The 57,585-nt window shown below is 39.0% G+C and overlaps 1 protein-coding gene and 1 long non-coding RNA gene across 10 annotated transcripts in view; one reads left to right on the top strand and one right to left on the bottom strand.

The window, feature by feature from the left end:
* Window positions 1–1,796, bottom strand: part of LOC112572963 — a 4,010-nt gene extending 2,214 nt beyond the window's left edge. The window contains exons 1-2 of the long non-coding RNA XR_003101116.1: window positions 287–1,796; window positions 1–116 (exon numbers count right to left, since the gene is read on the bottom strand). The exon at window positions 1–116 is cut by the window's left edge and continues 196 nt beyond it. This is a non-coding gene — a long non-coding RNA (uncharacterized LOC112572963). The remainder of the gene's footprint in view (window positions 117–286) is intronic.
* Window positions 1,797–23,110: 21,314 nt separating this feature from the next.
* Window positions 23,111–57,194, top strand: LOC112572862 (serine/threonine-protein kinase WNK1-like). Of its 9 annotated transcripts, XM_025252791.1 has the most exons (18): window positions 23,111–24,674; window positions 28,901–29,076; window positions 29,687–29,907; window positions 30,452–30,609; window positions 31,065–31,153; window positions 31,503–31,728; window positions 32,383–32,559; window positions 33,129–33,327; window positions 33,612–33,673; window positions 35,479–35,526; window positions 38,905–39,027; window positions 41,859–42,085; window positions 42,600–42,810; window positions 43,524–43,712; window positions 44,699–47,170; window positions 47,358–47,437; window positions 48,315–49,453; window positions 49,921–57,194. In XM_025252791.1, the coding sequence occupies exons 1-18, from the start codon at window positions 23,832–23,834 to the stop codon at window positions 49,929–49,931; spliced, it is 6,651 nt and encodes a 2,216-aa protein (XP_025108576.1). In that variant the 5' UTR covers window positions 23,111–23,831; the 3' UTR covers window positions 49,932–57,194. The 9 variants fall into 9 exon arrangements, with proteins under 9 accessions (XP_025108576.1, XP_025108578.1, XP_025108577.1 ...); XM_025252793.1 differs by having other exon boundaries at window positions 33,615–33,673; window positions 38,908–39,027; window positions 48,315–57,194; XM_025252792.1 differs by having other exon boundaries at window positions 33,615–33,673; window positions 48,315–57,194.
* Window positions 57,195–57,585: the final 391 nt, after the last annotated feature.

Raw genomic sequence — 57,585 nt, 5'->3', positions numbered from 1 at the left:
GACGATGCGAGCTCTCGCGTTGACGGAGGTGAACATTTTCAAGCTTTTTATGATATGTTGTGTCTGTTGGTTAACTGACTCAAAGCTGCAGGGAACGAGGTAGTGGAGATGACGACCTTTGATGAAAAGAAAAGAGTATAAGCAAAAAAAAACCACACACACACACACTCACGAAAATCTACTGTAGACAAAAAAAAAAAAAAAAAAAAAATAAATAAATAAAAAGTAAACTCCGTATGGCCCTTGACTTGCTGTAGTTTCAGAAGTCGGCTTTCAAAATACTCACCGAGACCTGACAGTTAACCACTCGGAGAGAGGCTAAGCATGGGTCTCAGCAGACTGCCAGCAGTCCAACCGATGTACGTCCGTGGTGCAGCGCTCCGCTCAGGAGGGCGATAGAGCGAGAGGGCAAAGCCCACAGACGGGCTTCCTCGCTCTGTCAGGGACTTGACCTCCGGCATGGTAGGCCAGGCCCTTGGCCGACCTGTTGGCTCGAGACCGAGTCAAGAGCACGTCGACCGCGCATGTGCGCATGCTGAGGCAGGCCATCCTCCGCAGGGATGAGCGTGTCTGCATGGTTGCAGAGTGGTGGGCTTGCTGTTTCCCCATGTTCCCTCGGTTGTTTTAATGCTGGCAACAGCTTCTCCTAAAAGAACGCGTGGTGCGTAGGAGAACGTGGCGTTTAGTGTATGTGCGCGTGGGTTGTACAGACTTTGTGCGTGCATGCGTGTTGGCGATATTTTTCTTCGTGGTGTGGTGAGTGTGTCTGAGCGTTTCTAGACGCGTGTATGTGTGGCGTGTGTGGGTGTGTGGAAGGGGGAGGACTCGTTTGCCACCAGCAGATACTGCGGGACATCTTGTTCCTCTTCTTATTATGGTTCTTCTTGTATTTCCCGAACGCAAAGATGCCAGCGTGTGTCCATTAATAGCTGAGCAGGAACAGTTATTATCGGTGAGAATTTATCCTCCTCCTGCACGTCATGTTAATCGTGTTTCTAGTGGATGGCGCGATGGAGGGAATGACTGACAAAGTTTGCTTCTCCGAATACACGGTTCAAACCCGACCATCCCGTCGAGACTGGCTTCTGAGTGACTGCAATCTGTGCCAGAGGTTTACGCCAGAAGCACGATGATCGAGTCAAATCACGGAGGCGAGACTTGCTGATTTATTTTATTTTATTTTTGCTACAATCTCTACTTTACAAGTGTATCAGCAGGTACCACTCTAACGTCACAAGCGGACGGAGTATGAGCCTGTAGATAAGTGATGTTTACGACAGTTTCACTGATGTGTGACCAATACCTTCATGCACTTTCTTTGATCTTTCCTCAAAAAAAAAAAAAAAAAAAAAAAAAAAAATCTGTAAAACAAACAATAAAACAAAGTTAGTTATCAATAAATCATTATTACCACCACTAGCGGAAGTAGCAGCACCAACGTCAAGAGCAACAACACCATCTGGCTAAGTGTCGGATGTGATTTTTAGTTGTCTCGTTACATTTGTTTGTTGACATGCTATGTCCCATTTTGAGTTCATGTTTGGATAGTTACATTGCATTGCACCTACTGAAAAGTTGGGAAATGTGCTATAAACATCTACTGTAGTAGTATTATTCGGCTTATATTAGCCCTAGGACAGATAATAAAAATGGAACAGCCTGCCTCTTTCCCTCCCTCCCAATGAGCTTTCTTTTCGTTTTCTTATGCTTTTTCCTCTTTCTGAAGCTATTAGCGATTGACACAAAATGGTAAAGCAACTGGACCTGGTGAAGTTTAGCAAAAATTCACCAACCTTATCTCTATCTCTTTCCACACACTAAAAATTGTGTACATTATTTTAGCACAGGCATTTACCCTGACATTTAGCTGTGCAGTTATTTTCCGTCCTCTGCTGCTATTCGTCTTCGCAGTCCAGTCATCTGCCAGGGTTATCCAAGGTCTACACCTTCCCTCCCTGCCTTACCTGCTGGAGGGTCACCGCCAGGGCAATGTATTATCCCCTAAATCTACGCAATTTCAGAGCACGTTCTTCGGTGGGAGTTTCCTTCATTATTTCAACCAGGGGAGGAAGTGTATTCCCGCCCTGTATAGGAGTTATTTTTTTATTACACCAGTAAATATACTTTGCTTGCCATCCTTTATTTCATAGTTTATTTTAAACGTCTCAGGGGATAACACGGGTTGCTAAGTCAGTTTTATGTAAAAGCAGTTTTATAAACTGTAACCCTGACATCTTTTGGGTTTTAGAATAAAGGTTGTATCTTTGTGACTTAGAATACATCATTATTGTACTTGGATCTTTTCGTTCACATTTTTTTTTTTTGGTATTTAAATGTCGTTTCTTTGCATACAGTCGGTATTACACGTTTTAAAAATTCTGCTCTTGCTTCAGTCGATCTATCTGTTGAAGTCAACCACTCGAAAATAATCGTACACATCCACAAAGATTCAGAGATCAGACCTCTAATATTTGTGTGTATGAGGAACATTTTCTGTTTGATATATAAATATAAGTGTTGGTTAATTCCCTGCATCTGCTAATTCTCTTCCGCGATGACTGACTTCCGTGTATATTTGTGTATCTGGTCACCACGACAGTGAGACTGCCACTTCCACTCACAGGGCATTTTCAGTCTTCAAAAGATGTGTGACATTTCCACTGCATTTTCAGTCGTCAAAACGAGTCTGACCTTTCCAGCTGCATTCGAGAGCGAGGCTGACATTTTCGGTAACCGGGTAAAATTTCGTCCGTTAACGCACGGGAATGTTTTCAGTCGTCGGTACAGTAGAACAATCATTTCGCGAGGTTTTCCCCTCACTTACTCAAATTTAGCGTTATTTCTCACTTCCTGTCTGAGTAGTTTTACCGGAAAAATTTCCGATACTAAATTCCAATTCCCACCTACCACCAAACAAAATGGCTCCCTTTCATTGGGGGAAAAAAAAAAAAAAGCTTGGAAATTCCTGATTCCTTATCTTGGACTTCGTGTCTTCTCGCCAACCAGCAGGACAGGGGCTCGATTTGGTAGCAATGGGTCTTACCTATGTGGAAATGCATGGCAGCAGGTCTTAGTTAGTAAATATTTCCCATCACAGACATCGAGAACTGGAACTAGTGTCACGCATTCGTGCATTTCATGGCTGGTCGTCCCAAACGACCGACAAACAGACCAGTGAAGTATGACATTCAGACATCCCCGACGACAGGGAGCGGCGAACAGTCGAGAATCGTGTAAACGAGCAGACGACAGGACAGGCACCTCTGTGGAGAAGTGTGTCACAAGGAGCGCCGACCAGGGAAGTATGAGGTTAAAATACTGTAGATGTAGAGTTAAAATTCAGCCCAGATTCCTGTTGTCGTTTGTTTTTTTTTGTTTTTGTTTTTTTAAAATAAAGCGGTTACTTACTGTCAGAATATATAATGGTATCCAACTGTCAGATCGTATTATCATGTTGTCACAGTGTGCGTCGAGCAGAGAAAGAAGACATTAAATACGGAAGTCGTAGTCTTAATTCTTTTACATGTGCGCCGGCTTGTACAATCTAATTTATTCTAATACAAAGTAAAGAAGGGTGGATATACTTATTAAACATAGTAAATGCCAGCGGAGACAAGATCTCTTAAAAAAAAAGACACAGATGGTATGTGTAGGCATCCTGCTGTGAGAGAATGTTCGACTTTGTAGGTTTGTCATGTATTGGTTTGCGGAAATAAATCTGACAGGCCATACCTGTGTACACAGCTGAAAGAGGCAGACAGCCATAATGAGACAGAGTGGTTCGGGAACTGTCCTTTCACTCTCTGAAAAATAATGGGGGGGGGGGGGTGAGGGGTGATTTAAAAAAAAAAAGAAGGAAAAAAATGGAAAGTCGTCCTTCATATTTATTTGAAAAAGGAGCTACATTTTCATGGCGCCAAGTTGCTTTACGAGGATTTAACATTTTTTAAAATCCAGTAGTAACCTGGTCACCTAGAAAAATCATGGGCAGTTTTATGTACGTAAAGTACATGCAAAAAAACTCACGCCAGCCTAGACATGTAAAATGTTCGCAAAGCAGTTAACTCAGCCACAAAATGCACAAAACTAGCTTTAAAAACCGAACTTTCTCTCTTTCACAGGTCAGGACACGCTCGGCGAGATACAGTCACAGTTGCTGACTCCAGCCTACATTCAAACATACTTCCCCAACAGCCATCCGGCACCCTCCCGCCACCCCTTTCCCTTCATTCTCATTTCAACCATCGTGAGCAGCTCACCTCATTCACTCCCGTTATCTTGTCAACAGAAGGCCTTTGATGTTCTCAGTTTTTAGCAGTGCGGGTCCACTCTTGCTTTAATCATCAGCACTGACCGACTTTTGGTCTTGCATTCACGTTATCTTGTCAACTGTTTTCAAACAGTTTTTCAGCAGTACAAGTCCACTATTATTTTAATCATTAACCTAGACCTTGGATAAATATAGAACTTTTTTTTTTTAGGCTGGCCACAAAATACGCTTTGATACTGATACTGATAATGATAATGATCAAGCTGGCAATAGCAACAGAGGCAGCAGTTAGCAACAAAGTAACAGAATGAGCAAGTGGCAGAGCTTAATAATTGTCATTATATATTGTTATAATTGTTAGTGACAATGGTTGAAATTGGACCCGTAAAATAAAATGAACATGCACCAAACACCACTTGACTAGAGTTGACAATAGTTATCGCAGTAAAACTTGTTTGTCTGTGCCTCACAATACTGGAGGGGAAAAAAAAAAACAACACCGAACAGAGCTATTCATCTATTGTGAATGAGTTTTTCGGTTGTTGTCGTTTGCTCGGTGCTGTGTTCTCACCTTGATGGCCCGCAAGTCCTGTTCTTTGTGTGCCCTTGTTCGCAGTGTTTGTATTACTGCTCTGGCCGACTGGCTGTCAGGTTTCGACTTGGCTGTTTACCAAACTTTTTACCTACTTCAATGGTAGGAAAGGATTGTTGGAGAAACAGGCAGTGCCAGACTGCTAACTTTTGTCCGAAATGTGTTCTTCATTGGTGCCATACATACTGTCTAGCTAATCTTGCTTTTACCCTCGACTAGACGTAGTAAGGGGTGGAGGGTAGCAGAAAGATGAACATTGAGATTCATTTATGAGTAAATGATGAATGAAGTAAAAGATGAAAAACAGTATTTTGTTTCCTAATGGAAATAATTCTATCTGAGAAAAGAGCGTTAAGAACATCCCCAAACACACCTTTGTTGATAACTCGTGGAACCACTAGTTCTCTCTTTCTGGATGACTAAAGATGGATGGATAGACTAATGAATGACAGGCCGACGAACTTGCAGACTAAATGATGGACCAGCCGATGAACAAGTGGACTAAATGACAAACCTGTTAGCCGCTGGTTTGAATGACTGGCTGACTGACGGACCTGACTGTCGAACTAGCTGAATGAGCGACTGAATGAACTTCGACGCATTGATGAACAGACAGATTTTTGCATGAAAGGTATATAAATTGCCGATCACCTCCAGAAAGAGAGATGGAAGTCAAGAAAGAAGAATGGAAAGAGAAGATGTAAACACTTTCCTTACGGTCGCCAAGCCTTTCGGAAACTTAGAGTTGAAAAACACACACCCAACACCCAGAGTTGTTTACGAACCACAAGTCATTTGATCGGAGTCATCCCCCTCCCACTTCACACAGACACTCAGCCCGGACACAAACTACCTGAGTGCACCCAGAGGACTCAAGTGCGATTCCGACAAGGAAATCGGTACTCAAACTTTAAAGGCGTGACTCCAGACATCTTCAGGAACGATCCACATTATCCCAGTTTGTGGTTTAGAAACATTTGTCCGTGCTTTATCGGTACCCAATCTCTCTCTCTCCCTTCCGCCTTCTAGCTTTTGCTGGAGTGCACCTCCTCAGTTTGTATTCGCATTATATCTTTGTTTATCTGTTTGCTCCGCACGCCTCTTTGTAATCTCATGATCACTGTGTGTGAGAGAGAGAAAGAGTATGAGAGTGCACGCGCGTGTGTGTCGGTGTGTGTGCAAGTGTGCGTTTGTAAGTGTTCGTGTGTGGCCCTCTCTTTCTCTCGTTTTCCCAACCTGCACGCACGCACGCCCCATGCACTCTCGTCACTGCCATCTTGTTGACCCGTGCACGGGGCGGCCAGCCTCGATGTCGGTAGCGGCTCGGATAACGACGGTTTAGTGGCGGTGGTGACAAACGAGTGCCAGCTCACCGGCCCAGTCACGACTACAGCCACACTCCCCTGCACAGCGGCATACTGACACATAACCTTCACCACCTGGGCCCAGCCGGCACCTTCTTGGCACTCCTCCAGACTCTCCTCCAAAGTCTCACTCAGGCCCCTCCAAAGTGTCTCAGCAAACCCTCTCTGTGCTCTTGTGTTCTGGCTAGAGCCGCCAGCCTGTGGGATTTCCTCCCGCAGATAGTGCCACGAGGTTCTTCGGTGTGCCCTCATGTCCACTGTGCCCTGGTTCAACCCGACTAGGCGATAAACCTCGCAGAAGCCAGTCACAGCTCCAGCTAGAACAATAACACAATCCCAGCAAGAACAATAACAATGACAACGCCCAGAAATAGCAGTTGTCGTTCTTGTCGTCGGCTTTAGCAGAAAATGTAAATATTATTGTATGCTGTGTGCCCCGAGAGAGCATTGAAGAAGTGTACATGCTTTCAAGTTTTGCAGCCAACGAAAACAAAGAGTGCAGACATCCCGTGCACTGGCTAGAGAAACCATTGTACACTACAAGTGTGCAGATTGCCTCAGTCTGTTCTTCCTCGTTATAAATATTTTATTTTCTTAACACTGATTTTTTTTGTTTTTGTTTGCTTTGGTTTTTTTTTTAATTGTTCCTCTGTGCATCGACCCTCTAATAACCCTTTTCTATGAAGAATAAAAACTAACAACAAGAATGTGAGTGAACTCAGGGCGGCAGCAGGACATAATATGTAACACCGTTCGGCTTACAACAGCTTATGTTTCCTCCTCCAGTTCAAATATCAGCCCGGGTATGTGGAGCAGTCTGTCACTCTTACATGTCATTTATGCAGCTCGGTATTATGTCGTGTCCCAGCGGTGAATACATAATTCAAGTGTACATCAATATGTAGCAGCACACATCCACTAATGGGATTAATCCACGCAGTCTAAGCGGGTAGACAAAGCGGGTAGACAAAGAAAAAAGAACGAGTAGAAAGAAAAAGAAAAGAAGAAGGAAGAAGACAACTAGAAAAATTAGAACTGGAAGGAGAGGAGAAGAAGAGGAAAAGGAATAGAAGGAAGGGGGGGTGGGTTGGTGTTTTACGCCGTGCCAGCAACTGAGGCTATATTACGGCAAGCAGCCAGCCCTGTAAACAGATGCCACGTGCAGAGAAAGAACAGCGTGCCCGAGACGAGAAATGAACTCTGGGCAGCCAACTTTCACTGTATTGGTGACAGACGCTAACCGTTGCGCCACCGGACCGCTATAATAGAAGGAAGAGGAGACATAGAGGGAAAACGTAGTAAGAAAGAGAAAGAAAATGAATAGAAAAGGAACAGAAAGAGAAGGAAGAATAGAAAGAGAAGAAGAAGACAGGGAAAAAATGCTTAGAATGAAGATGGCAGGAAGGAAAACAGATCCAGAAAAAAAATAGAAAGAAGTGGAAGAGGAAATAAGTAAAAGAGAAGAAATAGCAGGAGGAAAAAGAGAAAAAAAAAAGCAAAAGACGAGAATGATGCGGTAGATATAATGCAGGAGAAGAAGAAGAAGCAACATCTTCTACTCAGCCGATCCCAATTCATGCGTTGTGCGATGACATCATCGTTTCCGCTCGCTCAGCACCGCCAGTCTAGAGAATACCTGAGCCTTTCCGCGTCAGTGAACACGTCTAACCGCCCTCCTAGACAGTTGGGGAGAATACAAAAGTCCACGAAATAAAAGGAATGGAAGAGCTATGCGGGTGTGTGGGTGTTAAACGTAGGTGAATGGGCGTGGAGCTGGGTGCAGATGGCTAACCGACAAAACAAAATACAAAAGCATATATATATATGTATGTCAGCATTCCTTCTGCTCACTTGGCCTTGTCGCCAGGTTTCATTGTTGGATAAAGCGATATAATGATCTCTCTCTCTCTTTCTGTCTCTTTCCTTACATATAAACATAAAAATAAACATACAGACACCTCATAGAGAAAGGTGAGAGAGACACACATGCGCGAACATAAAGATATTACATATTAAATAGATATGCATGCCCTGAATGATAAAAAAGACTTTATTTCACACAGCCACACACCCACACACAGCCGTGTTTAAATGTTAACGAGACATGGATATGGGTATACATATTATGGTGTATATATATATATACACACAATTGTAAAAAAAAAAAAAGTCAATCCCCCCCCCCCCAAAAAAAAAAACCCGCGATCATGCGTAGACAATCTTTGACACTCGTTTAGGCAGACGACCTACAAATACATTTTGACATGAACATTTCTCTATGTTCACTCTATGTTCAGTTGTCTGTTCTAGCCGGTACTGACTTTTTCTTTGGACTCTTCACATTAGCCTCACCTTTCTTCCAATCCATCTGTCTGTAAGATTGCTGTCTGCCTGTCTGTCCGCATAACCTCTTGCGGTCTCGCTACCCCCAACCCGCTTATGTTTACATATTTTGTGTTACAATATCATTCCTTCAATCACACTAAACTGAAATCGAGAAAACAGACTGAATAAATATTGAATTCCCAAAGCCTCTTCGTCACATACAACTCTTTGTTTTCTGCATCTGTCTTTTCTTCTTTACTTTCTTTCGTTTTCCTTTCTTTATTTTTTTCTTTTTTTTCCCAGGGTAGTAACTACTAAATGTTCGCGATTCTGCAATATTCTGGAGTCGTGGAAGACTGAATGTAAGGGAGGTTGAACCATATGCTTCGTGGAGCTCTTATCTCAGAAAGTCAAAAAGACGGAAAACGTTAAATGTTTATTCAATCCCCAGCGATAAACAGAAATCGAATAAGGAAACGACCATGGCCTGGCTTGGGAGCTGTAAAGCTCGTCGTTGATAGACCAAGTCGGCACTGAAAGTAAACCTGCCTCTTATCTTGCTACAGACCATCTCCCCCGCCCCCTTTCAAAAAAAAAAAAAAAAAATCGCCATTTTTTCTTCATCCCTTTCTCCTCACTGTCCTCCCGCTCATATCAGTACTAACAATCAAACAGACTTAGCACTTACAAGCTTCCGCATCCGTTCTGCAAACTTGATTAGCAGAAATCGAATTTCTTTTATTGCTAGTGTTGAATTGAGATATGGACCGCAATTCAGCTCACGGAGCAAGCTACGTGTATTTTTTTTTTTGGACTATATCCTTTGGTTGGCTAAGGTGGCTGCAATGTCTCTTCGACACGTTTATCGTATTTTGGAACTAAATGCCAGCCCTTTCTGTTGCGGACCTCTGTATTCTTTCTTTGTCGTTCATTTTTAGTCTCTGGATGCATGCCATGTCCTCTAGTCACCTTTCTCCCTTGTAGACAGAGATTGTATAGTTCTTAGTGTAAGCTATTGTCTGTCCATGGTCTGGGTGCAGGCAAGATTACAACCTCCTTCCGAACTCCTGTTCTCCTTCTCTCCACCCACCTACCCAGCCCCCACTTTGACCGACCCTCGGAGAGCGTATACGTCAGCATGTCTGTTTTTAGAAGACTCTGGAGTTCATGAATACTTTTGTCGCAGTCTCTCGTAAAAAGAGAATTGCTTTTCGATGGGAAGCAGCAGTCAGCACCGGCAGAACCGAACGCTCTCGTGAAGAACGTCTCTAGACACGCGCTGTCTGCTAACGCGCATGCAGACGAGCGTTTGCGAGTGCGTGCATATGCTTGCGTGCGCGTGTGAAAAGAAGTGCCCCGGCGTGCCATCCTGACTCATTGACGCCAAGCGGCTTGCAGCTTTCGCATCCATGGATTTTTTTTTTTTTTCAGTATAATGATCCGCGGACGCTCGTGCTGCTACCCTTTGCCATCGGGACTCTCGGTGCAACGCCCGAGCGATGGCGAGACAGATGTGCAACGATCGAAGTGAAGCAGCCAGAGACAGTACAGTCATCTCAATACTATGCACAAGGTGTTGCAGCGTCAGCTGCGTGTTGGCGCCTGTCACTTTATATACAGACAGGGTCACATGCCTCGAGGTCTAGAAATTAAAAAATAATTACTTGTAGTTTTGGGGAGGGAGCGGTTGGAAAGTGGGTACAGCCATTCACTCTTTTACAATTATTACTTTAATTACTTGTGATTATAAGACGGTTTAGACTGTTCGTGTACCCACCCAGCTTGAAAGGAGCGGATATGTGGGTCCCTAGCGAAATCTCTTTCAACGACGACTTTGTAAATTGTAGCCCAGATAATTAGTTTGGACATGAACACTTTGACGATTAAACATGCGGCCTCTTTTTTTCTCTTTTTTTTTTTTTTTTGGTCGATTATGGGCCGGCGGCCCCTTGCAAGCAATTAGGTTTAAATTACAGTTTGCAATGTCATGATCGATTTACAGTAGTAAACAGAGACACAAATAGAAAGTTTGGGGAACAATTTCTCTGTACTTCAGTCTTGTTATGAAGTGTAGATTGAACATATCAAACTAGAGGATTGTGAACACGCATCAGCAATAATTAAAAATTTTCAAAATAAATGGATTTGCTAACAATATCTAGTTAGCTGCAGTTCTGGGATGAAACAGATTTTTAATCTGTTGTTACTTCCATTTTATCGGCTAAGAATAGTCATTAGCATTTTCGAATAGTTCATTAGTATGTAGAACGATTACATATCGTCCCAGTCGTTAGTATATAGAACCATCAGAGTGATCACGTCACAATGTTTCTTTGTCAGCGATAACAAAGAGATGAATGATAATTGTAACATCGCTGATATTTTCTCTGTCGTTAAATTGTGAAATATTTGCTCAGCTTGGCTTTGTGCCAGCTTTGTATTAGCAAGAGCTATTAGTGGAAGATTTATGCGCAGCTCGCAGATAACGGGACCTATATGCGGAAACAAGTCCGGCGTGAAACGAGAAGCCGTGATTTGTGTGAGACGAGGGCGAGCCGATACCTGAGACTTCAGGAGGAGAAGGATGTCTGTGTCTGATAAGTGAGACTCCAAGAGGAACACTCGGTGACCAGCGGTGCTGCTAGCAAACCTTGGGTTGTCGTAGATGTTAACTTTGTCAGTAGACGACACTATGCGAACACACAGACTAACGGCTTCAATCATGAACGTCTCTCACTCTTTCTCAGAGAAGAAAAAGAGGGACCAACAGCTTCCTGCTGTACATTTCATTTATATTCCTTCAAAACTTTCCAGCCTCTCCATAAAAATTTCTTACCTCCATAGTTAGTACACCCCATCCTAACCCCTAGTATTATCCTTCTCCCAACCCAGCAAACCTATCCCATGTTCAAACCACAATCAAAACATTCAAACTGAAGTCGGTCGAGTGTGTCTCCGTTTCACACACACACCTACCAGCAGCTGCATCACGAACCTAGCTGTCTTTGCAGTCAGAGTGCATTTCTGTGCACGACAGACTTACCAAGGAACAAAGTCACTACAGTGCCACGCGCTGCCTGGAACATGGTGACCGCATGGAGAGACGGAGCAAGCAAAGCGGAAGGAGAGGTGGTGGTGGGAGTGGGTGGGGAGGAGAAACGAACCACGACCTCAGACTGTGCGTATCAAGTTCATGGCCACCAACCGACGTGACAACATCGATCAGGCACATCAGGCGCTTTTGTGCAGGCCGCCCGACTACCTCACCCTCTTCCCCCCTCCACCGCCATTCATGTTGCCGCCAGGTCTGTTCCTCGACGCGCGTGTCGCCCTGGACGCGCGCGGATATCTCGCACCTTTACCTACGATAAGATGGACTGGCTGTATACGTCCCATGGGCTCATTGATAAGCCGAGCTTGTGGGAAGGGAGCGAAATTATGGGGTGGTGGGCTTGTCAGCAAGGTGTGACATCCTTGTGACTTACTGGGGTGCTGAGTCAGCTTCATTCATCGATAGGCGAGTGCGTCGGTGTGAGCGTGAGATAGCGAGAGGGTGAGAACGGAAATGCTCTACACTTTATTGTTGATGCCACAGGCTCGTCACAAGGGATGTAAAGAAGAAGGGGTGAAAAAAAGAAGAGTATACGGGCAGCAAGGTCAAATCTGCATAAAGAACAGCAAATTTTAAATTTAAACAAAAGAATATGTTGTCATTAAACTACTAATGCCTTTGAAATAAACAGAACTAAAATTCTTATAATTGTCAATTTAAATTCAAGTTTAAACAGTTCCCTTCACACTCCTTCTTTTCTTGAATTTATTTTTTCTCACTCTCTTTCACACTCATGCGCGATTACTCATACTTCAAGAGCATATATCTTCTAATGATTCTCTTTGGCAAGTTTCCTCACGACTATGTACTGCGCAAATAATCTTTTTTGAACTATTCAGTGAGTGCAGCTCGCAGACATTTCGACGGTAATGTGTAATTTTCTTGCAATAATCGTTTCACCAATTTCTCTTGCTCTTCAACCCCCAGCTTTTCCGTTTTGAAATGAGTATAGCAAAAGAAATGTAGCTGGGGCTAGGGGCTCCGCTCACTCACCACTAAAGCAAGTCATGCCAATCTCACCTCGCATCATTAACAACACAGAGCGGTGACAAAGCGCCTGCCAGGAGGTGACCTGCAAGCGGCATGTGGCATCAAGTCCCAAAGGTCATAAGCTGTGTTATAGTCCTTGTCGCAGGCGAGGCGATCACGTGACTCGACGATGACATCATTGGTCCTGACGACTGGAAAGGGCCGTTGACCCATTTGAGGTAGACAAGATGACGAATTTTAGAAAAATCTCGTTCTCGTACAGTTTCGTTTTCGTTTGGCTTCATGCATATTGTTATTGTATTATTTTGTTTTATAACAATTTATTTACGAGGATACTATGTCCCTGTCCCAAAAGAAAGAGAAAAACAAATTGGAGCGATAAAGGGACTGTGAGGCAGAGCGGAGACAGGGAATCGACTCACACACATTCACCGATTAATTACGCTCGTGACAGGAGCGTACAGACAATGCAAACTGGCACCAGAGAGGTGAACACGTGAACAGGTGTGCTCAGAGGTTTTGTTCGAGAAATCATCCTGGATGGTGTATTTTAATTCTTCTGACATCTGCAAATAGTCTACTCTGGGCCTGACTGAACTCAGACCATAAGAGTTTCCCAAAAATCTTACTGTACAGACATGATGATGTAAGGATTTATACAGTGATCAATTAACAGTCCAAAGGTCATGCACAAAGTTGAACATTCTTCGTTGGTTCAAAGAAAAGGGGATCTATACCAACATCCCCTAGCATATGGTGAGGTTTCTTTAGGTACAGTGTAAGCGCCCAGCCACATCACAGACAGGAAGCGCCAACAACATCAAGTCGACAGTTCAGGCAGCTCAGAAAAATATACGCTGACAGCAGTTCGCGGGGTTCATGTCATGTGAATCATGATGCACGCAGTGGCAAGGGCCTTGGCCCACCTGACCGACCTGTGGGTGTGTACAGTCCATGCACGTGGTGGAAGAATTTGTGATAACGATGGGTTTTGATAAGGTCTGCGAAATTGTGTGTGTGTGGGTGTGGGTGGTGTGGGAGAAAAGGAAGGAGCGCAAAAGATTTTAAGACTCCCACAAATATATTTGTGAAGGCTGAGAAGTACAAGCTTTCCCAAATGACGGGTTAAGTTGTCCAAATACGACGAGACAATTATTACTACACAAGTATATGATTTAACTCCCACAACTCTTCCCACTACTTCTCAGATAAATACAAACTGAGCTATTTCTATCAGTTACGACAGTTTAACAGCTGTGTTAAATACTTGGATAAGAGTTTTTTCCAGTTACGATACGAAACAGGATTTCACATCGCGTAAAAATGTGCGGAAATCAAATAAGAGAGCTCCAAATCGAGTGAAAAAAAAATTTGCAAAGAGAATCTGAAAATATCAACGATTTGGCTTTGGGTGTAGGTAGGAAAGTGGGTGTAGGGGAGGTGTTGCAAAACGATAAAAAGTTTAAATCGGAGATCTCATCGTGAAAGACATTTTGTAATCAAAGCGGACATGAAAGCAGAGGGATTATTACTGGTTATTAAATGCTAGGGGAATAGATTTATACATATAAAACATGCCATTAACAAAGCAGTTTATCAACATTAGAAATCCTGAACACACATATACATTGGTGTGCACCCTTGTTTCTGGAATTGGATGATGCAACTCACAATTAATGTGTTCACAGGAGAAGGGAAGAGGATCTTTAAGAAAAATAAAACTATAACAGTTATAATCGAGGATTTGAATCAACTTACAAAAATATATTATGTCTGAACAACTCTAGAATTTTATAGAAATAAACAATAACAAAACTTTAAAATGCTTTAGAGCTCTTTAACGAAAGAATTCACGGAGATATAAAATAAGATTCTGGAACCTCTGACAGGATACAAGACTAGGCTTCAACTCGTCCCATTGTTTTACTCCTTTACAAAAGGCTGCGGCCTTCTCTAGTGAACCCAGTAAAATAAAGTGGGCTATAACTAATGCCATATCATCAATGATTGCATTAAATAATAGAAAGCACCAGTCACGAATCATGTGTTTATTATTATTATCAGTTAAGTACCCTTTTTTGGGAAGCCATAACATTCTTTGTCGGTGACCAAATCCAACATGATGTAAAGTCAATACTACGGCCAAGCTTCAGCTGAGGAAGGAATGTGGATTTCCACAAAGAAGCAGTAGCCTGTCTCTTGGTTTATTACAGTTCCTTGTGTGTCATCACACGATTTTAAGCAAGATGCCATCTGCCTGTTTGTAGTGTACGATCTGCTTTCTTTTTAGCACTGAGCTCACTGGGCTGGTTTGGGTTTTTCTTTCATGGTGTTCTTTTATTTAGACATGGTTTGAAGCAAAAAGAAAAATTCCCTCACTAAATATCACCGACATTAGCTTTAGCAGCTAGCAGCACATAAAAGTGGCTTCAACGAAATGTCTAGTCTACTAGCATAATAAAATGCTAAAATGTCCCTGGGTGTTGACAGCCGACATATGACGTGTCATTATGCTAAAAATAGGCATGACTTACACAAGGGCTGAAACTTTTAATGGAAAAGCCTAGAGCGGGAGATGAAATCCCTGCACGCGAACATGATGACAAGAAAGTGCCACGTCTGGTGATCGCGGAGACGTGAGATAAATTACGTGACTGACGTGAGAACGGTGTGGCAGTTGAGAGAGAGATATTTAAACGGTGTGGAGAGACTCTGCACACCCTCTCTCAAACACACATGCACGCAAGCACACACACACAATTAAGCTAGCATGAAGACCAATGTTAGAAGTTTCACACCTACTAAGGCTTTAATGCATCAATATTCTAATTACTACCTTGTCCATTTTCATTTTCCTCTTCTTTCATAAAGGCTATTAATGTGGGATTTCGGTGTTTGACATTTTTTTTTCTCTCTTAAGGACGCAGGCAAGAGACAAAAAAAAGTGTTTGCTTACGCTGTGAATTGTCATTGTCATTCTATCACACACACACAAAAGAGCACAAATATTCATCTCATCCTATTGTGTGTATATGTGCTTGTTTGTGTGTGCTCGAGTGCGTTGTTTTTGTAGGTTCTAGAAATTATAAGGCAACTATTGAATTGAAATCCAGTCACTTCCAGCCCACCCCACCCCACCCCCTTTTTTTTTTTTTTTTGCATTGAAGTTTCTATTAACTTTCTCTATAATTCACTGTCGACGTACTAACAACCGCTGACAAAGCTGTCCCCACCTCTTCGCTTTATGGCAGTGTTGGGGGTGGGGGGGTAAAAAAAGGAAGGCGTTGAACTTTGGCTCTTTTCTTTCCACAACGTCCATGTCTCATAAGTTGTGTTATTAAAGGTTCCCAGCCTCGCCTTGCAAAGGCAAGTAACCTATGTAAGGTCTTCAGTAGAGGTCGCACAATGCGTCAACGATGGGGAATGTAACCCATAATGATGATATTGATATTAGTTATAAAATGGCGAGGGTCACGAAGGGTCTGTGAGCTTGTCAGCTCGTATCACATAGCCAGGGATTCATTTGTGACATCCGCACTCAATGACACCCCTGCTCAACTGTTGGAGGGGACTTCTTGGATGTCCAATCACTCATCGTGGGGAAAATGTTCACTACACGCACTAGTTCCACAGATCGTTAAGCGACTGACTACACTTTCCGTGGAGATGACAGAAGTATGACAGGTTCTGAAGCACATTGACTACGTAATTTAAAGGCTGGATGTTCCAAAGTCCGGTAGCTGTAAGAGGTACGAACTGTTACTGGTTCGTTGTTCGTAAGGTGCAGCATTTCGCTCATTTTACCTTTGGCTGATAAACCATATGTACCTGTCCTCAGACTCGGCAAAAGAAATATTGCAGTCACGCGTTTGATCTCGGTAACGCTCTGCTCTACAGTCGCCTCTCCTCGTAGTATAATATAAAAGAAAGCAATACCCCTCTCAAAAAAAACAAACAAACAAAAAAGCAAAAAACCCCAGAAAAACCAAACAACAAAAAAACAAACAAACAAACAAAACAAAACAAAAAAAAAACAAAAAAACAAAACAAAAAACCAACAACAACCAAAAAGCAAAAACAAAACAAAACGGAAAAGCCAACAGGAAATTCGGGGAAATGTCATTCGCCGGCCGCGACAAACAACAATTTGCTGCAAACGTTTGCACGATCAATTAATGTCAACGATCAGAGACCCCAAACACTTTTCCCCCGACAGTCATCTGCGACCGAATGTGACGAAACAAGCCTCCAATCATATGTCAGGATGGAGTACCCTATCTTGGTTCATAAAAAGGATATTTGGCAATTTGGCTCGCTTGCTTGTGAAATGCACTTGTGCGATGGCGTGACTTTGTTGTTCAGATCACACGTTAACTGTATGAGTGTAAAATATGTAAATATATATATATTACTTATTTTGTTTATGTTTGACGTGGTGACGTCCGTTGGCTATGCTTGTGTTTCCAGTGTTGTCCATAGGAATGGGAATCCCATGGGAATCCCATGGGAAACGTCCCATGGGATGGGATGGGATGGGATGGGACAGCACACATTTGTATTTCCCATGGTAGTCGATACTTGATATTGCAAAATAAATTTACTGTTATTTCATTCATCAAGGATTTAAATCTTTCCTCTGAATCATCTATTATATGTGAAGTAGCAGGAATTATAGAACAAAAGCCGAAAAGTGGTTTTCAGTGTTGTCCATAGGATTGTTAATACCATGGGAATCCCATGGGAAACATCCCGTGGGATGGGACGGGATGGGACAGGCATATATTGCCATGGGATGGGATGGGACGGGATAGAAAAATATGTCCCATGGACAACCCTGTGTGTTTCTATACGGGTGACTGTAGTTTGTGTATAGCGTCTAGAGCTGCCCTTCATACAGACAAATGCGCTTTACAAATTAAAATATTACTATTTATTATACTCTGAATGCCAATAGCCAAGCTGTGACTGCTTGGACTGGTGGTCTCATGCGACTCACCAGATAAGACTACAATCGAAAAACTTGTTTTCCTACACGCAAATACGCAGCGGACTTATTTATCAGTCACGTCTGTCTTGTGGTTTTTCTGTGTCACTTTACACTTTAACACTTTAAAGACGAACTTCTTCGGTTTTCTACCTCGCCCATGTTGTCAATCATTTGAGGTATTGTGGCGGGTAAACCGATGTTTGTGAGACATTCAGCTTGCATTCCCTGTCGTGCAGGCATGCAAACATCCGCGCTAGGGCTCGGCTTTCCTGTGGACTCACTCCTTGCTGTGTCCGCGGATGGCAACCCTGCCTAGTCATGGACACCATCTCAGAGCGGCAAGGGTTCGGTAACGAATAATGATAATTAAAAAAATACAGACTTCTTGGGGTGGTAGGACAGCACAGTGAGGCAGTCGCTTCCAGCGTTGCGTGTGCTTGGCCTTGTACGTTCATGCTTAAACGGTTAACAAGAACCAAACGATTTCTAGAACGAAGATCACGAGTCACACTCTGTGTATGACGTTTTATATAAATTACGTCAGAATTTTTTGTTGTGTACGTCATGATTCGTCTCTCGTGTAAAATCACATCCGAAATGACGTACACAGCCCAAGAAACACTGTGAAGACAAGATTAAAAAAAAAAAACAGCCCAGGGTTTTTGAAAAAAACTTTGGAGAAAATATTTTCTTGCCTTTAAATGTATCCACTTGTTGCACTAAATTAATTTTTTTTTAAATTTTCGAGGGTGTGCCTCGATGAAAGAACGGCAGTTAGCAATGAAGCATGAGGGAAATGGAGCATGTCCCCTTGTATATAGATGTAAACACATCTCCGCTAGCCCAACTCTTTCGTTCTTAATGTCTTTTGATATTTCAAGTTGTTGCTCGGTTTGGAACAGCAACTACAGCTAATCTGCAGCCCTTACACGCACAGAGAAATGACTATCGCTGAAACTCTGGAAGGGGGAATCTGGCATGCGTTTGTAGTAGGGCACAAGCTGTTTGATGCCAAAAAGCATCAGCTCAGCAGTCAGCTGCAAACTGAGCCCGGTCTTGCATGTTTGTATCCCATTTTGCAGTATCAGCGCAATTTGCCAGTTACAATAAAGGTTAAGTGGCAATCTTGACCTTCCCCACCCCAACCACAATCCTCCGTCCTCCCACCAGGACACTAAAACTCTGGTCGGTAGCAAACTGATTTTTAAAACGACTTGGCTGAGTGCAAAATAGTATTTACCAAATGAGTACAACACCACCGTTCTCAAGACATATGTCTATACATATCACCAAGCATTGAAAAGGTCTACCCTGTGGCGTCACAATTATCGATGGACAGGTCTAATTACAGCGATAGCCGAGTGGTTAGAGCGCTGGTGTCAGAACTGAGAGGCATCGGTTCGATACCCCTGTAGCGCAGCTAACGTCCCCCAGTCGACCCATCTGACTCCTTAGAGGGTGGGAAAGGTAGGGCAGAGAGGGAGAGGAGATGGACGCCCCCCTCACATAGAGCTGTCAGCGAGAAAAGTAAGATCTCACTCCCCAGACCTGAAAAGGTCAGGGAACGACATTTACTTAATTAACATATTGTCTCAGCTTCCCTATTGGTCAGACCTGGGCAAACGCCGGCCCGCGGGCCGGATCCGGCCCGCCTCCTGTCTCTGACCGGCCCGCCCGCTGGCCGCCCACCAGTAAATATACTATATATACAGTATTGGGTAAAACTGAGTTAACTATATTAGTCCGGCCCTCTAGAACCATCCCAGTTTCTCATCCGGCCCTCTAGAACCATTCCAGTTTCTCATCCGGCCCCTTGGGAAAATTAATTGCCCACCCCTGCTATTGGTTGTAGCTTTGACAAAGTAATAAATGTATTTATGTAAAATCTCTTGTCTGTGGTGTTTGTTTGCTTTTTTTTTTTTACCTCTTTCTGAGCATGATGATTTTGTAAGCGTGCATCTAGAAAGTTGAACTGCCTTATTCTTTAAGATTTGTGGAAATATTTTGAAAAACAAATCGTACCCTACGAGATCATTAACGCTTGATACGCTTGTTGCATGACAAGGGCGACGTTCCTTTCCAAACACTTGTTCAAACTCTACGGGCTCCTTTCCCACCTCTGATGGCAGCCACCGCAGCGCAATGGGACGTTGTGTTCACGTAGTGACAACGTATCATCTTCGATCCGCTGTCGTTAGCGAAGCAGCTAACATGATCTCGGGGGGGGGGAAAGAGGTTAGAGGCGGGGAGAGGGGCTTTGCCATTATTATCTTTAGACAGCTTGACCGATGACACATCTACCTGGGAAGGATCTTATTGGATTTTCACCTCAGCACCTTCTATCATGTGCAGCCTATTTCAACTAAACACGCGGACTTGGTCTGTCAAGTTGTTGTGCTCCATAGCCAGATTGTCATCATTTCCTTATTCGATTGTCTCTCTAGGGATTGAAAAAAATCGAGAAAAGAATACCGCTTACAACTATTGTTTGACTTGAGAAGCTGACTCAAGATGAGTTCGAGATCACAGTTCTACCGTGTTAAAACTTTTCCCTATTCAAAATCAGGCGTCATTGCCGTACTAGAAACTAAGAAATTTCGCAGAGCATAGAACCACATCTCCTTACCCTAAAACTACCGTGACAAATGCTGATATCACAAAACTGATCTTGTAGTTTGCATCCTATTCATCAGTAGAACCACAGGTGTAGTCGCAGTGGCTCTGTAACGGAGCCAGCAATGACTTATCAACACGATTCTTCTGTACACGTCAGATCCTGATACACTGTACCCGATCAGTCATCTGGTCTGAGCACACCAGGTCGGGAATGTTTCTTTGCTTGTGTCTTCAGGAAGAGTTCATGGGTATGAACGCACGTGTGATCTCTCATCTGTCAACAGGACGAAGTCCAGTATCAATCGCCTCTCGGCAACCATACAATTGCTCCGTACAGTAAGATGAATGAATAAGAAACAATTCACCTACCATGCCAGCGTTGTTCTTTGAGCACCACCACAACTGACTCAAACTCAAAACCTATCAAGAAAATCAGGTCTATCGCACGCTGGATCGCTAACATCAGGCAGTTCACTAAAATGTTCGTTAACTATGAGGATATTTTTGACTGCTTGGCGGTAACCTAGTGGCGTGCAAACACCAGGCCCCAGTATCTAACAGAATCAACCCATCTCTCCACTAATATTTCCTACATAAAACTGCCTGTAAATTTCTGAGGATGGACGAGGCTCACTGGCATTTTGATTTTCATTTGCTTTGGTTACACTTGGAAGATAGCTCTCAAGATAAAACTAGCAGTCATTTGGATAGAATTCATAGGTCTGTACAGATTGATGTTGAGGGGCACCCGCAATGGCCAGATCTCTCAGTTACCAGTGAAGCCTACACTTTTATGGAATATGCTCTGCATCACCAATAACAGCACATTAGAGTAACTTCAGGTGAAGATGGTGCTTTGGAGTCTTGTGCCTGTCTTGAGGCAAACCATTATCACCTGGATAATAGGGGAAGATAATGATAATTGTCTGGTGGATGGGGTGGCCTATACAGAGCCTTAATGTCTTCATCTCTGTTCAGCTGACATTGTTTTTATCCTGCCTATCTGCAGCTTAAGTTTTACATCTTTATTGCCTATGTTTGTGCAACAGAGATTGGAATTTTTCTTTCGTTGGAGCTTACGAACAAAACTGAACATGCAGTCACATCCGACACACCCATACAATTACTAAGCTCTTGATACCCCCCTCTTTCTGAGTCATGCATGCGTGCATGCACACACACACCAGGTGCCATTCTGCCTTCATTGCAGTACCTTTTGTACTAACAAATTTTAACCAGTTAATATTTTTCAGGGCTGTTTTCAGCTTAGATGGTTCTTGCTGGCAGCCTTTAGCACAGATTAGCCATCTGTTAGGAAGATAACCTGCACCCCTAAGCTTGCTCTGCTGCTGATACTGTTAAAATAATAATAATAAAGGTCACTTGTATAGTACAATATTTCAGCTAATAGGCAAGCTTGTTGTGCTTTACACATCTCAATAATTCATGACAATCACAGTCAATGATGAAAAATGAAGAATCCAAAAGACTTTAACTGTGAACCATTAGTCAAGGGTAATGATTGAAGATTAAATAACCAAGACACTGAAAATCTGCAGAATTAGTAAGATAAAAATTGCTGTGGTACTAGCAATAAGATGTAATAAATGCAATCAGGCATAATGCAAACTGTCTTCAAAGAAGTCAGAGAAGTAAGATAATATCCATTATTAGAGAAAAGCTGTTATGATAGCAGATTCAATACCTTTTGAATGACAGTTGTGATTTTGAAATATAATTCTTGACAAATGACGAAAAGAGTTTATGTTGTGGAAAAGGGATGTTATGCTCCCTGGTATCACTTAAGACCAAATCAACAAAGAAGACTGAATTCACGCAGTGTAACATACTGTAATCTAATGGCACTAATTTGCAACTGGCCGCTTCTTTAAGATAATTTTGATTAATGTTGCTTTTTTTTTTAATCGCCTCACTGTTACAGCCCAATCCTTGTCCGTGACTTAAATTGAGGTCATAATCTGATACTGAAAACATAGAGGGGAATACTGCTGAGCGGTTGGATGTATTTTGAAGATCTTATCCATTAAAAAAATGTACAGCACCGCCATAACACTGAAAGCATTGTTCTTCAATCCAATCAAATCTGTGTGCATCTATTGTAATAAGCATGTTCACCAAAAGACGGCAAAAACTGTCCCTTTAAAAAGTGCGCTGCCTACAAAAAAAAAAAATAAAAACACCTGTCGCTTGTGCAATCATCAGAATTTGCCAATAGTGATTAAAACTATACGGAATAACTGGAATGCATAAAGATCAACCTATGCTCAAATGTATTCATCACTTATTTATCTTGCTTGGCCCGTGTTGCGTATGTATGTTTAGTTTCTTTGCTACTCCTCGAGGAGAATAGGGCCAAAACAACTTATGTACATGTATATAAGTAAATGACCATGCGTTGAATGTATCATCCGGTGCGAATGTACAACAATAGCTTTATGATTCGAACCTGTATAATGTAACATTAAAGTTTTTTGTTTTTTTTTTGAAAAAAAAACCAACGAAGAGAACGGAAACGACTATAATTACATAAACGGAAGACGTTAAATGTTTGGTTTTGGACAACCCGTTTCCCCTTTGAAACCGAGTCAACGTTCGCCGAACCGGTCACGTTGTCCTAGTAAATGGCGGATATCCGACGAATAACCTGTATGCACATGTGCCGACACAAAAAAATGTTCTTAATGTTAGCACTTATTTTAACGAAATTATAACACCTAAAAATAAACTCATAACTCAACTTTTTGAAAAATAACCTAGTAATTTATTTAGTTGAACTTTTAAAGCACGTTTCTTATTAGAATAAGGATGAGTTGAAATTTTGCATAGCCCTGGAACTATTTTCAAACTGTCCTGTTGGAGAAGACCGCCATACTGTGGTTTGTGTTCAGCAGTCATCATGATTCACGCTGTGTCTTCTTTAGTGCTGACGACTGTGAATGAAATTCCGAAGAAGTTTTGATACATACAGGGAGTATAAGTGTCATATATTTCAGTGAATGGGTCTTTGAATAAAAATATAGTTGCTCATTATTTGAGACCCTTTTTCGCGGTGCCGCTTTTACGTCCATCACCGAACAACAGCTCGAATCATCATCATGTTAATTGAGGCACAACTCTGAATTAAGCCCGGAAATATTGAGTTTGAACATGGATGTACTTCGCATGAACAATCCATCCCTTTTTATTGTGCGTAGTTTGGACTGTTATGTTTCTGAAGGAAGAAATCAGACTTTCTCTCGTGGAGAGTCGTTCAGCATTCAACTTACAAGTTCGCTATTGGTGCAAGACATGTGGCCTTGTTCAAGAGAAGTCGGTCGCAAAGCAAGGCGCAAATTTCGCGAGTGCATAGTTTAGAGAACTGCTTACCGGGAACTGAAGCAGCTCAGAAAATAGATGCTGCTAAATAAATAATTTATTCATAATTGCATATGCTTGTACATAAATGGTGTGCCTGAATATTAGAGGTAGCACGTTTCACTCGGAGTGAACTTCGTATATAGCGTGTTTTAAAGTTTAGTGTTCATTTTCAATCAGATTTGTTCGCATCATTCAAAATGAGCAAAGCTCATGTCGAGAAGGCTTTCAATGGAGAAGTCTCCGATACCATCGGCGAGCCGGCAAAAACGAAAAGAACCAGAATGAGAAGAACGTCTGGAGAAATGGGACAAAGATTTGCAATCAAGAAAATTGAACGTCAGGGGGTTGAGAAAACGAGCGGAGAAACGAAAGAACATGTAAAGGTTGGGCAACTCGGGCCGGCGACTTTACGAAACAAATTATCCGTTGCTCCCAAGGAGAGAAGATGTGTCTCTGACGATGTTACTAATAAAGCAAATACAGATGTTGTGAATGAAGCCTCTGTGAGCACTAAACGGTCAGGATCAAGATTTCACGTAACGAAGTTGCCGTTACCAGTGTCTATATCTGATAAAGAAAGCTCTTCCACAGGTGAAAAGTCGCACTATGTTCAAGAAGATAGTAAAGCAAGGACTAGTAAAATGTCATTGGATGCTAAGCAAAGTGATGCAAGTAGGATAGATTCAGCTAGAGATTTTCACCTGAAAGAATTTGAGCCTGATGATTTTCAGGCTGGGGGATCCAAAAAGAAAGAAACACCATTTCTGATAGGAAGATATTTTGGCAGTGCTGCTGAAGGAAAAAGTGAAACCATTGACAGTGTGCTTTCAGACACAGGAATTAAACTTCAGCTTGAAGGGGAAATTAAAGATATACAACAGGAACAGAAAGTGAATGAGGTAGAAGAAAAGGCTGTAGCAACTTCACCAAACAATCGTTTTCTTAAATTTGATGTTGAGATTGGCCGAGGATCTTTCAAGACCGTATACAAGGGACTTGACACTGAAACTGGTGTTGCAGTGGCCTGGTGTGAATTGCAGGTATGTAATATAAACTTCCGTTTCAGAGGTTTTTGTTTTTTTAGGCAGGGTGGTCATAGATTCTTAAGTACAAAAAAATCTTGGAAAAAATACCCCCAAAAATGAAATATACTATTGTTTGTACAAATCAGATTGAAGACATGTTTGTACCCAAATTCTGTAGAGCAGTCCATCAGAACATTTTAGTCCTTTGGCAACTGTTGACAAAATTAGGCTTAAGAAACAAGATTTAAATAGCAAAGTGCACACATACCATTCAGAGATGATAATCTTTGTCATGAAGATTATTAGAATCATGTCTTTTAAGCATTTATAGGAGTGAATATAATTGATAAAACTTGGTGGGTAGTTTCAAATTTCTATAGTCACATAAATTTGCAATGCATAATATTGACTTATAAGTAAGTTGTAGGCTTTGTTAAAGGGAAGAAAATGCAGTTGTATATAACTGTGCATTATATTTGATTGGACAAACCTTTACAATTTTTAAAGGTTTATATAGAGTGACATCACTTAAATTTACAGCCTTTTATAACTATCACAGTGAGTCATAGAGTGAAACTTGATTTTTAGAAAACATACATTCAGCCTGAGTTGAGAGGTTGTCCCCTCAGGCTGGTGAAAGAAGTTGAAAAAGATAGTAAAGACTGATTTCTAAATGTTAAGCACAGATTACCATGGTGCAAGCTTGCTTATTTCATTTTATATCAATTTGAAAGCTATTTAGACAAAAGATGGCTAATAACGATGCTAGTGAATATATAATTTAGATGTTTTTACTTTATAACTGCACTATTTTTAGTGCATGAATGGATGGATCTTGTGTGATTTGATGTGGGCAGTAGAGTTCAGCAAATTTTCACTAATAGCTTATGTTACAGAATTTCAAAATTAGGAATTAGAAGTCAAATGTAGAAGTATATGCTGAAATCTTGGGATTAATTTTATAGTTAAGTTGAATGGATTTTTGAAATTCAGTGGGTGAATAAAACAAGACTCGGGCAGCTGAATGGCACATAATTCCTAGCAGGATAAGAGTGTTTTCAGCATATTTCACATTTTTGAAACGGCAGTCATATTTAGGTAGCCTGCTGATCATAAGGACCTGCTTCATTCTGGAGGTATATTTTGTATGCTTAGTCCCTTTACATACTTAATTATGCCCATGCAGTTTCTATTCACAGTTGGTAAAAGTGAGTTTTCCTATATCAGTACTGAGGGTAGGATACAAAGTCGTAGGAGCTACAGAGTACAATATCCCTTCATGGCAGTATGTTGAGGGGGGAAAAATTTGTGCTACTTTCTGAGAAAAGTACAAAGATATATTGCAAAAAGGTACCATAGATATTTTACATATGGCTATATCATATTTGGTAGATCATGTCTAAAGGGGGAAATTGCTTTATTTGTTTTGCTTGGGTTTTTTTTTAACCATCCACATATGCATCCTTTTCTGATGAAAGCAGTTTTTATCACTGCAGACAGAGCATTATTTATACACGTACACATAGGCACATAAAAAGCTGGGTAATTATTATACTAATTACAGTATATAGATCAGTCCCCATTAGGACTAAGGGTCTGTGAAATACTAAATTTGTTAATATCTTTGATAGTTTTGCCAGCCTATAAGGTTTCACTGATTTTTGACATCCTTTCCAGTTTTCTGTTATTGTCCCTAGCGCTATCTAAAGATGATCAGCTGTGCCCCTACCTTTGAATATTTGTTATAGTAACTCAGTTTACTACTTAAAATATTGTTCGTCATGGTTCAGAGGCTCTATAAATCATCAAAAACTTTTAGATAAGTCAAAAGTGGTTTACAATTTTAGATTTTTTTACTTGTTAATGTTTAAGATACTTGCAGCTAGCTGACAGATGAGCTGTCATTTAAAGATTAATCAAAATATCCTTTCTCTACACATACTTTTTTAGGTAGTGGAACCTCTCAAATAATAAAAGTTCTTTTTATGTGCAGCTTAAAAATACTAGTTAACAGCAGAGAGAGAATTAGAAGGGGATTCAAACCACTTTGATTGTCCATTTAAAATTCATTAGTTACTTTTTTTGCAATGACAGACTTCTATTACTGTACAGCTAGACTGGTTAGTAAAGTGTCAATGAAGATGGTGATTTCCATCTGTAACAATTACTAGGCAGACATTAAAGAGGGAACTTCTTCTAGCCGAAGGAAGAAAATGGTTTCAACCTTTCCTTTTGCCAATGCAAGGGAAGGTAGAAGTACATGCAGTGCTGACAACTAGTGTCCAGTCATCACCAATTACTACATGAACAATATGCAGGGTATAGGGTATGAGAGGTGAGGAAAACAGTTTCTATCTGAACATACTGTCATTGTTGAGACTGAATGTATTCTTCATAAACAAACCAACAGAAATATAATATAAAGGAGAGAAGGATGAACCCTGGTGAGAGCAAAGCTGGGTGGGGAGAAGGCTATGGAGAAACGGCTGATAGTCTGTGATTACATCTGTGGTCAAAAGGGCTAGGACTTCAGTTTTGTGTAATGTCATATAGTCAGAAACGGCGAGATTTCTGTGCCATGAAGAGTGTGCAAACATCTGTGATGAGCTTATGCTCACTGCACTTGGGGTGTTCACTTTCTTTCCGTCTCTGAGATGATGATTTTAACCACGCTGTCAACCACATCTTGGAAATAGGTTAATGGAACTCTTCCCGGTGATGGGGGAAAAAAACTCATTGCAAGGGAAGTAACTCTCACCTTGTAGCAGACAACAACAATAGATTGGGCTACGATGTCAGACATTACACTTACCCAATTTTGTATCTGTTCTTTGCCCAAATTTGAAGGGTTCCCCTGGGACCCCATTGACGAAAATTGAAGGGGTCCTCCGAACTTTTAATGCGTACCGTTTTTTTGCGTAAGCAGAAGCCCTGCCACTTTATGGTCATGAACATCTCTTGAATGATGGCTTCTGATCCATTCATACTTTTATGCATCCTCTTGCACCCCACTGCCTCGTGCCACTGGGTGCACACTTCATCCTCTTTGGTGATGTAAAAATTTTAGAACCTTGTGGGTGGGTACTCCCAAAGTAACATCATCAAAGCGATCTGGATTTTTTCAACGTGTGCCTTGCATCTGTCATCACAATAATCCCATCGGTCAGAGGAGACTATTCTGCTTAAAGTAAAACTATGACTGACACTTCAAGAAGTCAACAACTGCAGATCGGTGGAAGCCATTTTCTCAGAAATGTATCATTTACATGTCCCAAATCTGTATATTTGGCAAATTTTTAGTGCTGAATGGGGATAATCCCTGATGTAATGTATGCAAGGTACATTCTTTCATTTACAGAATAACTGTCTCCTAGCGGAGACAACTAGTTCAAGACGATATTATGTCCCTGAGGACAGCCAAAGATGATCATCTTTGACATCTTCACTTCAAGCAAAGATGTGCACAAGACTGAATGTGCATGAACGTGATCTACAATCTCCTTCACCTTGTCATACTCGCCAACACACAAACATCTATCGTGGGGCCACTTTTGTAGATGGTGAATGGGCACTGTGTTATCCATTTGTAAAAGTATGAACATAGCACCAAAGCGTTTATGTACTTAATGTCAGCCACCAGGGGAATAGACTGAAAACGTTGAATATTGTTATCCCCGATTATAAGTAAAGAAAGATATAGAGATATAAAGAAAGAAAAAGGAAAGCAATAAAAATAAAAGTTTTAAAATTCAGTTGTTTTTATGTTTGTGTTATTTCTGCTGTTCATACTTTTCTCATTCAATTGTTGGTCCTAACTCTGACAGTATGTTCAGTTGCAAACCGTTCTACCTCATCTTTCTAAAATCCAACAGCAAGTACTTTGCTGAGAAAGATGTTTTATTGCTTGGGTAGTAGGCACTGCCTGTGATCTCCACCCTGCCTCATGGTCGGGGTAGCAGTTAGGGAAAACTGAAAGTCAGCACTGCGTGTACTTTTACCTTCCCTCGCCAAGAGAATTTAAGAAACCGCCCACAAGTTCTGCCTTTAAGCCTCTCTGATGCCTGATTTTCTTTTCCAGTTACAGGCTATTGGGAAACTTGCTGCTGAAAACTGTTCATTATTTGATGAGTGATAAACATTTAATGTTGCATTCCTCATGGCTTTTTGATTTATCGCTGTTGACTCTTGGCAAGATTACCATCAGCATCAACAATTTATTGAAGGCTCATATTGCTTTGCAGGACAAGAAATGGAATAAAAATGAACGACAGAGATTTAAAGAAGAAGCCGAAATGTTGAAGGAATTACAGCATCCCAACATTGTGCGATTTTATGACTACTGGGAAGAACAAAACCATCGCAACAGGAAAGTCATCATCCTAGTAACAGAGTTGATGACATCAGGAACTCTAAAGACGTTTGTATATATTTTTTAAAGTTTAGTTTTCTCACTCAGAAGATTTAGTTTATTTTCTATTTCTTATCCAAAAAAAAAAGTTTCACAATGTTTGACTCAGCCATTATTTAACCATTGAAATGCTACACACTTCTGAAGGATGTATTTTTACTGTTCATCAAATTGTTGATTTCTTTGGGCTCACTTCTGGGAGATATTTTAATACTTTAGTCAGTTATTCACATGCACCTGTCTAGCCCAACATTTGTAAGTAGTGTTCCCTAAGGCATAAGTACTAGAAAAAAGAAAAAAAAATCATGGTGTATGCATTGAGATTCTTTTACTATATAATGCAACTTTATTGATCCCCAGTGGCGATTCAAGATAGTGCTTGTACTAGCAATAATATCTATGATATAAAAGAGATAATATAAATGTACATGTTGAAATAGTTCTCTCTCACATACACATTGCCAACAACAGCAGATACAGATACCAGGCCCCCTCAGGCTAGTACAGGATCTTTTAAGATTATTCATGTACATGCATGATTAGTACTTTTTAAAGTTGTGTAATGTCAACAACTAAAAGATGTGATAAATATTTATTTTTTTATACTGTCTGGTTGCAGATACCTGAAAAGATTCAAGAAGATTAACCTCAAAGTACTCAAAAACTGGTGTCGACAGATATTGAAAGGATTGTATTTCCTGCACACTCGCACACCACCTGTAATTCATAGAGACTTAAAATGTGACAACATCTTCATCACAGGCACTACAGGCTCAGTTAAAATTGGTGACCTGGGCTTGGCCACGCTTAAGAACAAATCTTTTGCCAAGAGTGTTATAGGTATGGGTGCTTTTTGGCTTTTATTTTTACATGTGAAGCTGATTTAAAATTGTTAGCAAACAGCAAGTTCATGAAACTTCAGTCTCTCATGTTTATGATATTTGTGATGAAATATGTGTTCTTGATAAATTTCAGCAACCAGGTAATCTTGGCGAAAGTGAGTATAACAGAGCTCCTGACTAATATCTACCCTGAAAACATGGGATGATTTGACTTTGCAGATCAAAAATGCAGACTTTTTTTTTTTAAAAGCATGCAAACCATGTACTATGCTTTCATATTTGATCATTTATTTCTTTTTCTGTTTCTTCTTTCCCCCCCCTCAAATAACAGAGTCGTGAATTTTGACAATATTGATCATCAACTTGAGGTAAGGTAAAGTAAGGTAAGATGTTTAATAAACTTTAAAAAATGTGATTTGTAATGATTTAGGTCATTGCTGTTGGAGAACACCATATACTAACCCTCCCTACCCCCGACCTTCCTTTCCATTTTAGAACGAAGCGGCGGAGCAGAGCTACAAAGCGTCCTTTGTGTTCTGTAGGTACGCCAGAGTTCATGGCACCAGAGATGTATGAAGAACACTATGATGAAGCTGTAGACGTATACGCATTTGGAATGTGCATGCTTGAGATGGCATCTTCAGAGTACCCATATAAGGAGTGCACCAATGCTGCCCAGATATATAGGAAAGTCACTATGGTAAGATAAAAAGTCTGTTAGGGATTTTTTTTTTTCTAGTCGACATTATAGAGTTCTTTTTGAAATGGGGTTGTGGCTGAATTGGTTGCTTATTACCATACCTATGTTCAGCAGCTTTTATTAATTTCTGATTGTGGTTTTGGTCTAGAATTATAGTTTAGTCATTGTTTGGTTGCATTATTTTAAGATGAAGGGGAAAAAAAGACCAATGAAAAAAGTTGGTTACGAAAACACTTGCTGTATCAGGATATTTCTCTTGGATAATTCTAGAATTTTAAAAAAGTACTTGCTGGTTGTGTTTATGGTATAGTAACCTGAAATGTTTATAGTTTTCACAAGCTACAGGTTATATAGGAATAATCAATGGGCTTTCCATTCTGTATGTTATTTTATGTCATGTTTATAGGCATATTAAGGTTCATAGCCATCTCTTTTTGACTAAATATTTTTCACAGGGGATTCGTCCTGAAGCTTTTGCTAAAGTAGAAGTTCCCGAAATCCGTGATATAATTGAAGGATGCATTCAGACCAAGAAAGAAGACAGGTAGGTTCCGCATACTGAATCTTGATGACAGTTGTAAGATGCTCAGTACAAACTTGTTACATAATTAATAACTGGCTTTTATTTGCATATTCCATTCTTAGTTGTTTACATATTGGAGACTTGCTTCCTTTTAATAGATCAGCTGCATAGCAGTTTGCAATTATTGAGCAGTTCTAAAGGGGAGGAAATATTTGATATGCATAGACCTGTGAAGCAATTTTTTAAGTGGTTTTTTGTGGTGCTTAGCTTGCTATTTTGCCGGTTTTTTTTTTTTTTTTTTCCACATTTTCAACAAATAGTTTGTGGGAATCTAGTTGGTTGAAACCAAGAACTAAAAATTTTCTTTTAGGTACACTGTGAAGGACCTACTCCAGCATGACTTCTTCCTGGAAGATACTGGAGTCAGAGTGGACCTTGTGAGTCGTGAGGAGGATGTTGAGGAGCAGGACACAATTCAGTTAAGGCTAAGAGTGGTGGATGCTAAGAAGCGAAAAGACAGATACAAAGAAAATGAGGCCATTCAGTTTGATTTTGACCTTCAGACAGACCAGCCAGAAGAGATAGTTCAGGAACTGGTAAGCTGATGCCTTATAATCAGGTTTTAAAATGTCTTCAACTAGCTTTCCCTTTGGTGCTCAGAAAAATGATTTTGGTTTTTTTAATATCCATATAAGTATCTTTGAAGTTATAAATTAAAATTCCAACAAACGATACTGGTGAAAAGGACAAGAAAGTATCTAATGCAACAAAAGTGTTGCATTTAATTTGAAAAAGTTTTATTTATGTCTTATGGAACCATCTTATTTCATCAATAGCAAAGAAGTAATAAGGTATAAAGCAGTCATGTTTTGAAAAATATTTGCCATGCCTTCTATGGTAACTTCACATGGATTAAATATGTTAATAGAAAAGTAAGTAAAGTTGTATATCATTAGGCTTCTGTGAAAAAGCCAAGATAAACTTAAGGTTATTAATTTAAAAAAGTAGTTTATTAACTGTTTAGTGTTAAAGGTTATTTAATAGGTAGCCTGTATATATAAAAAATGTACTGGGGGAACAGCTTGATCTCATAAATCGTTTTTTTTTTTTTTCTTTCTTTCTTTGTGTAGGTATAGGTACACTCAACATTTTATAAAGTTTAGCAAATCTATGGGAAAAGAGTTTTAAGCTAGATGTAAATTTCCATGTTACACTCCGCTAAATTCCGCAAATTTATTTGATGTTCTTAGGTTAAGAATGGCTACCTGTTCGAGGATGATGCCCGACTGGCTACCAAGCAGATACGAGACAAGGTGGCTCAAGTGAAAAAAGAGAGGGAGCGGCGGTGGGGAGAGCTTGGCAGCCAGCAGAATCTCTCATCTACAGGACTAGACTCTAGCAGCCAGCAGCAGTTACAACCACAGCAAGTCAGTACTTTGCAGATTATTTGCAGGAATTACGCTGGAGGTTTTTTGTTGTAGGGTAAAAGGTTGAATTGTTGGCTTTCAGGTAAAAAGATAATACAAAAATTTAGGTCCTTGATTATTTAATAAAGTTGACAGCATTGCGTTGATGCATTTTATTCTTCTTTCAAACACTGGAGTGTTATTTGCATTGTTACAGGTTTGTGTTCCCACTATTTTATGCTATTAACTTTACCATAAACACATAATGTTTGAACTTAACTATGGTGTTTAGATCTAGCTGCATTAGTCGACATCCTAGGTGTAAAAATAGGTTGCATAGGTGGCAGTTTCTTCCTTTTAGGATTGGGGGAATTGGAAGGAGGAAGCATCTTGAATACTGTATTGAGAAAGAGAAAATCTAATATAGAACTGATTTTGTTAATGTGTAATTTACTGGTTTGTGATGTTGGTGTTTCATTGCAAGTCTCCTTGTTGGTAACTTTCCTTTGCAGCATATTGATCTCTTTGCAAAAATCATTTGATTATTGTACCTGCTAATTTTAGATGTTTGGTGATTATTCTCATGACAGAGTGATGGACAGACAAGTTTGGAGATTCCAAATACTTGTCCTACCCTTGTTGCACAAGCTCAGCAACCACAGCAGCAGCTTCAGACTAACTCAGTTACTACCACTTCTGTACAAAACACCTTGCCTGCCCAGGCTACTCAGCCATTGTCACAGCAGCCAGCGAGTGTAACTGCAGAGGTCCGACTTACTGATGGAACAAGTATGTCATAATGACCCAATTAATTTTATCAATTTTTTTTTAATTTAACACATTTTTGGTGCTTACAACATATTTATATCCTTCAGCAAGGTTTTAGAATACTAATATTTAACGTAAGCAATGGCTGATATCTTTTAACTAGGAAACAAAATTTTATATATAGTAGAAATGTAACAAAATTTCTCGTATATTTATTATATAGTGAAAAATTATTGAACTTTTTTAAAGAGAGAGATGAAAAGATAATAGCAGTGTGCTTAATGCTGTATGTTGGTTTGTTTCAGTAGCCGGGACAGAATCCACAGATTCACCGCCAGCCACCTTCTATGTTGATTCTCAGCAGCAGGTGAGGATTTGTGAACATTTAATGTGGGTTATGTTTCCATAAATGTCTAAGAGACTTGTGAGAATTTTCAATGGTGCAAAGGTCATTTATTCAAAGGCAAAGAAATGGAAAAGTGGCTTCTAACTACACTACCCACGTGTATTTTTGGCCTGCATTGGCAGAAGTTGGGTATGGCAAAATCAGAAATTACTCCACTTTTGCGGTTAATCCTCATGTGTGAAAGTAAATGTGACCCTTCACAACAAAATGAGTCTTAAGTCGCGCGGAACAGTTTTGTGCTGGAGGCCCCGAAAGGTGATAGGAGTCAATTTTGTGCAGTTTGACTTTTCTTTAAAAATAGATTCCTTGGTTATTAAACTATCAGAAAAATACACTGTTGTGTTAAAATAAAAGTTAGAAATTGACTTAAAAAATGTTTTAATCGAGGTACCCTACTGCGATCTGTACTGATTTCAGACAAAATTCAAACGCTGTTTCGATGCTGTTTCCCTGTCATAACCCATCGTATTATACTTTGCCAGAAAGCCTGGAGTCTATATGTTCAACTTCTTCAAAGAACGATTCAAATATTAACCAATCAAGAGATTTGCAAAAGTTTAGGAGTAAACAAACCTGGTCGGCCATCTTAACGCTAATCTTTGAAGCCACTTTTCTCAAAATGGCCGCCACCGTACTTTCACTTTTCAAACGTTTATAACTCAATTTTAGGACTAGAAGAACAAATTGTGTATGAACAGAAAATTCAGAACCTGTACTTTTTAAAAATTTGCAATTTGGCAAATCTCAAATTTCCAACTTAAGACTCATTTCGCTGTGGAGGGTCACAAATGATCTAAAATTAGACAATTTTGTCAGCTGTGGAATAAGCTTTTATGCCAAAAATGCATTGACATTATAAAAAGTGTACTGAAGTTGAATGTGAAAAGTTGAGATCGCAATTTATGGACACATTAAATCAATATTGGTATCAGAATATGTAGAATTCTTTAAATTAGAAAACTCAGGTTTGTTCAGAAAATAAGTCTTACAGATTGGGACCTGCTGTGACAAAATATTTAAAACAGGATTATCTGCTGCCCTGGCTTACATTGTATGAGTAGGATCAATGTAAAGTTTTGCAGGATCTTTCTTTTTCTATTATTCATAACATTCAGTTTGAAAATAATTGTTTATAAGTTCAAACATCTGCCTTAGATTGTACTGCTGCTGCTGATTAAAATCTGTCCTTTTATAAAAAATATTGACTGAATTGTTGTGGAACAAAATGAGTACTTTTGCTGAAAAGAGCTCAGTATGCTTTTTCCATTGATACCAAAACCATTTTGGTTTTTATTTAAATGGGTTGGTTTTAAAAAGAGCGATGCTGGTAGTGCTTTTAAATATTTCTAAATGTTTAGTACTTAATTTTTAAAATAGAGGGGGTGGGTGGGGGTGGTATTGAAATCAGGATAAAAAAAATCTTATCTACTTATTGCTGATTAAAAAATTAGCTTGGAGTATGTAGTGTAATTGCCTTTTTTAATCAGAAAAATGATGGCTAGTTTTTTTGTGGTACCTAAAAAAAATACTTCTTGGAAATGTCCATCAGTATTCACATTAAAAGATTATCATATCATGGTTGTCCCCTGTTTTACATGCAGAATATGCCAACCGTTTTCAGAGAGAATCATGACAAAATGTGTTTAACAGGCAGCTTTAAATAAGAATTTTTTTTATTTTGTGCTTCTTCAGAAAGAAATGTTTTATTGCAGTATATGAGTATCAAAGTAAGATTTCTATATTTGAGATACCTTTGTTCTTTGTAGGCTGCTTCTGCTGCGGTGGTGTCTCAGTCTGCACAATCAGAAGCAAGTGTGAGTAGATTTGAGTGGCTTTGTATGCTTATTATTTGCTTGTGATTACTTAATTTGTCAAAAGCAGTTTGAATATTTCAACTAAACCATGAAGATTGGAAGTAGTTGTGCTGAAGAAATTTCATCAGATTTGCAGTAGACTATAAAGACACTGAACAGATACACATTCAGATTGTTTTATGGGCTAAAATCAAACTGAATCTATTTGTCTTGTCACGGAGGGGCCACCATACTAAAATGCAAATTGTGTGTGACTTCCTTGCTGAAATCTCAGCATCAGGAGTACATGTGAAAGCCAGCTCATGGATACCAAACTTTTTTTCTTCATACTGAAGCAAGCAACTCACATTGCCACAATCTATTGAAAACATCTCTATTCCATTTTAAAAAGTGTTTGCAGTGAAGCATACAGCAAAGGTATATACTGAAAGATAATCATGAAAGATGGTGCTATTCTAATTACACTGTATTACAAGTCTGTCACACATGCAATTCAAATACAGTAACATTACCTAAGTCTTCCATATTTTATGTCAAAAAATGTTGGGAAAGCATCAAGTTCTGGGTGTGGCAGAAACAGAATGTCATTTCTCTCCAATACAATGCTGTGCGGCAAAACACATTTTTTTGTGAAATATTGTAAATGAATAGCAGTCGTTACGATGCATTAACAGTTTCCCATCTCTGTTGCTTTTATGTTCTCTGCCTATGCATGCAAAGTTGGGTTTTGAGGAACTTGTGAAAGCTATATGAAGAGCCTTTGAATTAAATTTGCAACATTTGCATGATTCACATTTTCATGGCATTTTTTTTGAAGCTGTGCTAGACTTGTATGCAAGATGCAGGCTACTACTAACTTGATCAGTACTTGATGTAAAGGAGACAAAAGTTTTCGTTCAAAATGGTTTGCATTTTACAATTAAGCAAGTATTTTATCTGGAAGTATGACATTTTATTATTACAGATTGTTTTGTATGGCATAACAGCACTGCAGTATTTTAGGTACTTTGTAAATTATGTCCATTGACCTTTTAGTCTTATAATTTCTGGTAATGTCATTTTGAAGGTTGTTTCAGTCCATCAAAGTTATAAAAATACTCAGCTTTTCATGCCTGATATTAGTGGCTTTTTTATTATTATTATTTTTTTTAAACATAGATTTTACCCTGCTGTTAAAGTTATTTAGACTATAATATGTTTAGATATGCCAATACATTATGTGTTAAAGTCTACTTGTGTTAAATCCATTTTTGTTGCTCTATGTAAGAATAAAAACTACATAGAGCTGATAAGTTTTGTGATACAGGTGTGTATACAGGTATTGATACAAGTTGCTAGGTTTTTATTTTTAAACCACTGATTGGTTAAAGTCTGTGAATTACTTGATCAAAACTTTAAAAATGAGAAATCTACAAGCCGTATGAGATGTAGATAGACTCTGACTTTCTAATATTCATTAAATATGGGTGAATATCCTGCCTGTAAGAAATAGGATCACCAAGATCAGGGATGCCCAACCTACGGCCCGCGAAACTTCTGCCCACAGTGCAGGAAATCGGCATGTTAGTAATAAAAAAAGACCTAAAAAAATGAAAAAAGAGGGAAGAAGAAGAAGTATTTATCCCTATGTAGGGGCGTCACTCAATTTTTTTTTCGATGGACAAACAATTCGATTCAGTGCTCCGACTTGGTGTCTCTACAATGACAGAAATGTCAGATTATACTAAATTTTATTTATGATTTTTAACACTGGTGACAGCCTTCTGTAGTAAAATTTGCAGAGTGTAAAAAGTTAATCCTTTGAAGTAGATTTTAGTTCTTTACATTTATTTTGAAGTAGTAGTAGTGGTTTTGCAGGACCTGACCAGGAAAGGGTGTTGTCACAGCATTTAGATATCACTATGTTTTGATTTACCTCTGCTTTATACTATGTGTGTGCACATTTTTCATATTTTCACCTATTATGTTGAGCGAGCCATTTCTTTACATTGACATCCTTTACTGAAAATTAAGGAATGACGCATGTTTCAGCATTTTTCCCAGTCACCTGTATTATCAATGCTCATTCATCAAAGCAATAGCAAGCTGTTCAGAAGGCATTTAAGATAGAAACATTTTGCTTAAGAAACATCAGTATTAACTGCATTCTTTTCAGTTTAAGCATAATGCTTGATTATACACGAAAGAATGATGAGGGAGTCAGTTTGAGTTTTTGTAATACGCAATAGCTGTTTTTTAAATTTTCTTTTATGTATCAATTTTATTACGAACAGTGTAATGGAATTGTTTCTAATACAAATGAAAAACCTGAATTTTTTGTTTTGAAAAATTAAACTCTTAAACTGGACTTTTTTAATATTGATGTTAGTTTTAATGGAAAATAAAAATATTGGTTAATCCGATTCATTCTAGGAATGTCTTTGTTACCTTGAAATGACTAGTCATTACAGATAATCGGTATAAAAAAAAATCTTGTTTTACCTCCCTTTATCCATTTTGCGTTTTTTTTTATAAAAAAAATATGGTCTCTGTTGTTTCTTAATGACACATTTACAATTGAATCTGCTCCACAATCAAAATTGTCTGGTCTGTTCACACACATACATTGATACAAACACAACTACCATTCCTTTGGCAAATTTTGACATGTCCTTACCTATCAATTTGAAGAACCGGACATTTTTAGGATGAAAGAATCCTTCAACGTATTGGTCAGACGTTCTGCAACATTGATTAGTCATTCTGTGCAGCATGTTCATGGCATCTGCTGCCAGTGCTTTCTCATGGCTCCATCCACATGTCAGTCATATTGTTATTTTTGTACTTTGTGTTATAATGTTATGGACTGCCAATTTTTAATGATACATTGTATTTGATAAATTTCAGTCCAATTAACCCAGGGTAAGCGAAAGAAAAAAGAAAAGTACACATTTTAGCAGCCAGCTTTGTCCAATGATGTCCACAGGTGGTACTTTGCCCACTGTTTCTTTTTATAGATTACCAGTTTTGTTGGAATTGGTATTTTATGTCAAGCTGGCAGCTAAGGCTATATCTAGCTAAAGCAGTATGCCCTGTACATGTGCTACGTGCAGAGAAAGAATAGTGTGCCCAAGATGAGATTTGAGCCCAGAACAGCTAGTCCTTACTGTGTCGGTGAAAAGCACTAGCCTGGGTTTGCATAACAATCTGTAGATGGACTAAAATGCAAGAGTTGACTTTTACCTACCTCACATATAGGTGTTACTGGGCATTGTTAAGTGACTTGCATTTAGTTTGACCTAGTTAGGATGCTGATAAAGATTTTTGTTTGTCAGTCTTCTTTTGGGACTTTTCATTAATAGAAATAAGTGATGCAGTGATATGGGTGGATGATTTCAGCAGGTGTTGTATAGCAGTATGAACACACAGGAGACTAAATCACCCCAGAAACCTGCAGCTCAAACACAAGGCCCAGTCCAGATTGTTTCAAACACCCCAGTTAAGAGCAGGTTACTTGCAAAGGTCTGTTAAATTATTGCCCTCCCACTTGACCTGTAGTGCACTTTGTCTTCTTTTATTTCATTTGTAGATCATCTGTTTCTGCTTCACCTAATGTTTCTAGAGAATCGCACCAGCTTGCTATGACTGTGATTGTTGTAGACATTTATTTTTATTTTTTTTTCCTTTTTTTTTTTTTTTGATTTGTTTTGATGCTTTATGTTGCCATTTGACAGGAATGCTTGCAACTAATTTAGTAAAAGATCACATTTAACTGGTTCAATTGCCTCAAAACAGTACACACAGGAAACTGCTGATTTGCAAGACAAAACAATAGTCAGCTTAGAGAGCAAAAAGCAGGTTTTAAGTGAAATTTATTAAAATAACCAGTTTGACATAATGTTGGGGCAAAATGGCTGTTTCAAGTTGGTTATTGCTTCTAGGGAAAGAAATCACTATTCACCTTTCGGAAGACATTACTTTTTTTTAAAAGCAAACTTCAGTCCACAGATACATTCAAGTCTTATTTCAGCTGAGAATTTAGAAATTACAGGTGATCCTGTTATACAGTTTCTCTTCCCCCCACCACCCCATTTCAGCAGGAAATGGATTTTAAACAATGTTGCTTTATTTAAAGGATTTTGCTTTTGAATGCAGCAGCTATTTCCCTTACACAATTGGTCTTTGTGGAATTTAAATAAAAATAAAGGTTTTTCTAAGAACAGCTACAAAACACCAGCAAATACTTTTCATCCTCCTTAAAGTTTGTTTTTAAATGTAATAGTTTTTGAGGTAGTTGTCACCAGAAATGTCTGTCTACTAATCCACATTTATATTTTATTTGTGTTTTTAAATGGCTTTATATGCAAAAATCATTTTGCTTGAAATAATTTGAATCTAACATATCATTTAAATTAAAATGATTGTTAGTTTTATAATTATTCCAGATATATGTAGTGCAAAAGAACTTTGTATTTCATGTTTGAGCCGGGGTTTTTTCCCCACGCTTTGCGTGGTCGTGTTGCTAGAAAGCAGTTGTGCAGTTGTTTGAGATCAGGGAGGAAACCACGGAAACATTTAGAGTTTATTTTGCCATAATTTATTTTTCCCTCTAATAGCATTCGTTAGGATTTTTTTTTTAAAGCAGTACAGTAGCAATCTTTAAAACTTGTAAAAGACAGTAGTCAGTTGCAATTTCAACCTCAGTTTGCACCATGAGAAGCTAAAATTACAATACAAAGGTAAGTGTGTTTCAGTTCTGGGGCTAAAGTATTTGATATATTCCATTTATACTGTGAAGATAATGTTTTTCAAATAAATGCTTTTTGACTTTTTTCCTCAGCTTTGCAACTTCACAAGTGTTTTCAATTTTAATTATCTTATGGAGTCCCATAAACATTTAAAATTATTGCCAAATGCTTTGAAGTGCCTTTGACTTATTTAATCTTAGTGACTGTGAAGTTGGCTTCTGTAAAGTAAGAACTAAAGAAAGCCTATGAGTTCATGACATTTCTTTCCTTGCAGAGATCATATGGACCCTACCCCTCAAAAAAACTTTTTAAAATAAAGCTGTATGTTAATTTATGTAAACATGTTTGCTCATATACATGGTTTATTGCTTTTTCTTGTTACTTTGTTTAGTATACATAGAGTCAAATCCTGCCAGTTTTGCCCTTTTTATAAAAATTTTTTTTTAAAGAAAGGTTATTTCAGTATAGTGTAAACAAAGAATGTTGAAAGCCCTTTGGAAAACCTTTACAAATTCATTAGTTCAAACTTATTTTGGTTTATTGTAAGCAATGGGTGTGCAGGGTATGGAAAATTAGTTTTCTGTGTCAGTTGTTGACACTTGTTGGAATCTCCATTATTGCTTAGTTGAATTTGCATTCTGTGCTTAATTTTGTTACATTTTACTTGACCTGGATGGTGATAGTGTTAAAGTGTAAAAAAATGTTTCATGACCTAAGTTATCGCAAAGGAAGAATATAGTGTTCAAATAATAATAAAAAAAACCAATAAAGACCAACTCAAGTACAAAAGGGTTTTTTGGTTTCAGCTCATTATAAGATACTTTTTAACTAATAATAAAATCTGAGGGAATAAGGCTCAATACAAATGATTCACACAAGGATTCATATATGCATTTCATTAGTGCTATTACAATATTAATGTTGAAATATAGGATTACATTGTACCCTGTAGGAGAGAAGGGATATCTGGTTCCCTAAAAGTGGCACCATGAAACTGGTTTTGCTATATTCTAGTGAACAGATGAGAATGTCACTGAGTGGAAGCCTTTTTCTCCAAAATAGCTGGAATATTATTTGGAAATACTTCTGCACTTGGTCAAATGAAACCACTGCATATCATAGTCAAGAAAGAGAAAAAAATATATATAAATGATTTTTCTTTTAGATAAGGTACAGATAAAAGATTAACTGGTCATGATCTGTAAATAGTTTGACATTTAAAGTAAATGGTGTATGGAAGGTAGACACCCCCAACCCTCAACTTCTCTGCTAAATTAGGTACCCATTTCTCCTGAACGAAGAAATGTCCTTTTGTGTTGCCTTGCGCATGCTTTATTCTTCTGCTTAATCAAATGCACCACCAGGCCACATATTGTAGTAGCCTATCTTTGGGTAGAATGTGTAGTGTATTTTAATTTGGTGTGCTGGATACATTTTGTAGACAATTGTTTTGCATGTTTCTACTCCTTACCCCTTTCTTCTTGGTGCTATTATTTTTCAAAAATTTTGTTTGCATTGTAGGTGTTGCATAACAACATAACTATGTTTTGTCATGATTATTTCTTTATGAATCATGGTTTTTGGAATCTTTTTTTGTTGGAACAGGCCTCAAATTTAACTCATCTTGACTTGACAGCAGCACAACAACTGCAGCAGCAGCCTTCACAACAGGTTTCCGCCCAGAGCCAATCTGTAGCACACAGCGCGAGTGATGGAATTTCTGTCCCATTCAGCTCAACTCCATCACTGGTACAGTCTCAGACTTCTCAACTGGTAGCCAGTCATTCTGCATCATATCTTACTGATGAGGCATCACTTTCAAACCGGGAAAGGTAGGTTTGCAGTCTCACTAACTCTAGAACAGCAGCTTGCAGTAATGCTAATGAGAACATTTAGGCTTTGCTAACTTATTTCCTTCTTACAAGAAAAAGCTGGAAAAGTTTTATTTCACCTGTATAGGTTTTTGTTTTAAGCAAATAAAAGCAGAATTTTATATAATCATTGAACATGTTTAGGCTGCTATTGCCTATCGCACTGCTAGGGAAAGACTTCTCTACAGACTTTTATTTGGAGCCATGATTGAGGATTATCTTATTACGTGGCTGCTCGTTATCCAAAATTTTGTTCGCTATACGAGACAAAGTTTAAAAAAAATTTTTGTTCGTTATCCGAAATATTCGCTATCCGAGGCGTTCGCTAACCGAGGTTCCACTGTATTATAAAAGTTGAATATGTGCTATATATGATGTTTAAGATGGTCATTGATTATGCCGTGTGACATTTGATTTGCGTCATATTTGTCATTAACATCCTTAAAAGCAAAAATGTGGTCTGATTTCATGACAGTGAAACTGAAATGACCATCACCACGGATAAAAGGAAGAAAACTAAAGTGAAACGTAGGAAAACTGTGGACAGATCCCCAAGAGTAACGGTTCTGAACTATCAGGAGGTGGAGCAAGAAGTAGAGTGTCGTCTTGAGCTTTCCAACAGAAACACAATCACCTTCAAGTTTGCTATACAGAATGATGAGCCTGAAGAAATAGCAGAGAACTTGGTAAGGCAATCAGGCAGATAAAGAACCACCTTTTGTAGCAACATCATTTATCCATGACATGTTTTTATGTGCAAGATTTTAATTTACAGTTATACTTTTGTGTAAACATCACTAAATGTATTGTACATAATTCCTTTGTCGTATCATTTGTCTGATGTATGGAAATGGAACAGATTTTATCCCTGTAAACCAAAAAAAGCATCTATAGCCAGACCCATTTTGGCAGTATTTAGAAAATTCCTTCTCTCCTTTTTTACCCCCATTCTCCCAATAAATGTAGTGAATGTTGGTATTTAATCTTCAGCTTAAATTATTTTTCCAGGTAAAAGGTCTGTATCAAAAAATTATTACAAAACCAGAAGAGTGCCAGGCATCTTAAGCATGCTTTATCTGTCATTTCTTGAATAAATTAAATGAATTATATGCTTCAGGAAGTTATTAGATGCAACTAACATCTTTTTCATACCAGTGGTGGCTCTGCTCCAGTCGAATGCTGTTTTTCACTCTTGTTAAGTTTAAGCATAGGCAAGCTTTGTGTGTTTTTTTGTGATGCAAATGGGTGTGTTTTGTGATGCAGATTACGATGTCTACGGAAAATTTAAGAGTTTGTAAGTTTACTTCCATAAGATTGTGTGCAAACTCCCATTTTCTCATGTTACCATGAGGGAATTTCTGTGCTCTTTTTTCAAAACTCTTTTCCTTAAAATTTTCAGATGGCCGAAGACTTACTACATGAAACTCAGGTGACATCGGTGGTGGAGCTGCTTCATGCAGTTGTCACTGAGGTTTCTGAGAACAGCACAGAGGCTGTAGGATGGTGCTTCTGCTTCATTAGCAGCACTTCTGGCAGTTCACGCACCATACATAAAACAAAAGTCACTGGTGGTGTGGAACATGAAAAGGTTTGCCCTAAAATTTTGGTGTTCTTTGAGGTGGTGTCCGGTTTGAGAAAATAGTGGTTGTGGGGTGTTGTGGTTAAATTTTACATAATACCAGATTTGCAAAGTTTGACATAGATTGAAACATCTTCACAGTGTGTTTTGATATTGAATAAAATCATTTTTCACGTGTACCCTTACAGATTTTTCTCTCCAAGCTTAACACTGATACCAAAAACAGCTCATGTCTGAGCCTTGGTTATGTGCATTTTGATCTTTTTAAGCCTGATATGTTTTATACCATTGTAATTGCTACATCATCACATGAATGGAAGAGCCAAGCTAAGCTATAGTCTCGAAGCTATTTCCACGTTTTCCAAGCTACAATATTTTTTTAAACTACAATTTCTGGTTAGTGTTGCAATCAGATTAGCCTATATTTTAGGCAGCAGCCACTTTCTGTCATTGCAATATGGCTGAATGTATCAGCTTTCTCTGATGCAGATGAGATTATGGTACATTCTAGCAAACTTTTAAAAAATTTGGTAATAATCATATTTATTAAGTGTCATTTCCCATCACCAGCCAGGTTCAGATTGTTGTGCATGGATACAGGCACACAGTAGACAAAAACACAAGGATGAGCACTATCACACTTCACCCTAAAAAGTGTCACTAGAAGCAAAGAAACACCCTGTCACACACAACTCTTCCTCTTTGTTTTACACTTTGTAAAAAAAAAATTGTAGAAACAGTTACAAGAATTCAATAATTTTTAAGTACTCCTAAAACAAATAAAATAACTTTTGATGGAAAGGTTTTGCAATAGCAATGAGGGTATAATGAGAGTTAAGAACTGAGCAGAACAGTTTTAGTGTGGTTTTCAGCAGTATATTATTACTGAGGACTTTGCTGACTTAAGTTGTTTTATGAAACGTGAAGGGAAGTACAAATTTGCAATACCTCAAGTAGCAGTTAACATATAATCATGTAATATGATTGGATTGCAGAGACTGGATGAGCCAGTGACTGAAGAATCTTCCTCCAAAAGCAAGAATGACAAGGACCAAAAAGCAGAAGGAGATGGACTTGATCCTGGTAGTTCCAAGATAATTGTCAGCAAGAGCAAACGTTTTGTAGTTAACAAAGTAGATGACCGTCAGCTGTCGGAGACCCGTATTGCTGAGGATGAAGAAGAGGAGACTACCACCTCACCTGACAATCAACCCCTGCCAGGGTCCTCGGCTATTTTTGGCTTGGAATCAGAAGATCAGCAGCGCTCATTTAAAAGTACTACAAGGCCATCTGTCCCCATAAATATCAGCGACCTTCAGGACAAGCTGAGCCGAATTCACACTGCTCAAAAGCCCTCTACCTTAGGTGCACAAAATTCTATAGGGGAAGGAAGTGTAACTGTTACATCTACTGCTGGTCACTCAGAGCAGGTGGCAAGTACTTCAGCAATCTCACAGAGTCAAGTCAGTGTGCAGCCTATAGTTCATGCACGTCCATTGGTCCCAGGGTCTCAGCAGGTGCCAACAACTTCTGGTACCCAGCAAGTGGCAGGAGCTTCAGGTGCTCAGCAGGTGTTGACAACTCCAGGCATCCAACCAGTGCCGGCAACACCTAGCATTCAGCCCATACCAGCAACTCCAGGTGTCCAGCCAGTGACAGGTGTCTCAGGGATTTCTCAAGTACCTGTTGGCTCAGCTGCTATTTCACAAACCCAGCCCCAGCAACATTATTCCTTGCAACAGACTCAGGCCATGTCACAGCCTCAGCAGCCAGTCCTACAGCCAGGTTTACCGCCTCAACAGACTGCACCACTGGGTCAAGTTGCCCATACTCAGCAATCAGTCCCTGTTGCAGCCTCTTCCACCCATCAGTCAAGTGGAGCAGATGGCCTCATAAAAAACCCTGATGGTGTCCATGCACACACACAACCTCATCTACCCAACATAAGTCAGATTCCACATCAATACCTAGCATCTGTGCCGCATGTAACTCCTCATTTTCCACACCTGTCCAGTTACAATTATCCCCAGTACTTCCCAAACCACCAGTTACAGAGCATGCAGCAACTGTGGCAGATGTGCCTTCTCTATCAACAGATCTTGAACCAGCATCAACACATCATGCAGACTGGACAACACTACATCCCTCAAACAAGTCAATCACTACGGCCTGGTCAGACTTTTGCAGGACACATACCTCATGGTCCAGGCATGCAACAGTCAAACCCTGTTAGCCAGACATCATCAAACCAAGCAACAGCTGAAACCTGCTTTTCACCGCTGCGAGTTGTTTCACCTCCACGTTCACCAACAAACCCTCGTAGAGTAATCCGAGATGAAACAGTCCAGGAAGGGATAGATTATGGAGGAGTGCCAGGAAGCAGAAACAAACAAGAATTGGCAAACTTGGTTCACTTAGAGCAAGCCCTTATCAAGACCATACATGGCAACAGGAAAGACATGGTTCCTCCTTTGTCTGCTATGGCACCTGGTGCAGGCATATCACAGGGAGAGATGCTGGCCGATCCTCTTGAGCACTATCGTCAGTCGGACACAGATACCTCTTTAAGGGCCAGTTATGAATCTGCGGCATCGGAGCATAACTTTCTGCGTGGTGGACCTACAGAGAGCAAATCTGAGCCATTGTTGCATCAGGGCCAGCATGTGGTCCGGGCCCGATTTTTAGTAGAGGCTGTGCGCAATGATCCTTTAACTGCCTCAGATGTTGCAGAGAGTAAGAACCAAGAAGGAAGTGCACTAGGAGATGGTTACACCTCTTCTGAAGGTAGCATTACTTCTGAAAATACATTACCTAAGGTCAAGGGGCGTTTCAAAGTGACAACCGTGACAGATAGCAAGACAGAAGCGTCAGATTCCTCTTGTGGAAGCTGCAGCCAAGAGAAAGCCCAAAATGCTGAGGAGGAAGGTGTTGGTGTTACTAGTGTAGCTTCTAATTCTTGCCTCCCTCATGCTGCATTATTCCCCACTGCTACTACTAACAAGGAGGAAGGGTGTCAGCAGACCCAAAGCTTGCCTACTAAGCAGCCAAGTGTAAGTAATGGCAGTCATTGCTCTTTCTTGCTTAGGTTTCAAGATGCTAGTGGCAGACCCATCACCCCTGATGTTGATTCTATCTTAAGTATTCATCGCTTAAACAGAGCTAGTTCTCTTAGAGTACCTGGGTCGGGGGATGATAGTGGTGTCTTGAAGAGGCGCTCTGCTTCTTTTGGTCATTTGCCTCCCCATGTACCTGATAGGCCATGTGCTGGTGAAGCATTGCATGCATCTGGTGAAGGGGCTTTTCTTAACCCACTTTGGCCTAGCAGGGTTACTGTTTCAACGCAGAGCAATCTGATTCGGCGTTGTGAGTCGCCATCAGTTGATTCTTTTGACATGGCTACTCAAACATCTCCTGCTCTACAGAGAGATCGACCTCCTTTTCGGAGGAGTCATTGTGTTGAAAGTCTGGTGAGTATTGCTATTGGATCTCCAGATTTTATTTTCAGGCAGGATGTTTTTATCCTGAAAAATTGTCATAACTAAAAAAATTTTTTCACCTTGCAGCGTTGATTGTAATTAGTTGGCATCTGCATATAGCAAAAGAAAGAAAATGGTTATGTCTTTCATTGTAGATTGCTATTTATTATTTGTTCAGGATGGTGATGACGACAAAGAAGATCATAAAAAACCCTACATCTTGGAAGAGGATCCGGAATACCGCGATATGATAAACAAGTAAGAACCTGTCTTCTATATAACGGTAGAAGGATTTTTCATGAATATTTCAATTCTAGTATTTGGGTTTTTTTAATGATACATTGGTAATAAAGTAAGAAAAAATAACGTGCAAATAGACTTGTATATTATACGTCTCAGCCTTTTGACCTATTATCATACATTGATGACAAAGGCTCTGTAGAAAGGAGAGTCAGCATATGAAACTTGTGCATCAAAATCACTACTTGTGTTATTATTCACAAAAATTTGCTTTCAGTTACATTCTTATACAGTCGAACTTTTGTAGGTCGAAGTTCTTCCTAACTTTGATTGTAATTTTATTATTTATGAAAGTAGCACTAACTGAAGTGAACAAATTTGTACTGTGTGTCACAATTATAATGTCAATTCATTTTGAAATTTATTGTATGGGATTGATCATTTTCAATGGTTACATTCACATTAACTTTTAGTTTACTAGTCTGGATATACCTTATTGATATTTACATACTGGGACAGTCAAAAGACTCTGCCTCAATCACCTAGTATTGCCCACTTAATTGTTTGCATGAGAGGGATTCTTTTCAGGAAATTTATTCTTATATAAGAGTTATCTTGCATGCCACTGAAGCTTATCTTAAAGGGAAACTTTTTTAGCATCCCCTATGTCCACATTTCATTCTGCTTTAGAGGTAGAAAAATTAAGCATTGAGTCTACATGTTTCCTTTCCAGAGACATATCTTCTTTTTTTAAAAATTATTGCCACATAGATTCCATAGTACATTTTTATGGAGGTGAAGGCTATATGTGTACACTTAAAATGCATCACTGTACAGTTGAGGGTATCATAGTTTTCTTTATCTTAAACTGTTTTACTTTTGCTTTAACTTATAGGCACCAGCGGGAGAGTGATGAATTGAGGCGGCGTCATCAGATGGAGGCAGATGCCTTTTTACAAAAGAGAGGACTTAACATGTCCAACCTGATCATGCCTAGTACTACCCCAGTTGCTTCACCCTATTTTGGTCTTCATATGGATACTCTGTCTTCTTTCCCATTGCCCTCTGCCACTGGTCCAAACCAGCAGGTGGACAATCTTCCTGGTTCTCCAAAGACCACCCATGAATCAACAGAGCAGGTCATCAACCAGGCAGCAGAAAAGCCACGGAAACTGTTCCCAGAAGAAATGCTTAAATATACTGACCTCTCCCGCCAGCTTCAATCTCACCCCAAAGCTGAGCAGAAGAAATCATTAATTGAGTTGAAATTAGACCGCAGTATTCCAGGATGGGATTTGTCTTCAGATATCCATGAGCATGCTGGAGAGATGGGCTCCAATGCTAGCAGTCGTAAATCCAGTGTTGATCTCACAGGCTCTCAGTCCTCTATTCCAGATGTGGTTCGTCAACACCAGCAGTTTCAGAGTGCAGCTGGGGGGACAGGCATCCACCAGGTTCATTCCCAACCTCATCTATCTACACATACCCACCAGCCAATAAGCCAGCTTAATGCAGTTTTGGGTTCTCATGCATTTCCTCCTTATTTATATGGCTTTCATGGACTCTACCCTAACTTCCCTGGCACAGGGAGTCATGGCCACCAGTTGCCCTTTCCTCTGCTCCCTAGCAATGCATTTGTGATCCCCCAGACCCCTGGTCATGGTCACTCCATTCCCACTGTACCCCCCCAGCAAATACAGTCACAGGCAACTTCTCAGCTTCCACTGCAACCATCTGTACATGCTGTTCATCACAGGTTCCACCCCAGCCATCAATGGCACAAGTTTCAAAAGCTACGTCACAGTCATTGGGATCTCAGTCCCAGCCAGTTGGAGTGGCAAGGTGGTGGGACAGTGGGGAAACAACAGCCCGTAGGTGGAGTACAACATGCATTAACTAATACAGTACCAGATTTGGTAGCACCACATGGAGATGCAGCTGCTGCTGGGAGAGTGGCACAGAATGTTGCAGGCAACACTTCAACCACCTCCTGTCAAAGTCTGAATGCTGAGCCAGCTGTCATCAACCAGCCAGGCAAGACAGTTTAATTTAGAGTACTTTCCAGTTGTCTTTCATCTTGTCAGGGGAAAATCAGGATTGTTTTCTGTAATTTTGGGGGGACAGATAATTTGCTGTGGTCTCTCAGCTTGTGTTCCCCTGTCCTTGAACATGTTTAAGGGAGGTCTCAAATAAATTGTTGTCCTGGCCTGTGTCGAGACAGGAAACTTGCAATTCATTGTTAATTGAATTGCATTCCTTAGTGTCTTTTGACCAGCATTGCCTTTGTTCTGCTTAAAATATTTCTGTACTTCTATGATCTAGGTTATCATCTTGTCTTTCCCTCACGATTTAGTTCAGTGATTAAGTGCTTTGTGTGGTCCTTGTTTAAAATCTTGTGCTAATAAGCATGGCTTGTGGTAGGGAAAATATTGAACAGGAATGACTGATTTTGATAGTCATAATTTTACCTTGCACATTGATCCCAGTATTAATTTTTGCAGACCTTTATTGAACGCTGTGCAGTCAAGATTGCACTAGGCATGGCTGATGTGGCTAAAGAGGCTGAAAAGTGTATTCTGCTTTAACATGGATTGCAAGCCCATGTCAGTGATAGTACTTTTACTTGATGGGTCCAGAATGGTTTTGTTTTTTTCTAACTCTTTCGTTAATGCTCATTTGCAATGAAGCATATACACAGTGTATCAAATCAAGAAATGGTACTTCTGTATGATCACTTTTTTTTCTAAGATGAATAAAAACAATCTAATCCCATTCCAGTTACCTTTCAACGTGTTTGTAAAGAATGATTTGAGACTTGTTGGTTAGTAGGATGGGTTCTTATACAGTATAAAGTACAAAGGTTAACCTCACTGACACCAAATAGTTTTTGTCTTTCCCTAGAGTTTAAAGATGCAAGAGGTTCAGTGAAATGTACTTTTGATCAATGTTTAGCAGTGTCTACTTAACATCAACTGCTCACTGCCTTCTTTTTAATAAGTAGTAACTTTTCTGATTTAACTGCTTAATGTCTTTAATGTCAGAGATAATTTTGTTGCTGCTGTGACAGATTGCTCTTACAGAAATAAATCAAGAAGCAAAATACCAAAAAGGTAAAAATGTATTAAGCAGTAACGCTTGATGGACATGAGTAATGCAACATAGTCAAGATAGGGAAAATTGTGTAAGGAGACCAGACTTCTTATAGTTTGGCTGGCTGACCTTTTCTGCCTCTGGTCCTTTTACCTGAAATAAACAAACTGCCACTCTATATTAGCAGAAAACCTGCTCTCTCTCTCTCTTCCTTCAAAATGTCTCTTAAACCTTATATTTTTCTCCTTCTATAATGTATGTCTGTGTGTAGTAGGTGTGTGTGCACATGTGTTCATGGTTTTTTTTTTTTAATGTGTGCATCATAAATTGCTGTAGCAAAAAAGGGTGTTATATAAATACCTTATTTTTATTATTACTTCACATTGTTAAAGTTGGGTTTGTAGGTAATGCTACACTAGTATCACTTCATGTCACTCTCTTCTGATTTAGTAGTGCTGTTACCATGACCCACCCCCACCCCTCCAAAAAAGAAAAAAAATTCAGAAACTAAAAAGACACCAAAATTGATAGTATGCTGCTGAAAAAAATAGCAACATAAAAGCAAAGCCAGGTTTTTATTTAATTTTTTTTACAGCAATTACATTTAGCATTCATGTTAGTAGGTTAAAACCATAGTGTGTTGAGGATAGTTCTTTAAAGTTGATCCTTGTGCAGCCTGGGTCAGAAATAAATATGCAAAAGCGAAGAATGGGGAGCATATCATTATATAAGTTGTAACCATCATGGGGTTGGTATATTTGAGTAAATGGGCATCAGTCTCGCTGCTTAGGAATGCTTATAGATTTATCATTAAAATAAAATTACATATGCATCATAATGGAAATTCACCATAAGGTTTTTAAGTATCTAGTTGCCTTTATAGATTAGTGAAAAGTAAATGTGGAAGGCATTTTTGTATGCCAGCAATTTCTGTATCAAGATTTTCACAAGCTGTAATACAGCAGAATGGTAACTACTCAGTTAACTTAGGGATTGTCTCCAAAATTGAAACCAGCTATTGTGTAGCAGGCTTTTGTGTTGGTGCTGTTGCACTGAAGGTTTAGAAAATGGTGTGAAGTACAAGAACTACTTTGCTACTCATGTCCATGCAAGCATTTGGCTAAAATCACTTTTAAAAAATATGCCTTTTGGTTTTGCTCTGATTTTTGTTCTCAAGTATAACATCAGCATGACAAACATTGTCACACAAAAATTTTCCTCACATCTTTTGAAAATGTATAGGATTGTTACATATAAAAGTGTGTGTGGAGGGGAGGGGGCTTGCCAGCCTAATATTGTTGACAAAATAAAAGCCATTGTATTGGTGTCTCATTCCTTTATGGTGCCACAGGGTTCTTCCTTCACCCCTATGTATTGCCATTTTGCGAATATTTCATTCCATTTGAAACGTGTTTCACAGTGAAAGACAATCAGATTTTTTTTATCTCATTTAACAAAATGCAAATGACTTGAGTTTTTTGGGGGGAAATTTCCAGTTATACTTGACATAGCTTGCTTTTTCTTTTTCTTTCTGTCTCTAATATGTATAACTAAAGGCCATGGCCATGATCGTTGAAGCTAAGTATACCTGTGCATCTGATAAATGAGTGTAAGCAGCAATATCAGGTATATGTGAAGTAAAGATGGGAGTTAACTTGTGCAGATGTCAAGCTAATGTATATGTAAGTAAGCCAAGGATCACCGAGTTGACATTGGATTGTGTTGCAGCAGTAAATAATATTTTAGTGTCAGACTGTTTGTACTTGGCGTGTGATCATTAATCATGTTCTTTGTACCTTTGTTACATTTATTTCATTCAGCTTACAAACAGGCTGTAAAGCTTCAAATTTTTTTAAATTTCATTCTTAGTGATTAAACTAGTAGAATTTTTTTTTTACGTATAAGTGGTAACAGCATAGTCATAATAATAGTCTTCCCCCTTTTTTCTGAACAAGAATGTCAATTGTGAATCTGTATCAGATAAACTGCCAAAGTTAATGACTAGGAACATATACATGTTTTTTAATTAAGTTTTAGTAACATTGCAAATAATGTGGTTGCTTTTTCTAGAATTTTGTAAAACTGCTAACTTGCATATACCTGTACAGTCATGAAATTGTCTTGTATTAGATGTGGCATTTATGTACACTGTATATGTGATAAGTTGAACATTTCCTTCTGTTATTTCATATTTTGTTGTAATTTGATCAAGCAGACTTTTCACAGGTTCTGGCATGAATATGACTAGTTATCCATGGCCTTGTTATTTTCTTATTTTATTTATTTATTTTTTTTTAGCTTTCCATTTTTAGCTCACTTAATTCACTTTTGGGAAAAAGCAGGGCTTCTGCTTACGCAAAAAATTGCGTACAGTACGCATTAAAACGTTCGGAGGACCCCTTCAATTTTCGTCAATGGGGTCCCATTCAAATTTGTGCGAAGAACAGGGACCCCTTAAAAATCTTAAGAAAGGGTCCCTGGGACCCTTAAGAATTTAGTCCTTAGCAGAAGCCCTGAAAAGTATTGCAAAATCTGTCACCAAGATTTCTTTTGTTGCTGTCTCAGCTTTTGAGGATAAATTTTAAGATCAAGATCTTTTTCTAAAAAATTTTTTTAGGAAGCACTGGCGGTGGCTAAGATGTTTTTTCGTAAGTCTGGGGTATAAATGAAGAATGTAACATATTTAAAGTCATTAACTGTGTAAGATATGACCAAGGCAAAATGTAATGGGAATCACTCAAAGCTGGTATTGAAAAATGTTTCAGAGTACACAATTATCTTTCAGATGCTTGTTCACTACATACGTGACAAAGAATTTCCAAAAGTCACTAGCTTGATAGAGCCAGTGTGTCTGTGTTGGCAATGCATTTAACGGTAGCAGTAATAACTGTTTTCTCTCCTCCATGGTCATTTAGCTTGCTGCCATGTGTAATGAAGAGTGAAATAAGCATGTGCAGCCTGACCTTTAACGCATGCAATAAAAAAAAACCATATCGTGACTTGCTTAATTCAAGCCCGCCGTTTCACAGCCTGAAATGAAAAAATGTTTAAAACAGTGAATGTTTATTGTAATTGGTGCTACTGATGTGTTGAGTTATATTGGCTTAGTATTATTATTTAATGTGATTGCCCTGTTAAAGTGTTACATTTTTTCTAGCTAGTTCTCAAAATATAGATTTTTGCTTGGAGAAGTAGATGTAGAATGAGGAGAAAATCTGTGACTGTGTGAATGTTCTCTGTAAAACACTTTCTTTAATGATTGTGCTAAGGCTTTTAGTCTAAGATTTTTTTTGGTAGACAATTTTTTAAACCAAATGAAAACAAAGTTCTTTGTTTAGCTAAGAAAACTGTAGCTGAATTGAGTCCTTCCAGAACATGATCTTTGCTCAAAAACTGTAAATGCTGGGGATTTTAAGTAAGACTCAGTAAAAAATGCATCAATATTGTGATTACATATTCTGTGAACACGACATTTATTTTGTTGCATTTAACTGTAAAACATAAACTCTGTATTATGTGCTTATCAAACATACTTGCTATTTGTCCATGCGATTAATGTGCTACTAACTCTTATCCACATTCATAAAGAATATCCACTAGCATCTTTAAACGTGTGCTTATTGAATAAAATCCCTTTTTCTTAGTGGCAAAAGCAGATGCAAACTCTCTCTCTCTTTTTATAGATACACACACACTCATTTTTATCTGAATATCTCTGCATGCTGCCAGGACTATTTTAGGACATTTTCAGCTTTGGGGAGGAGATGCAGGTGTGTGGCAGTCTGGTAAGCCTATTTAGGTTTTCCTATTTATATGACTTAAGTATGGTCTTTGAAATTGTGTACAATGTAAATAGGGTAAATAAAAAAGTTGCAAGATGGCCGAAAACTGTAAATGTTGGTAGGCTTAATAACTGCACAAACTCCACTGAAAGCATGTCATTTATGTGATCGAAACTACAACGTATGCATGTTAAATGGGTTCAAAGAGTTGAAAATTGTGGCATGTATATGTGAAATAGGTTCTTGGTGCAATGTCTGGTCTGTTAAGTCACCATTCACTTAAACTGGTGATGCAGAAGTAGCCCACTGTAGCTATTGTTGTAAATAATTATGTAAATAGATGTTGAATACAGTGCTATTTATCATAATGGTGTGTATGTAATCCACTTTTCCCTTCACCCCACCACCAGAAATGGTTTTGTATCTGAATAGAAATTGTGCCACATTTATTACATCTGCATTTGTTTCTTATGGACTGAAAGCAGTTATTAGGTGCATTAACATGTTAGAACAACTTTTTGACTGTTGGTGCTTCTTGGGCAGACAGAGTGTTACACAAACAAGAGCTTTTTCCCGTAAGCTTTGTTCATTAAAAAAAAAAAAAATGTATACTTCAAAAGTCTCATTTAGGATGGGTTCTATACAGCAGCAGGTTAGCTGTAGATATTGTTAGTGTGTGCAATCATTGACAGTAATAAGATTGCTTAAGAACAAAACATGCCTTAAATGATTTTTTAAAAACCCACCATAATTTATGTGTGTTTATTAGGCAATTTAAAGATGATGAAACTACACAAAAGCAAGTTTGTGTTTCTGCTGATCAGTCCACTGAACAAAGCTAGCATAGCTTAGTGCTAAATTTTCAGTTACTGCTTTTAAGGCATGTAGTAAGAGGCAGCATCAGTTGATTATTTTATTTTTTGTTTGTTTTTTTTTTTTGCCACAGAGTTTCGGATCTTTATTTGAATGCTTTTTAGTGAGTGCTAACCTTCTCATGTGTGCACATCTTGCCATGAAAAGCATCAGTTGTGATTACATAGCAGACAGCCAAATCATTTCTGTAGCAACGGTCAGGAAGACCTGCTTTAAGCCTTGTTCCAGAAAAATGCATTAATGATGAATTCCATGAAAAGCCAAAAACTATTCCAATTATGTGATGTAGTAGGAGTGAATGCAGTATCTGGCATGATGACTGAAATAATGATTTGTGTGTGCAGCATGAACTGTTAAGGTACAGCAGTTTCCAGGATTAAAGTCACTCAGAAACTAACCATCCACATCATCATTTGTCTTGAACTTAGAGTTCCAGTGGAGACCTCATTTCTCTTCAGAATGCTTCAGTTTAGTTTTTGGTTTTTTTCTTTTGGCAGGTAGTGAGATTTGTATGGAAATGGAAATTTCAAGTAATGTTGAAAGTTGTACTTTTTAGAAATGAGATTCAGAACTAGTAGCAATAGGAGACTTTTCCTAAGTGGCCTGAATTTTGATATTTTTTACTGGGTGCATACTGAAACATCATGATGGAGAGACTGCATATAATTTACCAGACTGAAGGGAATCTATGATTGTTGAGAGTTTGTAGCAGTGATCATTCTGTTGACAGAACAATAATGCCATCGGCAAATGACTGATGTACACCTTGGGCATTGTAGTAGATTATAGCTTCTTCATTGGACTCTGTGAGTTCTTGATCCCCCCACCCCACCCCCGTTGAAAATAAAAAATGTGCATTTTTCGTCATTAGACGCTTTATGTTTTTCAGTGTTTTGTTGAACCAGATTAGACAATGTGTACATTGTTTTCCCACTCGCTTCCATTTTGGCATCATGTGGTATGTACTTCATGTCTTTGATGCATGTGCTGCAAAAATGTTAAGACTTTTGGACTGAGTGAAACTGAAGCTTGTAACAATTCATGTTATATTTTTCATGGCTTGATATGCATGACCCATATGTTGCAAGTGGCTACAAGATAATGTATTAATGACACTGATATTAAGCAATACTCTGTAGGCTGAAAACATTTAAGCTTGCAGGTGCATCTTTAATACCACAAATTTCACTACTTATTGCAGAATGTATTGTCTCATATTCACACTTATAGGAACTTAACTTGTTCTTCTGTATTTAGCACACTTTATTTAATTCTGATATTTCTTATGGCAGTTTATCTAGTACTGAATGGTCTGGTTTTGTTAAGTGACATTGAAAAATTGAAAGGTTTAAGTGCAAACTGATAAAAAAGATTGGTTTATTTCTCTATGTTCTTTTGAAATTAACCCTCTAGGTCAAAAGCAAAAACTGGTGCAAAAATGTTTACAGTGGCTGTTAAACCAGTTCAGGGTTAAAATGGGCACTAGGTGCTTGCAGTGTCTGTAACCAACCTTTCCAATATTTTAAGGTTGATTTAAACAATTTGTAAGACTTAAAGGTATTGAACTAAAGATGTTATGGAAAGAAATGCACCATTTTCTCCCTCTTTGTACATCCTGGGAAGTGTCGGTGAACATTAAAATAACCAGACATATAAAGACAGAACCCTTGGCTGATCAAGTCCATGAAGGTGTCAGCCATCAGTACCTTTCGAGATTAATGCAGTTTGGAGAAATTGCAGCTGGTGACTTCGAGGGTTGTACATTGATGATATGTGTGATACAGTAAGAAACAGCATAACTTCATAATAGTTCCTTGTACACCACATTTTGTAATGAAACTTGAGAGTGCACTGCATGCGTGCATACACAACACAAATTTCCCCAGCAGATTTGCCAGTTAGATTGCAATATTTCAATAAGATAAAAATACTTAATATTGTGATAAATAGGGAATGACAAAATTGATTTGTGTTAATGATGCTATATTTTTGAAATATGCTCAATGCAAAATAAAAGCTTTTGCATTATGCGAGTCATCTTTCTCTCTGTGTGTGCCTATATGTGCATAGTGAATGCAGCTAAGTTTTGCAGCAGTAACAGTAATAGTCAGGATTTGTCACAGCATCATAAATCTGTGATGTACCAACTATACCTCCCCTATATTTCCCATCTAGCATTAGGGATGGGAGGAAAAAAAACCCACTTTTCCAACTTGCTACCATTCAGTAAATCTCTTAAATGAACCAATGCGTCTGCACCACTTGGCCACACATCCTTGCAACCAAAACAGACATCTGCAGTAGCAATACATTGGGCATATTTTAATAAAATGTGTGCCTACACAGGGGCCTAGGGGGTTGAAGGCTTGCACCTAAGCCAGCAAAGAAAAACTTCATCAGCCCACAGCAGATGGGTACATA

Source organism: Pomacea canaliculata, linkage group LG9 (assembly GCF_003073045.1).
Source record: "Pomacea canaliculata isolate SZHN2017 linkage group LG9, ASM307304v1, whole genome shotgun sequence".
NCBI classification, from domain to species: Eukaryota; Metazoa; Mollusca; class Gastropoda; order Architaenioglossa; family Ampullariidae; genus Pomacea; species Pomacea canaliculata.
The sequence above is the reverse complement of the archived record's forward strand: the minus strand, read 5'-3'. Positions and strand labels throughout refer to the sequence as shown.

What these genes read in the sequence shown, in the direction of transcription:
- LOC112572862 (XM_025252788.1), top strand. Translation starts at nt 23,832, where the DNA reads ATGAGCAAAGCTCATGTCGAGAAGGCTTTCAATGGAGAAGTCTCCGAT. An exon ending in ACATCAGGAACTCTAAAGAC is followed by an intron (nt 29,077 to 29,686) that starts GTTTGTATATAT and finishes GTCTGGTTGCAG; the next exon opens with ATACCTGAAAAGATTCAAGA. An exon ending in CCGACTTACTGATGGAACAA is followed by an intron (nt 33,328 to 33,611) that starts GTATGTCATAAT and finishes GGTTTGTTTCAG; the next exon opens with TAGCCGGGACAGAATCCACA.